This window comes from Natator depressus, chromosome 4 (genome assembly GCF_965152275.1).
Source record: "Natator depressus isolate rNatDep1 chromosome 4, rNatDep2.hap1, whole genome shotgun sequence".
Taxonomy (NCBI): Eukaryota; Metazoa; Chordata; order Testudines; family Cheloniidae; genus Natator; species Natator depressus.
This window is the reverse complement of record NC_134237.1, coordinates 113,030,662-113,102,750: the sequence shown is the minus strand read 5'-3', so window position 1 is coordinate 113,102,750 and position 72,089 is coordinate 113,030,662.

Below are 72,089 nucleotides of genomic sequence, written 5' to 3'. Positions count from 1 at the left end.
CTCTTTGGAGTCCAAAAGTAATGAATTTAAGCTCCCAGACTCATCTTTTGCAAGTGTTGTGCAGGTTTCCTTTGAGGATAAAGATTGAGAGTTCAGATATACAGTGATCATTTTGTGAAAAGTGTTCACCCACAGTGATTGGAAGTTTTTATCTTTTATCATTTTTCTGTGCGAGTTCTTTCAAGGATGTAGTGATTGTCTGGTTTCACCCACATAGTTGTTGTTGGGGCATTTAATGTACCGAATGAGGTATACCACATATTGTCATAGCCACAGGTGACGACTTCCCAAAGTCCCGGGTAGGTGGGGGAGTTCGACCCCCAGCTCTGCCCCAGGCCCTGTCCCCACTCTACCCCTTCCCCCAAGGCCCCACCCATGCCCCGCCTCTTCCTGCCTCCGCTCCACCCCACGGGGCCTGAGGCATGAGAGACACCGGTGCAGTGCCTCCTGCTGGTTGCCTCGGGAATTAGCTCAATTCCAGCCCCAGAGCACCTCCTGCTGGCCAGTGTCTCTCCTGCCTCAGGCCCCAGTGCCCTTTACCTTGGGGTTCTGCCCACAGCAGTACCCCCACACTCTGGGTCTCCACTCCACTTGGGGGTGGAACCCCCAAGCCCACCTTGCCTCAGTGGCTACTGCCAGTCCTCATCTAGCCCCCTTTCTCTGGGGCAAACTGCAGTCTGTGATTGCCACTCATCATTGGCAAGGGGGTTGGACCTGCTGCCTTTCCCTGCAGCCCCAGTACCTCCCCCGGCCTTTAAAAAGGCCTCACCCTGGGGAGTTGCCAGGCTCGAGCTCCCCAGCTCCTCTTGCCCTTCCCCAGCACTGCTCTGCCCAAGATACCCTGTACTCTCAGGCAGCTAGGTCCTTCTCATTCTAAGGCTAGAGTGAGACTCTCTCTGCCTTCCGGCCCTACAGCTCTTTTATAGGGCCCAGCCTGGCCCTGATTGGCTGCCTCCCAGCCTTTTCCTATTGGCTCTCAGCCCCAGCCCTCTCCCAGGGCTGGCTTTTAACCCTCTCAGGACCACCCTGCTACAGGCACCTAACTACCATAGGCTCCTTTAAAAATCTCAGCCAACATTCCTAAATATAAGATCTATTAAAAACATTGTAGCTGCTATATAGTAGGTTACAGGACATTGTTTATGAATTTATTTTGCACACTGCTGTAAGATCAATTTTTCCAACAGCTTATCTACATTCTGCAGTGCAGTTAATAAAGGCTATGGCCCCTGAAATGCACAGAATTGATGTGGGTACTATGCAAAGTCATATCATCTGATAGAAATAGTTGTCGATCTACAATGTTTAGATGTGGTTATCCTTCATATTCAAAGTTGAACTTTTGGAACAGCTTTGTCACTACTATAAGGTTTGTACATAGCAAACCTAATTTATAGGGCACATCAAGGGTTTCTCAGATTTTAAAAAAATCTACTCTCTCTCATATCCTCACTAAGCAAATGCCTAGTAGTGTAAGAGATTTTACTTAACACTCAGAGACAGACTGGAATGGCTGTCAGCAAGAGAGCTCTTACAGAGAAGCTGTGTGACATCGATAAAGAAGTTGCTCTGAATGAAGCAGTCAGTTCTTTTAATTGGGTTCATGTTCACTTCTTCCTGTATTACTTCTGGTTCAGAAAAGTGGGCTACCTACCTATTCCCCAAGACAACATAAGAACAGTGGTTAAAGTAGATTGAAATAGGCCGGCAGATGTCACTGCACCAGCCAGAGAGGAGGAGGAGGTGGTGTAAGGGAGAACAGCTTCCCTAAACCAAGGATAGGAGGGCGAGCTGTGCACCGTCTACTCCCCGTTATATTAACCCCTGCCTACAATGTCTCTCTGGAAGTTCAAATGCATCCATATTTTCCTAACCAAGAAGGCCCCTCTCTAATGTTAAACCTATATGGGGATTTTTATAGATTAAAGAGCCAGATCGTCAGCTGGCGCAAACCGGTGTAGCTCCACTGAGCTCAATGGCGCTATACCATACACCAGCTGAGAATATGGCCCTTATCATTTTAACCTAGAGATGCCACAAACCGCTGTCAGGTACGGCAATGCTATGCTGAACTGCACTGAATTTCTACTTCCAGGATTACCCTCCATCCCTTTGAACATGGTGCCTTGGAAGGTGTCACGGTAGCACAAACCAACCCACAATCCTCTTGTTTCAGAAATGACAGTTCTTTAATTCTCAGAGAGTTTATATTGGGCAAATTCATCCCAGATGTAAATCCTGTTTAGCAAGGATTAATTTGGTCCAGTGGCTGTAAGAGACATTCTGTACAAAACACTGTAGGTGCACTCTCTCCCTCTCTCATACAGAGTAATCACACATAGGTTTCAGAATCTCCTCTCAGGATCATAGGCAGGCTCCTTTACTGGAGAGACCCAGAGCTCCCCTCCCTGTTAGTCTCTTCCTCAGTAGAAATCCACAGCTTCTTGCTTCCCAAGTACTCTTTGCAGAGAAACTCATTACCATTTTGATCTCTCCCCTGTGCTGAGAAATGGGAGAGGCCTATTTACTCCCTCCCTTGCCAGCATTCCTTGCTGTGATGCCTACAACCCAAAAGCCCTCGTTAATACAACTCCCTAAAGGCAGTTGTTGGATCAAACTAGAAAAACGGTAGTGCTGGACCAAGGGCATGTTTTGAAGGGACAGCATACTCATTTACAGGCAGAAATCAGCATTATATACAGTTTTAATATCCAGTTATTCCAAACAAGTCAATCAATTCTCCAGATCGACAGATTAATTGCACATTTATGAATGATATCTGGCCTTGACTTACATGTTTCTATCTTACAAGCCAACTGTATTTATCTGACAAACTTTTGGACCATACACTCTTATAGAAGGAAATTGTGGGGAGGTTTTTTATTTAAACTTAATTAGAGATTTAGTGTATCCATCTGATTCGTGAAGAGATCTGCTTATCAGGCCTACTCCCTACTCATTCCTTCCAGTTCCAGGAATATGCTGCTTTGAAAATTATTTTACTAGATCTCTGCCCAGCTGAACCTACAAGTTCTCACTGTAACTGGTTTCATAGATTGATTAATTCCTGATTTCTGTCGAACCAATGTGAATTAATCTTGAGCTAAGAACATCAGCTACCTTGCTACAAACTAAGGGTCTGATTCTGCTCCCACTGAAGTCAATAGCAATTTTATATAGACATCAGTGGGAGCAAAATCAAGTCCTGGTAGTCAAAATCCAGAAATCAGGCACAAATCCACAAACCCAGATACCTGGTCCCAAGTCTGAGTAGAGACCTGGGCACTGGGGATGGTGGGGAATTAGACCCATGAGCCTGTCAATGCCCTACTAGGGCTTTCCCCCTTCCTGAGTCTTCACTTGCCTCCCATCTTGTGGAGTTTCATTCATGACTCCTTTCCCGTGACTGGTGTTAGATTCCATTTTCAAACACAAAGACTATGTTTGTGCTAGCAGATTTAAACAGCTTTCCATCCTCATCCTACAAAAGATTTTTGTCTGGATGAAAACAAGGCCTTGTTGCTTTTACCTTTTAGTGCCCCTGCATCATACAGCCTATGTTCTGTAAGGCAGCACTCATTATATAGGCTTGCCCACTATTGCCACTATTGTTAAGGATCACCCAGAGTTTCCATTACAGCCACCTAATTTCAGAGAGTTAAACTCATACATTAAAAAAAAAATTCTACAGTGTGAAACTTGGCATTCAGGGGCTAACCCAGAAGCAATTTCTTTTTAATTGCTATAGCTCCATAATTGCTTTGGTCATTTTTAAGTGGCAGGTGAGGAAAACACAATAGACACTTACTGGCTTTAAGTGCTTTTTTTGTGTTCTTGGAATTTATAAATGAGTGTGTTTTATATGGGATAAGTCTACAATGTGAACTAATTGCCTGAAAGAAGAAATGGCTGGTACTATGTACTAAAGCTATAAAAACAGTTACTAACCACATGCACCAGCTACTTTTTCATAGCCATTTTTAATACACATTTGTTATTAAAGATCAATAATCAGGGTTTCTAATGGAAATGCAGACAGACCCTTAACTATACATTCACTGGCCAGGCACTTTTCTATCTTGGCTTAAACTATAATGGATTTATTCTTGCACATTGAAAATTTGATGCTAATTTTTAAAGAGTGAGTTTGTTTTGGCCAGCTTCTTGGCTCCTAAGAGAACTGCAAAAATTGCACAGTGGAGATTGCTGCCATGCTGAAGATAAGGGGCCTTATTCACAAGTCACTTACACCAGTGCAAATCAGGAGTAAGTATAAGTGAATGAAGACTCTGAGAGGACCCGCCACTGATTTCAGAAGCAGTAGATTGCTAAGCTTATAAAATGTTGTCTTTAAATAAAATTAATAGGGGCCGTGCAATAGATAGTCATATTGAAATAAACAATATAGCATACTGTATACTTTACAGGATATGAGAACATTGAAAAGAAACCAATAGTAAGCTACTTCCATGTAGCCCTTAAAAATGAGCTTATAACAAAAGCACTTATCATGCAATTGTACATATATGAGCAAACACTTGTGCCTACACAGAGCTCCACGGGTTTAGTTTCAACTAGAACAAAAAAATTGTGCACACTGTCTCAATATATATTGTATTATTATATATACACCTTTTGGAGCGTAAGCTAGGTAGGTTTGGCACTGTCTTTTATTTTTGCATGCTATACAGAGCCAAGGGTATTGTCAGAGCTAAGTGGATAATTATTTAATGATGATTAGAAACTGGGGGTGGGAGTCGAGGTAGTAATGGGGCAATGGGATAAACTGTCCCCTTAACTCCTCATCAGGCAGTCAGCTCTAATGCGGATCCACAACTCATGACATTACATGTAAAAACCATATCCCAGGGAAACTGCTTCATACACCTGGAAGTAAACTCCTTTCTGCTTCTAAATGGAGCATCCTCTTCCCCTTTACACAGTCCCCTCTCGCTTCCCACTGGAAGGAATTAGGGGTTCTAAAGCAGTGTTTCAGGAGTCCTTCACACTCCCACCCCAATATTTTGTATTCTGCTCTAGCTAGTAGGTATCTGCTAAATGTTTCAAGCCCAGAATTATTATAGAGGGACCGGTAATGACCCTATGTTTAGGTTATTTAACACTTTCCATTGGGAAGGTTCTCCTGACCATTTTTGAGATGCTCTAACACCTCCATTGTTTGCAGCAGGCCTGTGATACTGGGGCGCGGGGTGTTATTTTTTGGGTCCCATTAAATTCTGTTTAGTTCCTGCTGATATATAAACTGTTAAAAATCACCAATTTCCTTCTTTCACTTGCATTCTTCAGGAAGATAGGAGGGGTAGAAATTAGGGTCAGATTCCTCTTGATCAGCCCCCCAGGCCCACTATATAGCCCCATCAGACCATTTCATACTTCTAGAATAAGCCCCCTCTCTTGCTGCTAGCCATTGTATTACATTGCTAGCCAATGTAGCTCAAGGGGCAGAAGTCTGTGAAGAATGTTCAGGGTTCAAAACCTGCTCATGCCACATAATATGGGGGAGGCATTATAGTTATAGATTTGTCCTTTTTTATTTTTAAAAAACCCTAGGATATTATGTTAAAAAACGATTATAAAAACATTTAGCTTGCAAAGTCACATCCTCAAAAGTCAGGAAATGTATGCTTTATAGGTGTCCGTGCAACCTTAATTCTGCCCCCTGGTTCATATGAATTATGGTACAGTCTTCAGTTATATGATCAAATGCCATTTTCCCCATGGACCCCTCCCTCATTCAGTGCAAAGGATGGACACACAAGAAGGCAGAACTAAGGTTGTAAGGGCAACTGTAAATCTGGCATTTCCTAACTTTTGAGTGCTTGGTTATGCCGCCTAGACATTTCTTTCATGTAGGTGAGTGGGATTTTTTAATATAATTGGAAATATGTGAAAACATTGTTTATGGTGACAAAGCCAGAGAGTTTTGCCACAGGGCAAAATTTGAGAGACAGAGCAATGAATGCAAATTAGATGCCAAAGGACAGTGCTGGTAAGGAACCGGGGCTGATCACTCCATGACAGAGAAATTGGTGTTAGAAATGAGCATCCAGGAAGTATGGTCAATAGAGATAAATAACAATAAAGCTGCATGTGTGTCACAGATGTTACAGGAGTCATGGATTCCTGATTCCCATGTTTGTTTGTTTTTTAAATATCCATGGCTTTTGTAGTTTGGGCTTTTTTGTGGGGGTCAGTGGAGTGGTGAATGTGTTAATAAAACAGCTGCACCAGTTTCACTGAGAACCTTCCACACTGCCAGGTTAAATCCTAAGAATGCATACCCCTAAAAATGACAGCTCAGCAACACTGAAACCACGACCCAGACCAGTGGACTACAAATGACAGGTTTAATTGTTCTAGGAGTAGTGAGATTACTTTTTTCCGGAATAAGAGTAGCTTATTCTTCAAGAATAAGAATGGGCAATCATATGTTCCAGCAGCTGCTGGAGGGAGTAAAAATCTTCACATTGGGAATTACATGGATTTTAAATTCCAGTTACCAAGAGTTTGGATATGTTACATAAGAGATTTTACACACTACAATTTGTTGATTCTTACACACATTCTTACATTTGTGGATAAGAAGTTAAAGGGTAATATTACCCAAAATGGGTTTGTGATCTAGAAAATTCTGCTCCTGGATATAATTCATTGTTAATCAAAATTCTAAACTAAAATAAAGCAATGCTGAACAGGGTCAATGCCATTAATATTATGTGAGAATCCAGAAATACTGGAATGGAGAGGTCATATTGACAGTGCTGCTGTGTGTAGCACAGTGGCAATGAGGCACACAATTCTAGAGGCACTATGACCAAAAGTTGAATTTCAAGACTGTAGACCATGATTTGGAATTTTCAAGATTACTAACTTTATTATCATTATTGATGATCTTGGCAGTAGTATTCTGATTTTACTCAATGGGGACAAGATTGCACTTGACAAGGCCAGAAAAGGAAGGATGCCATAATCAAGATATGAGATGACCTATTAATTCATCTAGTCCATCTTCCTGACAACATTGAATTGCTCCTTGGAGTGCCTTTTCTCATTCTTTGTTCAATCCAGTAAGTAATTTGTGACGAATCATTTATCAGACAAATTTAGCCACTTTTTCTGCTCATGGGATCCATCTTACTCATATATTTCCAACACGTCTCCAATAGGATGCTGCTGCTCTCACCTGTGTAATGTAATCTACCAGACAGGCTTCTGTAAAGTCAGGAAAAGGGGACATAATGACAATTAAAGACCATCATCTGTATGTAATTTAGGAAATCTAAGAACAAGTCTTGCTGCTTGAGGTGGAGTACTGCAATCATCTGAGGAGGTCATATTTTATTCCTAATTACATCCTGTCAGTTTACCAGGACCAGATGGTGTTCACCCAAGAGTTCTCAAGGAACTCCAATATGAAATTGCAGATCTACTAACTGTGGTACATGATCTATCATTTTAATCAGATTCTGTACCAGATGACTGGAATATAGCTAATGTAACGCCTATTTTTTAACAGGCTCCAGAGGTGATCCTGGCAAGTACAGGCCGGTAAGCCTAACTTCAGGAAAATTGGCTGAAAGTAAAGTGAAGAACAGAATTATCATTCACATAGATGATCACAAAAGAGTCAACACAACTTTTGTAAAAGGAAATTATGCCTCACCAATCTATTACAGCTAAAGAATAAACTATTCCCTTTACATCAGAGACAGTGCCACTAAGTCTAGATGTCTTCCACAGACAACCTAAGTAACCATTATCATAGAGACCCCTTGAAATTCAGCAAACTGTTTGAACACAAAAAGTCATCAAGTGTCATAGTGGTCATGGTCATTGGGCAGACTGGGTAATCAACCGACATATTTTAAAGACTTTTCATAGTCATAATAGTTCTTGTCCATATCCTGTATTAGTTAGAGGAAACAAGGATGTTTCCAGCAGTGGAAAAGTAAGAGTTCAGGGAGTGGAAAATTAAGTAAATTTGCCTGAGAACATATATTTTGCGCTTTTAGGCGTGTGTAGTAAAGAGCATGGCATCATTTCATCCCTGAAAGCTTGAGGTATACTTCTGTTGAAACACTTCTATATTTTGAAAGCTCTGAAAATCTGATCTTTCTTTCAATATGAAGTCTTTATGACATTACACTGAGGATACATTTTTGTATTATTATTCTTTATGTCCTTCAAGATACTGAGTGGTTAGAAGTGTTCTTGACATTCCCCCTCTCTTGCTATTCTGTTATTAAACTATTGCAGAACACATCACTTCTGAAAGTGAACTATAAAATGTTCTCAGTATACACATAATTGACCAGGCCATCAGTCATCCTAAAATAATAGGTTAGTACTTTTATATGATTTTCCAGTTTGAAAATGTTTGAAAATACTAGCTAATTAATTCTCATAATACCCCTGTGAGGTACGTAAATATATATTATTTTACTACAGCTTCATCAAGAGGTTAAGTGGCCTACTCAAGACCATATGGAGATCTGGGAATAGAACTCAAGCAGCAGATCTGCGAATAGAACTCAAGGTCTTGATTTTTATATCAAAGGTAGATCCACATTTTTGTCTATCAAACATTTATGGAGACATGAGCATTTAGTCCTGATTTGCATGGCAATGTTTGTGCAAGTAGACACACATTTGTATATAGATAATTAGGAAGGTATCTAACAGATCATTTCTACATGCAGCAACCCAGTTTGTGCATGCAATTGTAGTAAACACGAATTAGGATGTGCTACGTCCAGCCAGAAAAGGGACTATCACAGAGCTGAAGAGATAACTGATTTTGCAATTTGGGGGCCAAATCAAAACTGATTTTTTTTCTCACCAAAACAAAAAACCAATCACAAAATATTTGGGGTTGAACAAAATGTTTTATTTGACCTAAAACCACTTTTTGTTTGTTTGGTTCATTTCAGGTGTTTTTCACCCATTCAACCCCCCCACCCCCCAAAAACTTTAATGAAATTTTTAAACAAAATATCATTTCAAAATAAAAAAAGTGGAAATGGTTTAACAAAATGGTTAAAATGAAACATTTGGAAATGAAAAGTCTAAACATGCAATTTCAAAATGGCCGAAGCAAACCATTTCAGATTAAAAAAAAAAAAAAATCTTTTAGTCCAAAACGATTTGCCAAACTGGACCTGAATTTGCTAATAGTTTCAGCCCCAGAAAATGCATTTTTTGGTGAATTTACTGTTCACTGAAACAATTTTGCCCAGCTCTAGAACCCATTAACACTACATCTGCAATCATTTTGCGAGCCAGTCCACATATTTAAATACTCTGGGTTTTACGTTGATACCACTAGTTGTGCAGTGGTGTAGCTCCATTGACTACAAACAAGTTATTCCTGATTCGCACTGGCATTAAGTGAAATCAGAATTAGACCCTATGATCTTCTAGGAAGGAAGGATTGTCTTATGGTTAAGGACTCAGCAGGACTCAGGAGGCCCACGTTGAATTCCAGCTCTGCCATGGACTTCCGTGTGGCTTTGGGCAAGTCCCTTAACTTCTCTGTGACTCGGTTTCCCATCTTTTGCTTGTATGTTGTTGTATTCCCCCACCCCTTGCCTCTATTGTCCGATCATAATGCAAACTTTTCAGGGCAGTGACTGTCTTTAATTAAGTATTTGTACATTGCCTATGCATACTGAAATCGAAAAATTGGTTAGGCATTTCAGCCACTACTCACAAATCTACTACAGACTAGCCCCGGCTGAAGAGAAAGGTGATAGACATGTACCAGCACATACTAAAATGTTTGTTCCACTTTTGCATCTGATGTTATGATTGAGCCTTTCACGGCTTCAGTTTGGTTCCCCGCTCTTTCAACCATTCCAGATGATCAATCCTTATATGCAATTAAAATCCTACATGTGAGTGCACTCAAGATAGACTGATGCCTATCTGCTTTTCCACATAATGCTTCATTAATTCTTTCAGCATGAACAGCTTGTCTGGTGATCTCAGCTCATCTTGAGCATAGTTTGTTACAGAAGGATATCTCATCCCTGGGGATCCAATCCAGGAAAGCACATAAGCATGTGTTCAAGTCCCTTCCTATTCAGCAAAGCACTGAGCAAATGCTTAAATCCCATTGACTTTTATGGAACTTAAGCTCATGCTTAAAGTTGTGTGTGATTAAGTGCTTTGCTGCATATGGTTGCTTTTCTGGACAGGGCTTAGCTGATCTGAAAAAACCTAGAGGCTTTGCTTTTAAAACAACCTAGTTTTGTCTATTTTTGCTCTGCTTTTCAGCTTGATTCGGGGAAATAAACATTGTCCGACTCCAGAATTTTACAGGAATCTGCTGTGGGTTGCTTACAAGAACCCACTTGTAAACAAAATGAGTTTACAAAATTTTAAAAAATGAGCTCCCTGACAAAGATAATAAGAACAAAAATATTGGTACTGGTCATTTTCATTTAATTCAAAAGGTTCTTCCAACCAAAAACTTTTAACTCTCAGCCAGTAGAGCTGACAGAAATAGGGAAGCAGCTCTGCTTGCTAGTAATTTCTGTATATTTCCTTCTCTCTGGTTTATAATATAACATTTTGTGATTATATTTTGCCAGTTATCAAACATCATGTCACACAGACAACCCTTAACTGAGGAAAACTGGCATCCGCTTGTCCAGCTCCACAAGTAGGAGAAAGTATAAATAAAGCATAAATGATTAATTTAGCCTTCTCTCCCTGCCTACCGTTAACAGCTCCAGGACCCACAGCACACTGTGCTCCTCTGATGTACCAGTGCGGTAGAGCCTTCAAGACTGTGGCTAACCCCTTTCCAAGTACAAACACCTGTAAAAACAAAATTAGCACTGCCAATATGTCTAAGCAGAAATGCTTTCCAGTAGGTTATAGATATAATATTCACCCCATTCAGGGGAATCCAAACAAAACAGACATGTCTTATTGGGGCAAGAGGATATTAAGAATAATAGACAGATTATATGATAGTTTCTTGAAGGCAAAGAAAGAGACATTAGTCATAGTTTTGCTATAAAATGAGACTTAATCAAAGGGGAATGGGTTAGAGGTCATGTGTTCTATTTGTGCTATTATTATTTTTAAATCACTGAGGCTTCCATGAGTGGCAAAAGAAATTATCCTGAACAGTGCAAAACAATCCAGACCTCACTGGAGCACTTCAAGATGAGCCAAGAGAATCCATCACACGAGCCCTGCTGGCTTCATGCTAACCTTCATTTTATGCCTTTTTAACAAGAGATGAGTGGGATCTTGGCTACCTCGGTTAGAAAAGATTTTGTTTAATCAAATCACCAGGCAGGCATGGCTGGTTATGAACAGCACCCTTAACACACTGTAAGTTTTCACAGAAACAGCGTTGTTCTAATCTGCTGCTTTTCTCCTTTTCCTTCCCATTTCAACAGAAACAGACAACTCTAGTAGATGTGTCTGATTGCTCCCCTTTGGCTATACATATTATTACCAAGCCTGCTATATAATTAGTAAGTTGTAGGGAGGGAGGGGGCTCAACCCACCCTCCAATATTGCAGGTACACAATTAATTGTAATAAATGGTAGAATTAAATGCAAAGATGGCAACCGCAATTGCATCCATTTATATAATGACTGCAGCCATAAATTGCATGTACATAATTGTCTGAATGATGGTTGCACCAAATGAGGGTTAGATGTCTGAATGGTGCAGTCTGAGTGCAATCAGCAATGGCTCCAATTTTGTGCCTATGTTTCTTTGTGTGTCCACCCAGACTATTGGATGGGTTACTTGAATTACATTTTTCCAAATTTAACTTTCTTAAATTACATTTGTACTTATCCCAAGAAAAAAGACTGCCTATTTCACAAAGAGCTTTATGTATCTGACATACATTGCCTTGATTGTTAAATCTAATTTATTTTAAATAAAAAGATATATCTTATCAAAGAACCAGAGAAAGTAGAAATGGAAAAGACCTTTAAATTCATCTGCCTCATCTCCCTACCAGTGAAGGATTGCCCCATTGTACATTTTCTAGTTCTTCTTTAAAATTAATGTCCCCAAGTGATACAACTTCTACACTTCCTGCTGTGGAATAGATCAGAAAGCCAGGAAGCATTTACTGATATGCAGCCTAAATTTTCCCCATCCAATTACTCCAAATGACACCCCATTGTACCATTCTAAATACTCCTTCCTTGGCATATTCAACTTTCAAACTAGTCATGGAGAATAAATTCACTTGGTGGTAATTAACACTAACATTTTTCTTTACTTTTTTGAAAATCAGCAGCACATTCACTTCCCTCCATTCCACTGGTATTTCCCTGAGTTCTATACAATTGTACAAAAAAAAATTGCCAGTGATTCATTTAGCTATTTCCATTAGCACTCTTAGAGGCACATTATTGGAACACAAAGATTTACACAGTATTCATTCAAACTTTCCAAGTAGCCCATTACTTACTTTTGTATCTAAAGCTATTTTCACATGCTCTTTGTTACTTCCCAATTGTTCAAGCTTTTATTGTAATTTTTCCTCTTAAAAACAATTTTCAAATCATGAACATACTTCCCTGGCTCATCTCTTTACAAGTCTACTTTCTCTGTAGTACCTGTTTCTGGTTCTGATCTATTTGTTAATGCTGGCTTTAATCCATTGGATTAGCAATAACTCTTTCAGGAGGAGAGAGGTGGGTAGGGGTGGAGAGGGGGGGTGGGTGCAAAAAATGTTATTTATTATTTGTATTGTAGTAGTGCCTACAGGCCCCAGCTGAGATCAGAGCCCCATTGTGCTAGACACTGTACAAACACAGCAAAAGATAATCCCTGCCCTGAAGATTTTACATTCTAAATAGATAAGACAAAAGACTGGAAAGGGAAATAGAAGTGAAGTGACTTCCCTAAAGGTCACACCGCAGATCAGCTGCAGAGCCTGGTTTAGAATCCAGTCCCCCTAACTCCAAGACTAGCGCCTCATCCTATGGACTATAATGCCTGCTAATGGATGTTTGTAAATATTTCCCAAAGGGATGTTGTAGTTGGGATTTTTTCTGCCCTTTTATATTTCCAAGCAATCTACAACTGACAAGGGCCTTGTTTGGTTGTCTCCCACTTTCAGTTATATATATATAGTCTCCTGGAAGGCAAATTAATATACTATGCTCACCACTGAAAGAGTCACCATTTACTAACAGTTATCACATGACAGGATTTTCAAAAGGAAGTTAGGAGCACAAACCCCTTTGGTTTCAATTGTGTGTATACTACCAAAGTTCCATGGAGTTTTTCTCCCTATCAATAATTCTTCAGCCAAACAGCTCTCCCTTCCTTAATTTTGTTTGACTAATAAAATCAGACCAATTTGCACAAATACAAAGTCCTCATTTTAGGTCAGCCTTAATCCCTATATAACCCTAACTGGTTATTTTACATGATGATAGGGTAGAAGATATAGATGGGATGTAGACCTCACTCCATCTTGTGCCTTTTGACATCCCCCACTTTTCCCGCTACCCTCATCTTTAGGGTTGCCAACTATCTAATCGCACAAACCCCAAAACCCCTGTCCTGCCCCTGCCCTGCTCTTCTGTGAGGCCCCTCCCCTCTCCCTCCATCCCCCCTCCCTCCATTGCTCGCTCTCCCCCATCCTCACTCATTTTCATTGGGCTGGGGCAGGGGATTGGGGTGAGGGAGTGGGTGTGGGCTCTGGGCTGGGGCCAAGGGGTTCGGCGTATGGGACAGGGCTCCAGGCTGAGCCTGGGGCAGGGGGTTGGGATGCAGGAGAGGGTGCGGGGCGCAAGCTTTGGGAGGGAGTTTGGGTGCAGAAGGGGTCTCCAGACTGGGGCAAGGGGTTGGAGTGCAGGAGGGGGTGTGGGCTCTGGGAGGGAGTTAGGGTGTAGGAGGGGGCTCAAGGCCGGGGCAGGGGTGTGGGAGGGAGTGACGGGCATGGGCTGCCGGCCGGGCAGCACTTACCTTGGGTGGCTCCCGGTTGGTGGTGCATCTGGGCTAAGGCAGGCTTCCTCCCTGCTCTGGCCCCACTCCGCTCCTGTAAGTGGCTGGCACATCCCTGTGGCCCCTAGGGGGCCAGGGATCTCCACGCATTGCATGTGCCCCAAGTGCTGACTCTGCAACTCCCATTGGCCAGGAACTGCGGCCAACGGGATCTGCAGAGGCGGAGCCTGCCTTAGCCCAGATGCACCACCAACCGGGAGCCACCTGAGGTAAGCAGGGCCCTTGAGCTCTGTGCAGTGCCTGCCCCCTCTGCATGCCACTCCCAGAAGCAGCCAGCACATCCCAGAAGCCCCTGGGGGGGTGCAGGGAGCTCCGTGCGCTGCCCCTGCTTGCAGCCACCACAACCGCAGCTCCCATTGGCTGCAGTTCACGGCCAATGGGAGCTGCAGAATTGGGGCGGGGCAGCATGTGGAGACCCCTGGTCCCTGCCACCCTGCTCCAGGCCACTTCCAGGAGTAGCATGGGGCCAGGGCAGGCAGGAAGCCTGCCTTAGCTCTGCTGCACCGCTGGACTTTTAGTGCCTAAAATCTCCCGTTATGGCTTCAGTAGCCTCTGGAAGATAGAGCCAGATTCCGGGAGACTTCTGGCGAAACCAGAAGGGTTGGCAACCCTATATCTTTCCTGTCCACAGCATGACAACTTGCTTACCATGGCTGCCATTATAAAGTCAGCTTTTACTAACATTTACAAAACAGTGATATCTGAGCCACTGCAATTAGGGAAGTGACTGCAATAATACCCCCACTCCGCTTACACATTCTTGTAACATTTCATCTTCCTCATGGTACCAGCTTCATTTGCCCATTTTTGTCAGTTTCTCAAATAAATATGCCTTTACCTTCTTCCACACTGCCCCTAGGGCTGCCAGCCCTCCAGGATTGTCCTCGAGTCTCCAAAAATTAAACATTAATCTTTAATTAATTAAAGATTATGTCATGTGATGAAACCTCCAGGAATACATCCAACCTAAATTGGCAACCCTAACTGCCCCTTACATATAAGACGCCCTCCCTGAACTGATCCATCACGCCACTCCTCACTCCTCTACATCTCGGCTCAAGACCCCCCTCTGCTGCTGCACTTACATGAAATCAAAAGTTAATGATGGCTAAAGAGGTAGATGGCGATAGTTGACATTGAACCCATTTATAATTATAAACAGAAAGCAAATCTATATATCTATATATCTATATATAAATTTTAAATATTTGATAGTATCCTCTCCCCGCCTCCCTACCCACAATCTTTATATGTCACTTACAAGCTTTTTGGAGCAGGGACCTTCTTCTCTGTGTTTAGGGGTCTTAGCCTGGCTGGGGTCTCTGGGCACAATAAATAATAACACTACCTTACATATCACCCTGTGGTAACTGGCAGCAAAATGATTGTCATGGTAACCACTGTACACGGGCTTACGCTGACCTCCAGTGGGTAACCTACACTGCCTTTTATGTCACCTGTGAATTTGTCCCAGTCTGCATGCAAATTATCTTCATTTGTGCACATTGAAACAAGTCAAGATGCAATGTCAACATCTATAGCTCCATTAAACTTAGACTTCATCCAGTAGATTAATGAAACCACTCTGTCCACTCAGCAGTTAGTGTATAGAAATTTGCTGACATTAGTGCCTATCATGCTGACCAATACGGCTTTATTGGTCCCTTGTAACCTGCTGCTTAGCTGTATCAATCTGTTGTCTCTTGTCTTATACTCAGATTGTAAATTTCTCAGGGCAGAAACTGTCTTTTTGTTCTGTGTTTGTACAGGCCCTGGTATAAAGGGGTACTGATCCATGACTGGGCTCCTAGGAGCTATAGTAATGCCAATAATAAGTAAGACAAAGAAGAAGATAAAATGTATGACTGTTCTGAAAAATGCTGTAGAGTTGTTGCAGAAACAAAATAACTTCTGAACAGATTTTGTTGTGTTTCATTTACTTGTCAATGGTTTGCAAATTTCTGACTCACTCAAAGTGTGTATTCATTTGCATGAAACAAGGTGCGTGAGGTAATATCTTTTATTGGACCAACTTCTGTTGGTGATAGAAACAAGCTTCTGAGCTACAAAGAGCTTGTCTCACTCACCAACAGAAGTTGGTCCAATAAAAATTATTACCTCACCCACCTTGTCTCTCTGATATCCTAGGACTGACATGGCTACAACAATCCTGCATACGTTCATTACCATGACATTTTACAGCTATTTTAAAAATTGTGCAAGTTTTTACAAAAGGTTAGATTTTGTTGGTGGAAACTATGAAACTGAGAAAGGTTATTAGTAGGACCCTACCAAATTCATGGTCCATTTTGGTCATAGGATTTTAAATGTAATAAATTTCATGATTTCAGCTATTTAAATCTGAAATTTCACCGTGTTATAATTGTAGGGGTCCTGACCGAAAAAGGAGTTGTGGGCAGGGGGTGCAAGGTTATTGTAGAGGGGGGGTTGCGGTACTACTACCCTTACTGCTGCACTGCAGCTGGAGAGCAGTGGCTGTTGGCTGGGAGCCCCCCTCTGAAGGCAGCACCATCACCAGCACCAGCGCAGACGTAAAGATGGTGCAGAAGTAAAGATGCCATGGTATGGTATTGCCAATCTTACTCCTGCGCTGCTGCCTGCAGAGCGGGGCCCTAAGTCAGCAGCTGCCACTCTCGGGCTGGCCAGCTCTGGAGGCGGCAGAGTGGAAGTAAAGGGTGGCATGGTATAGTATTGCCAACAGCCGCCGCTCTCTGGCCACCCAGCTCTGAAGGCAGCACAGAAGTAAGGATGGTAATACCGCAACTCCCCTAAAATAATCTTGTGACCCCCCTGCAACTCCCTTTTGGGTCAGTTTGAGAAACACTGGTCTCTCCCATGAAATCTGGAAAGTATAGGGTAAAAGCGCACAAAAGACCAGATTTCACAGTCCATGACATGTTTTTCATGGATGTGAATTTGGTAGGGCCCTAGTTATTAGTGACTCACGTTGACTTGTTAGATGAAGACAGAGTACGTTTTGCATTTGCATTTCACTTACCCGTGCTAGTTCTGATCAAACTAGCGCACTAACAATAGAAATGTAACTGTGGTGACGTAAGCAAAGGCAGGGGCAAGCCACCCTCGGTCTGTGCCTAGGGTCTTTGATGAGATTCTACCCAGGGTGGTTAGCTCCCTTCCTGCAGCTTCTGCCGTATCTATACTTCTATTTTTTAGCTTGTCCTCAATTTGGCATCCAGTAGATGTCAGAGTAGGAACGCCATTATCAAACAAGTTTTATCACACTTTGATTTATGGTTGTTGTGTAATTTTTATAATGATGTATCCATGCTTTATATTTTACTCATCTTTTACCCCAACTAACAAACAGGGAAAGGAGAAGGAGGCTGGAGGATTCTTGCCATCTCTAGGCCACAACACACAGGCAACCACGAAGTGATGGTGACCATGTTTCCAGTGAAAAGAGCATTTTGAAATAGCTAGAGGTTTCCTTTGGTTTGTCACCAGCTACCGTGTGTGAAGATGTAACACACCTCTGAGTGCATTTATCTGTATACTGTTGGGATCAGATAAAGTGTTTCCTGTCAGAGTTTGGTATCAACAGCACTCTGAGGGGTCTCAGTGACCCTTATAACCTGTGTTAAAGTGGACAAGCAGCCAGATGGCTACATATTTCTACATTCTTTTGCTTTGTTTTTCCAGTGTTAGATATACACTGTATATATCTTTTCTCTTGCAAATCTAAAGAGTGGAACAGAGTCACAGAAAAATGCCTTATAATAGAATTTACTGTAGGTGACAAACAGTTGTACCACATAAAGAAGAGAGGCCTTTCAAAAAGTAAATTAGTTATAATTAGATTGTATAGGGGAAAAAATCAGAAAGGCTAAATTTCTCCTTGGTTGTGACCAGGGCTTAAATTCTTAAACAGTATCTCTCAGACCCTGCACACCCCTCATCTCCCCCCCGACTCCCAAAGCTATAAAAACTTCAGGGGGGTTGAACATATTTACCAGAGCTCCATTCCAGACAGCTCCGGCTGAACTGAAGCCCCGGTTGTGACTGTTACAAACATACATCACAGGAAGGATCGAAGACATTACATTTACAGCCATATAAAGAGACTACTCAGTTTGCTGAAATGCCCATTATGTGTAGATAGTGCCTTACTACAGACAGTAATTATTATAATTCTATTGTCTTTTAAATTAACGGTATTCCACATCAATGCTTTCTAGCAGTTCCCTTGCTATACTGAACGGAACAGGGCTTTTAATGTGAAGACAAACTATAAACTGCATTTAGTGATATAAAAAGGATGTAGAAAGAGGAATAAAAGGAAATAAGTGGTAGAAAACAAAACAAGAATTTCCAGCACTACAGGCAATGACTGAAGCATAAATCTGAGAATTAACAGACCATAGAAACTGCCTATGGGCCAAATCCTCATTTTACTGACTTCAGTGTTACCAAGATTAGGCCCTATAAAAACATGGTAAATTTTCCTAAATTTACATTGAACCAGCCAGAAGTGTCAGTGCTTTTCAAGATGATGACCAATTCACTTCCTAACTTCAGGTTCATCACTGTGTTTCTCAGAAGTACGGGAAAGCATGCACAGTGTTAAGTGGAGCAAGTTCATTGACTGCATTAAAGAAGACAGATTTATGGGGTTTTATATTTGAGAAAGAGGAATAGACACAAATTACAGTTTAGAGGTCTCAGTCTAGCCAATAGTCTATGAAGCAAGTGTATAGCAGCGTTTCACATAAGTGGCTTTTAATTATGATAGCTAAGAGAAAATATATAAAATGTCAACTAACATCAGTAAACCATAGAATCAAGTGGTTATCTACTCTATCCCCCTGACAGTGCACTATTGCTCTCTACAACATATAATGTAAATGTGGGCTTGGGCTAAAACCCTGCATCTGAGCATCTGGTGAAGTCTGGATCCAGTTTGGTGACCTTTGCAAATAGTCCCAACCACTAGACTCTTTTGGACTAAAACCTCAATGTGAAGACCCCTAACAGATTCAGAACCAAACTTGGAGGCTTGGACCCCTCTCTTTGGAACTAATTTTGAAAGATTTTGTCTTGTCTAATTTTCAATTTCTTATACAGTGCAGCTTCCATTTCTTCCCCTGGAAGACTCTTCTACAGCGTAATACAGTAGTGTCTGACAACATCAGCCCAATAGCAAAATACATTTATTTTAAATACCAAAGGGCTATCATCAGAAGAGGAGCAGTCTAAACATGCTTGATTTCTAGTTACACACATACAAAAGCCTGAAAAATATTTTCAACACTGTCTGATCAAAAACCTCCAGCTTTTTATACTCCAAGGTCTCATCTCACCCAAACCACTTTCACTCAACCACTCCACTCACCTGTTCCACACACACACATCCTATTCATCCAAGGAGCATCCACCAGTTACCCACTTCCTTCACCAAGGCACTCACACTTGTGTGTGCATGCGCGCACACGCACCACTGCTCATTCCATTCATCCAGTTCCTCCACACACAACTCAGACCTCCTTCTCTGGGTCACATCCAATACACAACACCACTTTCTCCTCCCTTTTGCTCAGTCACCAACACACTGCTTCAGACAGCTGGCAATCCATTTAACAGTTTTCACATGCAAACCAACTTCTCAAATGGGAGTGCAAGCTGGGTCTGAATGAGCTCTCTCCTGACCTTTAATGATGAACTGGGGGGAAAAGACCTCAGGAGCAGACTGTACTTGCATAGACACACCTACTCTGCCTAGGGGATCAGACAGACCTGTGTTGCCAAAGTGATCAGTTTTGGCTGTTTCGGGTTAAAATTCACTTTCATACTGAGTGCACGGGTAATGAAATGTTATCCTTATTGTCTGAGGCAGGGGCAGCAGGATTGTATTGCATGCCCTGACTGAGGGGGCGAACCTAACTTCAGACTCATTCGCTAAGTAGGAGGTAGTGATGTCAAGGTGTTACTACTTGGTGGTGAGGGTCTGTTTAAAGGGTCCTAGAAGCCATTTGACCCTTCAGTGTTTAAATACAGAGCTGACTAAACTAATTAGAGAGCCCTGGTTCTTTTTCAGTGCACAAGAGCCTGTGGGCCCTCTAGTGTAGTCTCTGCACAGCCAGTCACCCTGCTCCTGTGCAGTGAATCTACTATGTTCTGTCCTTCTGCAGCTACCACTGGGGGGATAGAATTGCACACTCAGGGACAGATTCAGTGAATAATATTTCAGGTGGGTGCACTGTCCAGGGTTTTGCAAATATCCTCAACGAAGTTAAAAATTGGTATAGATTCATAGATATTAAGGTCAGAAGGGACCATTGTGATCATCTAGGCTGACCTCCTGCACAATGCAGGCCACAAAATCTCACCCACCCACTCCTGCGATAAACCTCTCAACTATGTCTGAGCTATTGAAGTCCTCAAATCATGGTTTAAAGACTTCAAGGAGCAGAGAATCCTCCAGCTACAGAGGAAGGCGAAAAACCTCCAGGGCCTCTTCCAATCTGCCCTGGAGGAAAATTCCTTCCCGACCCCAAATATGATGATCGACCCCAAATATGGCAACCTGTGGGACCACGAATGCACTTCAGCCACAGAAGTCTAACAGAAGATTTTATTAAAATTGAATTTGACCCTAAGGCACCATTGTAAAGTATGACGGTATGATTTATTAACGTTGGTGGGCATTGCTTTTAGATGACCACTAGGGGGAAATATTGGTCTATTAACAATGCAATTTCTGAGAGGTTTTACTGCATTTTTTAATCAGATATTAGAAGAAAGGTCTGAATTCTGTGCTGTGCCCTTCTGTCATTTGTTCTATAAGGGAAAACATCAGCTGTAAAAAAATAAATAAATAAGTATTCATGCTCCTAAAATTCAGGGACACATTTAAGCCAATGTGTTATGAAAGTAAAACTAATATCATGATGTCTCTCAAATGCGTATGTCCATGTATGCTCTGTGATTAAAGATTAAAACCCTCTTGTTTGTTTCCTGAAGGGTCACAGAAGTCACTTTGGTCAAGCCACTTCTGCTTCTGCTGAGCAGAAGAATTGGACCTCATGAAAAGTTTTATTCTTTTTTAAGGTACAAATGCCATCGTCCCTAATCAAGCAAGGCTCCCATTGCTTTAATGGGAGTCTTGCTCCGTTAACGACTGCAGACTTTGGCCCCAAGTCATTAAGTAACTCATTGAATCACACCACAATAATAAATGATATCATGATGCCCCTGTATGTACATTCATTTAGCATTTTGGAGTGCATGTCTTCATGATATGATGTGTCTGCATTTTAAAATGAACATGCTGCTATTTTATTCTGTTGCACGTGTACTGCAGACACCTCCTGTTTATGAGCATCCAAAGTATTTTGACAGATTGGCTAAATTCTAACTAAAGTATGGAGGGCATGATACCGATGACAAAACAGGAAATGTGGAAATAACAAATGCACCATACCGTACTAAATATCAATAAATTAAGGTGACATTTCTTTAAAAAACAGACGACAGCATATTAAATTGCTGTATCTCTATGCAACTACTCTGTAAGAAGTACTATACTGGCGAAAAATCTGTTTCAACCGTCTGTGCCCCTTCAGAAGTTTCTTGAGCATGTCACTTGAGAGCAAGTGCTTTGGCTGCCAATATGAAAAATTCTCTAGTCACAGTATTTCATAATGGGGGGGGGAGCTTTTGATAGGACAATATAAAGATCCTAAAATAACATTTCCACTGGATAATATTGTAGAATTGCTGTAGTCAGGGCATAAAACAAAAGGAAATGCAAAAAAAATGTGGACATGTAGAAAAGTCTTTTTATAAATTTTAATTATACATGTATAGTTTTCCACAAATGATTTCAGTTATTCTTTTTAATATCATATGAGACATGGTTAATTACATGTAACTTGCACGTCTGGCTTTGGAAAAGATGCCCAAATCTGCTAATCTTACTTGGATGACTGCTGACATGTTCTATGCCATCCTGCCACAAGCTGTTACCGTATCCATCCTGAACCATTCCAGCGTCTGCCTAATTCTGCGGTAATGTTCTCTAGAATCATATATATGCCAGTCTACTTGCAAGGCACAGAGAAAGGCTTTGGCTGCAGCGTTCACAAATTATAAAAGCCAGAATTTTGTCTTTTGCAACATCGTGGGCCAAATTCATCCCAGGCATAATTCAAATTAATTCCAACCCTTATAGTTACCAGTTTCCAACCAGTACTGAGTAAGAGTTGGTGAAGGAGTATTTTTAAGCAATAGAAGTATTAATTATTGTCACCAAAAAAAGAAATGAAGAGGTCTCATTAAAATGCCCCCTCTCCCGCGCCCATAGTTTATGATTACTGCAGGCTGACAAGAAATGTGCATGAAATTTCCATCTATCCTCATCCTGAAAAATATTTCTGCTATTGTTTGTGATAAATATTTCATTTTTAAGGATATAGAGAACTAGCCAAGCTTCCAGGGGAGATTGAATGAAAAGTTAAATGTTAGCTCTAGTATTCACCCCATTAATCAGAGACACTTTCTGGGTAGTGCTTACTCTCAGACTCTGCGTAAGCACTACACTGCCTCTATCAGGCTGCCAGTTCCTGTGGACAGTCAGATCACACTAGTCCATTTAAAAGATGCAAAAAATCTCTTATGTAGCCTATTTGAAAAGTGTCAGTACCTTTGTTTTCATAGGCTTATTGTTCATCTTGCAGATAGCTTCTGGAGAAAATCTTAACTGAAATAGATGGCTCCATCACAGTGTGAGGTTTGGGTCTTAGATCCTGAAAGTTTGTATCTTAAATGCTCTTTGGCACTCCTATACCCTGGAGACATTCTTGTACTGCTGTGACGGACACTATATAAACGTTGAAACAGATAGTTAGCAGTAAAAAGACTATTTCTCCATCTGTTATGTCATTTACAGGACCATGAGCGTAGCAACTTTGCTTTGGTCCATGACAAAATTATTACTAACAAATAATATTTACTATCTATTGTTATTACTTATACTGCAGTAGTGCCAAGCAGCCCCAATCATGGACAACGACCCCATTGTGCTAGGTGCTGTACAAACACAGAAACAAGCGACAGTTCCTGCCCCAAAGAATTTACTATATATTTATTGTTCCAAGCATTCTAGAAACATTAATTAATTCACTAATTATTATTCACCATAGCCCTGTGAGGTAGGTAAGCACTGTCACAGTTTCTGAACTGTCAGGAAGATTTGGATTCCAGGAAGGATTTCTTTTTTGGAAGAGAAACCAGCTGATATAAGCACAGCATATAATATCCTTGTCTAATTCATTTATTATAGGCACACTCTTGAACAGCAACATTTGATCACAAAAACAAAGTTCACCTTACAATTGATCGTGGTAGCAGAACACAGCACGAACTACAAAAAGCAATGGTGTTCAAACACAGCCAGACTGTTTCTCCCTTCAACTGCTCCAGAATAATTAGTGTACCTCACTTACAACACACCAAAATATTTATGTGAAGGCTACCATTCAAAATTACCTCTTTATAGTAAGGTGATCCAGCTGTCAATCAAAATTACTTATGGGTTGCACTCAGTTATGTCTGTGCCTGCATAAGCACAAGTGTTCATTCCCTTGATATATTTTAATTATTATTTCAAGCTAAAATAAATAAATGGGGAAATATAGGATGGATTATATTATATTCTGGATTGTGCATCCACAAAACTGTAAAGCAAGTTCTAATTGCAGAACCTTTATTTTTAGTGATTCATGAGCCAAAGTGAGCCCACAATGACTTTCAGATTTCTGCATGAGTTTGCAAGTGGTTAAAATAAAAAGTATCTTTTAACTTGTACAAAAAGCAGATTTCATCTGGAGATTCCAAGAGAAAATAAATGTGGACACCACAATACCAATTTTGCAAAGCTAATTCTTAGAGCAGAGCTATAATTTAAGCAATAAATGAGGGATTTAGAGGGGGGATGGCTTCAAAAGTTCCTAAGTAATTTAAGAGTAAAAGTCTCACTGACTTTTAAGGAGACCCCCCATGTTCCTAAATCACTTAGGCACTTTTTAAACTCTCACCCTTAGGCTTTCAATTCTGCATTACAAAAACTTAGAATTATTTTCCAAATACTTCATGGCATTTCTAAAAATAAATTTTGAATTTATGCAGAAGGAGTTGTGCTCTCCTAGAGCTCCAGTAGCACATCTGAGCTCCTTGACGCTCTGAACTTTCATGGGAATCTACATTAGGGCTGGATCGTCGAGACATCTACCACTAATTTATTGTTTCTCCTGCAAATTGATATTTACTGTTAACCTAAATGATAGAACTGAAAATTACCGTGTTAATAATGTATATATTTAATGAAATCTGTAATGTTTCCGTTGTATCAGCATATTCTTCTCAGGGATTTATAGCCATTGGGAATATAAGCGCAGCCCTAACATTGTCCATCTGTCCCTGTAAAGCAACACAGGCAGAATGCCAAATAATGCTTTTGGAGCAGAGTTATTCTTCCAAACATGTTTCTGGAGACCTATTGTAACTACAAACACTCAAGACCAGAACTGGTCTTGAACCTCCAGGGGATGACATAACTGCTGACACATTTCACACGGTGTCTGAGCACCTTCATCACCATCCATGCCAGCAATTTTTTAAACTGTCTTACTGTGGATAGACACAAACCGTGCTAATAGGGAATTTGCCCTTAGGTTGAGTGGCCTCTCCAATTTGTGATGCCAGTAGAGAACAGGACTGTGGTTTCTGTTAGTTATGAGGATTGCCAGAATGCTTGTAGGGATTAGAAACAGGAAATCCAATGATCCACATAAATGATTTTAAAATGGTGATATGTTGAACATTCAGAGAACTTAAGGCCTAACATAATGCGTAATTTGACACCGAACACTGGTCCTTTCGGTGTAACTCATGTCATTACATTACTATGTACTACTTTGGACTGACCCAGTCTTAAGAGAAGTAAACTTGCGTGACACTGTAAAGTAGAATTGCCATGTCCCATTTTTTAAAGGGTGCATCCCATTTTGGCTAGCGCTGCCTAGCCAAGATATTAAAAGACGCCCCAAAATAACTTTCAGAACTCATGCAATGTCACCATCAATATGTTGTGCTGACTTGTTGCAATGCCATAACATTTCTTCGTGCCATCATGATATTTTGCATTGTTCTGACGTTGCAACACAACAGGAGGACACTGCATTGCAAAGTGATGATAATGCATCATGTTTTAATGATGCTGTATTGCAAAGTGACAGCACTCCAATTTGATCTCACTATCTGCAAACTTCCCTGTGAGAACAGTTAATGATCACAATCCTAAAGAGTATAGACTGAGCCACTGTTGGCATATACGTTGGACGACAATAATATATGTATCTTTTGTGCCACTAAGTCACCATTGTACCTTGTAAATAGTCATATTACTGGATATAATAAAATCTGGTATATGCTTTTTCTTAATTATACAAAGTCTCAATTCTGTTCTCAGAGGATGATTTCATAGAATCATTGGACTTGAAGGGACCTCAAGAGGTCTTCTAGTCCAGTCCCCTGCACTCATGGCAGGACTAAGTATTATCTAAACCGTCCCTGACAGGTGTTTGTCTAACCTGCTCTTAAAAATCTCCAGTGACAGAGATTCCACAACCTCCCTAGGCAATTTATTCCAGTGCTTAACCACTGACAGTTAGGAAGTTTTTCCTAATGTCCAACTTAAACCTCCCTTCCTGCAATTTAAGCCCATTGCTTTTTGTTCTATCTTCAGAGGTTAACGAGAACAATTCTTCTCCCTCCTCCTTGTAACACCTTTTATTTGAATACATATGCCAAAGGTAATTCACATAGCTCTTTCTGAGATTAGAATTGGGTGTATAGTGTTACTCCTGTGTTTTCAATTCCTTTTCATGTCATTATTATAATTATAGATTTTAAGGCCAGAAGGGACTATTATGATCTGTCTGACCATACTTATATTGTGGTAGCAGCTAGGAGCCCAATCAGGCATCAGGACTGTATTGTGCTAAGCACCATAACACATAACAAAAAGGGGCTTCCTGGCCTAAAGAGCACACAATCTAAATATAAAATGAGAGACAGCAGATTGATACAAAGCAGACAGGGGGAACACAAGGTAACAATGAGAAGATACTGGACAACAAAGGATCTGTGGCTATTGCATTGGTTTTGCACTTTGGTTTTTTAATTACAATTTTGTAAAGATTAGAGAGGTGTTTCTGTGTGGTGCCTATATTGTGGGTTATAAATCCAGATTAACCGAAAAAAAAGCAACTCAATTAAAAACTTTAAGCAATTTACTGAGCTGTGCTGTTTAATTGCAAATCTTTTACTTTGTAAAATTCCAAAAATCTTTCATCCAAGGTGTACCTCTGAGCTTCTTCCTTCTAAGCAAACTTTGAACACTTCTTACTTGGATGGCATTTAGCCATCAGAATAAAATTCCCTGACTACAATAAGTGAAGATTTTAGGAGCTGATATAAAAAAGAATGAGATAGAGGACAGTGAAAAATTGCCCATGTGCAGAGCTAAGGAGAAGAGTGATCCAAATTCTTAATTGGAAGAAGGTGCTAAATATTGGGGATGAAATCTTGATCCCACTGAGGTCATTGGGAATTTCGCCATTGACTTCACTGGGGCAGGATTTCACCCCTGAACTCCAGCCATGCTACTACCTGGTCACAGGATAATTCATTTGTCTAACAGTTCTTTGTCTTCTATTCTCTTGTATGTCATTTTGCCATGCCTGGCATGAGACATACTGTATCATGGCTGATGATGCAATCAAGGCGGTTGCTAAGCAGAGCGCTAGAGCTGGCAAGTTCACAAAGACTGGCTCTAAGGTCTAGGAAATTAAATGGACATTCTGTATGTTGGCTACCACCTCAGTCTCAATCTGCAGTGGAATGCATCATAAAAGCCGCAGAAGGAAAGGAATATTTTGGACTATTTGTCTTGGAGCATTCTAAAATGAGACCTCTATTGTAACTGACGTTATCATGACGCTACCTAAAGAGAGGTCATATAAACAAAAACAATAGCTAAACAAGTTAAAATCATTAAAGGGACACTGCCCAGTAAGCATACCTCTCTCCAGACTACTTCAAATTGCTACAGAGCAATAACCTTTATCTCAGACATTCAAAAACAAAGGCAGCTCTAGAAGGGCATTCTAAAGTTGCAGGAGCAGGATCCATCCTGAATTTTAAATTTAACTATCGTGAAGAGTCTGAAGCAGCACCATCTCTACCGGCACAAAGAACTATGAACCATTGGTCACATCCACTCATGCTTGTAGTCTTTAGGTATATATTGCCCCAGTTCATCAAGTTACCGAAGCAGGTGTCTGTCTTTAGGCATGTGGGTAGTTCTATTGTAGTCAATGGGGCTACTCACATGCTTAAAGTTAGGCACGTGTTCAATATCTTGCTGAATCAGGACCTCAATAAGGCAAAGGGCATGAAGTAGTAATTGAGTGTGGTACAGTTGCAGTGCAGCAACATCAACAAAGGGGCACAACGTGGGTCTACTGGAACTTAATCAGAAGGATGCACAAGCCCAGGAATGACTGCCAAATGAATTGCATGGGTAATGATGCTTCAGATACTCTGATAAAGTCACAGGGGCCTTCAGCCTTCATTAATGCAGCCATTGTCCTATGACAGTTATTTTTTATACGTACCTTTGCTTTCTCATAAACAGGCTGCGGTTACCCATTTTGCTCAGGCAACTTCATATTTTGCCTATGGAACTGCTGTACACAATCACACCTAAACACGCACAATGTACATAGGCATTATTTCTGAAAAATGTGATTAGTGATGCAGCCTATAAACCAAAAAACTGCACAATAACAGAATTGTTCAGTAAATATCTGTTGAGGCTAATTCTGTTGCAAACCTATTTCGTCTTCAGGAACTTTTCCACATACAGGTCTTTGTAACTTTACATCTAGAAGGTCTGATATACCATACTGTACACATGTTTATTTATGTAGCCAAAGTGTGCAGAGGTGGGATAAAGTGTTGTCAGTTTCACCGAATGTTTCAAATTGTAACCCTCTTAAAAAGCACATTCCTACCTGCACCTTAGCCCCTCGGTGAGTAGTTTCCTGGAGGTCCTCTCTATTGTTGTAGGGTTAGTGTCATCACTCCATTAGTATCCTGGCTGGGTCTGGGTATCTAATTCAGAAAGTGCACCTGAACAAGCATAAAAAGAATGATAATTCCTACCTGTGCTTTGGGGTGAAGTGTTTTTTGTAAAACAAACAAACTATTCAGACCATCATGAAAAATAACTTCTTCTGTACCTGTCAAAGGAACAGCAGGTCTTTTCTGGTGAATAAACAGACAGCAGCGGAGCCTTTTCAGCCACTGAAAAAGAAAACAATCCATAAATGCAAGTATACAAGACATTCCGTTAGCTGACGGCCAGATTCTGCCTCCCTTAGTAGGGTTGAATAGTACCTGACTCATTGAGTGGCCCTATTACTTTCAATGGGACTACTCATTGAGGGCTCAATTATGAGCCTAGCTTTGCACCCACACCAAGCAGTAAGGAAAGATAAGGAACCCCTTCCTGCCCACATTGCCAGACCCTGAGCAAAGGGAGTTGAGGTATGAGCAGCCTTGTCTCCATCCCTCCAACACGTTGAGCAGCACAGCTGACCTGGCATGGAGGGAGAAGTAAGTTATGCTAGCAAAGGGCTGGTGCAGTTTACCTACCCTTGGGGAAGCAGGCCCAGATTGTGTCTCTCAGAGTTGTGATCTGGTTCTCGTCCTGCTCCTAGGACAGCTACACACTGCCCCTTACTCATGCTGGACTGGAAGGTGCCAATGCTCAGAATGTCTAAGAGTAGAAAAACCTGGCCCTCTATCAATAATACATTTATGGTCTGTGTTATACAGGAAGTCAGACTAGATGGTCACAAAGGTCCCTTCTGGCCTTTGGAATCTAGGAATATTGCAGAGTTAAAGTTAACAAAAAGTAAAGGAGTACTTGTGGCACCTTAGAGACTAACCAATTTATCTGAGCATAAGCTTTCGTGAGCTACAGCTCACTTCATCGGATGCATGTCATCGGATGACAGTATGCATCCGATGAAGTGAGCTGTAGCTCACGAAAGCTTATGCTCAAATAAATTGGTTAGTCTCTAAGGTGCCACAAGTACTCCTTTTCTTTTTGCGAATACACACTAACACGGCTGTTACTCTGAAACCTGTTAAAGTTAACAGTGTACTAAACTGGAAGAGTTTCCCCGTTAGCTATCACTCGATCATGTCTCTGTTAAGTTATTATTTCTTTTTATTGTGACATGTTTCTTAAGAAAAAAATAAATCTGCCAGTTAGTTTGTGTAGGGTCTGCAGCATCATTTCCTTAGTCATTCTAATAGCTCATTTAAACACTGGGTTTTACATGAGGACTTAGATAGCATGCTGATTTCCACACAGTAGAAAACCAAAACAAAATGCCTGAATTAGAACAGAAGACTGAAGAGATTACAGCAGCTTTTCAAATGGTGCAAATATTTGCCTCAATTATTCTATTTACAATTCCAAAAATATTTCTTCTTTTGAATTCTGAGTATAAGACACCACTCCAAACCATTTTTAAGGGAGTTTTGACATAAATGAAACTTTATGCTGGCATGGCAAGTGAAGTACTTGATTAATAAAGAGTTTCACTGTTTTCAAACACATATTCCATGCAGGCTCATTTGAAGAAAACCACAAGTGGAGAATGCTTTACTGCTTCCAGTCACAAGGGGGTTGTGTATTTCAATCCTGCTTACACAGTTAGCTTACTTTGGAGCTCTGGTAGGAAAGAAACATGACCAGCAGAAATAATGCTACATTCAGTGACCCTACCCTTAGAATCAATTGGCCTGATGGGAGAACTTTTTCTCTCTCTTTTGCTACTGTTTTCTTAGTTTTTAACCTTTTAATACTTAATAATTCTTGAAACACCATCTTTAGAGAGAAGTCTAATGCCTGAGGACTTCACATACTGATTGATATGGCATTCAAAGGCTGTGAATGGGAAACTGAAGGCTTATATTGACAGATGGCATTCAAAGTAAGTTTACATGTTAATAGTCATCTTTACATATATTTGGAAATTTGCTAATATTTTTGTGGGGTATTTCTGGATGTTCGGTGTACCTCAAATCATCTTTGGCTACAAGGGAACGGAACATGCACAAGGGTCGTAGGTGGCGGAAGTGGACAACTAGGAGTAATGAGGTCAAAGAAGAACTTAAGAGGAATATCCTGAATATCAGAAAAAATCCCTAATGGTAAAAACTATTAGGGTTGTGGAATAGCCACCCACAGGGCTTGATTCTTTGGTCACAGCCCTATCTCTGGGGTGCTTTAAAATTGGATTGAACAAAGCACTAGAAAGCTTTTTGTGGTTGGAGTAAAAAGCAAAATCAAGATCACTACTTTATTCTTCCTCCATCCCAAAAGCCCTTACTGGCAGGCCAGGAAGAAACAAAGCTGCTCCTTGCCCAGTTATGAGTGATGCCTACTGGTTGGCTGGCACCTACGAGGGTTGGATTGGCCAACAGTCATGAACCCTTTGCAAGGTTGGCACCATCTATATTACACATTTAAAATGGTACTTTGGGGTCTAATTTTTTTAAAACAAACAGCTTCTAACTTTTCATACACAGTGAAGCATGCAGAACTATTTGTACAAAAAGGTACACACAAATACAGTTTGTTATTGCAAGTTAGGCATTTAGCTGTCTCTCCAATCTGAATGTACAAATCCTGTTTGCATATATAGATGCTATTGCAGAATTCCAGACACATTTAGAGTCTGTTTCTGAAAAGTTGGCCCTATTTGACCTTACTCTAATCATGTGTATATATAGCACAGATGGGTAGTGGTACAATCATGGCTAATCCCTTCATGGACTGTGCTTCATTCCATCATTCATTCATTGTGTGGTCAACCTCTAACCCAGATTTCCAGAGCATGGAGACTGCCTGTTGTACCGTCACTGCATTAAATAAAGTCAGTAGGATTACAGAAACAAAATCCACACAAATGCAATGGCTTCCCCTCTTCTAAATAGTGATGTTGCCAAGAGAAAAGAAGAAGATAGCAATTTTTTTAATGCCAAAATATAACAGCCATAGTCCTACTCTGAAGACTGGGAAGCTAGGGGTTCAAACTAGACGTTGACTTTCCTATTCAACAGAGGACTGGGATATTTTGCATGAGAAGCGGTTTGCATAACTTTGTAGGCCTTTAATATGGTAAGGATTCATATCTGCCCAACTCCATCTAGTTGTGAACATATACACAAGGCTCATGTTAGGTGGATTCATGACCACTGAACAGATTTTGCATTCTTTCACTGGAACCAGTAATGAGACTTGGTGTCAGCTTTGATACAATAAGACAGTTCTGTTCTCAAGGAAACAAAATTTCCCTCTGTAAAACCAGGCTATAATTACAGTGTGCTCTAAAACATAAGATAACTAGACAGTTCACATTAATTTGGGGGAGATGTGGAAGTGTGTAGGCCTCTGCTAGACATACACAAGGCCTTGTGTCTGATTCAACAACACAACTCTAGACTCAGGGAAACAGATCACCTCTTGTAAAAACTGAAATGTTGCAAGAGCCAAAATGGAAATTAATGAGGCATTTCCCAGCAACTGGGAGAATTACAAGATGTAAAAATGTACTAGGGCACTGCTTGCCACAGAGTTAGTGATACCAAGATTAGGAGAAATTTCCTCTAGGTTCAAAGGGCTCAATTCAGTCCAGCATCAATCTGAGAAATCAACTGAAACTCATTTCTGTGAGGCTAGGATCAAGCCTCCTGTTCAGATGGAATAGAGTCAACCTGTCCAGCGTTGTGATGGAGCAATCCACCACTGAAGAGGAGAGTGCTCAAGTGAAGAGATTTAACCTCACTGAAACCATATACTATAAACTATAAAACCACAACAGAAAAGATAAAGGAGAACCAACTACACTGGAGAAACTACAGAGTGGGTTTCTTTCCCTTTATTATAAAAAACCCTAAATGTGCATGCTAGTGAGTATCATTTTGGGACAAGTGGGGGTGTGTTGCGTTTCATATCATGACACAGTACCACCACCTGGTGCTGGGAATGCAGCATTGCAATTTCTCCCTTGAAATGAACAGAGAAACTGCAAAATTAGTTTGTTGTTTTGGTTTAATTTTTGTTTGGTATCTGATTTCCGGGAGGGTTGGTGTTGGTGACCCCTTCCTTCTGTGGCGGGGGAGGGAAGTATTGAAGGTTGAAGAGAGCTAAATGGCTACATATGAAAGGGAGGTGAAGCCAAAAGGTCTATAAAGTTGGATCCATTACTTATGAGTATCAATACAATTTAGTCATGGTAAAATTAGGCAAAATTCATGGAACAGTCATGCTAAAAATGTACAAAATTCGGGTCTGGAAATAGCAACAAAATGTGTAACAATTCAACAATAAAATATTACAGTGTAACACGGAGGCATTGACACTGACCCACAGGCTGGGTGGCCCACTGAGGTGAGTCAGGGAGTGGAGGTAGCACTCCTTCCCCGAGCCCCGCCGCTCAGGGCTGAAGCCCAGTTCATGCCCTGCTGCCTGGGGCAGAGGCCCAAAATCACAGACATCTCTTAAAATCATGGAATTTCTGTCCTTTGTGACAGAATCATAGCCTTACTTATGAGTCAATGTAGGAGTCAGTTCTGAGCTCAGCTCAGGATTTACTAAAACAAGAATTCCCTTACAGTGTAAAGCTGTCTCTGTAGAAGTGGGGGCTATATGTATAACTTATCTGACATTTATTAGACTATTTTTATCATCTCTAAAAATGAAATACTATATTTATACATGAAATGGACTTCTGACTTCTTTATACCCTTCTTCCCAAAGGTGGGGGGAAGTATGCATAAAACACATATGGAAGTGGGTGAACACAAACAAAACTTACAGAACCACTGCTGACTCTGAGATTAAGAATGAACTCAGACAAGACTGAGTGTGAGAACTGAGGGGGGATTGATTCTGGGTCAATCAGGACAATTTCTGAAGATCTATTTCAAAGCCATGTAATCATTGCTGCAGTGATCTATTTATCTCTGTCTTTTGCTCTGTCAGGAGCCGATCACTGCCTTAGACTGTTGCACTACCACATGCAGATCCTCTTGAGTTATGGGAGAGAGCCGAAGCTTCTGGCACTGTTGTCCTGCTACATGATCCAATAAGTCCAAAAGATTCCAGCAGAACTTACTTGTATCCTGCCATATGATAATCGTGCCACTGAATCCTTTCAGCCATCACCTTGCCCTCTTCTTGAAGCCAGAATGTATTAAAAAGGAGGGCAAATGTGATTGTATGAAAGCACTTGTCTTCTCGACTTAGGTAAGTCGATCTAAGTTACGCTACTCCAGTTATGAGAATAATGTAGCTGGAGTCGACGTAGCTTCGGTTCACTTACCCCGATGTCTTCACTGTGCTGCATCGACAGGAGACACTCTCTAGTGGACTTACTCCAGCTCCCCAAGAAGAGTAAATTAACAGGGTCGGCCGGAGAGTCCTCTGCCATCAATTTAGCGGGTCTTCACTAGACTCGCTAAATTGACACCTGCTGCATCGATAACAGCAGCATCGATCTCCCTGGTAGTGAAGAGAAGCCCAAAGAAAACTCAGTTCTGACTCTGTGGAAGCATATAACTACCAGTCAAGCAGCAGCATGGCAATTGTTAGTGGGATCAAGAAAAAAGTTAAAGGGTCTATCATGGGATCTGTCTGCTCTTAAAAGATGGGAATTCCCTTCAGCCAATTAAGTGTCCCTGAATGTTTTTGCATTTCCCCATTTTTTTCTCTCTGATTCACCACTTTTAATTGGTTGCTGTAAAAGGAAGATGAGCTTGTATTCAGATTTTTTGAATAATTGCAGCTATACAGATGGAGAAATAACTTATCAATGACACAGAATATTCTGCTCAGACAAGCTGAAAATCATCACTAATCCCTTAAACAGTACCATGCCACACAAAACAAAAGTCTCAAACCCAATGCACCTCAGGTATCCAGTAAATATAAGATAGAAAAACAATACAAAAAGTCCAACATGCCTGAGCTGTGTTACAATTATTAGCAGAGAAATGCGTAGGAAAATTTGAACTTATTTATAAAAACATCAAGTTCAGAAGTACATACCAGAGTTATAGCCTAAAATGCATCTTAAGTCCTTTAATTGGTATGTTCTATGCGTGTTTCAATGAACATATCTGAGCTATGGATTGTTCATGAACCATCCATAGTTATTTTTCAGCTGATTATTTTAAGTTAGGGAATTGTTCCTTGAGTTTTGTAATCTACGCCTCATGGTACTCTTTCTGTTCTCATTGGATGACTTAACCTTTGTAAACTACTCCTATTTTGTCTGAAACATATTTCAATTCAGTAAGGGTGAAAAATAACCCCTCTGCAGAGAGCTAATATAAACCTATGCACCACTTGCACTCTATTTTAAATGGTTCTTAGGCCTTCTGCTGGCTCTCAGCACATACAGGAATTTCATTCTAAATCAATTTCTGTTCCTGATTAAGTGAATCTCTGCTATGATCTGTGTATTGGACCAAACTTCAGCCACACAAATATTTGTGAATGCTAAACAATACAGGATACAAACAAGCTGAATCAAAATCTAGTTTCTAAATTCAGCAAGCTGATTGTGAACAGACTTTTTCATGATCCAACCAGCTCAAGTTTCATTCCAACATTAAGACATTAAAAGGGGCAGGGCTCCTATAGGAATAAGTAACAAAATATAGAAAGCAGAAATGTTTGCAGCTACAAAAAACCCGGTGAAAACTTCAGTAGCATCATATGTCCTGGAAGTAATTTCCAGCAACATTAAACAGCAAAACATTTTCCATTTGTTAGCACATGAAGATTAGTCCCAGAACTGGCTATCAGATTATCCAGTGAGTGAGTCAAGCACTGAAGCCAAATGTAATTTGAACTAATCATGCACAGTACTGTATCTTGCAATGGAATAATTATAATTTAATGAGTGTCTGAATGGGTGCCTCATGATTTTCAAAAAGTTTTTAAAACCAAACTGAATTTTAATGTTTTACATCCTGTTTTATTAACGTAGCAAGAGAAAAATAAAGATGTATTCATTGCATATTTAAGAAAGCTCAAACTTCTATAATATCTGGCTTGTAAGGTGCCAGACAAAGAGTGGGTGCTAGGCATAGCAACATTTCGTAGCTTAACAAAAAAAAAAATGTCACGAGCACCCCTCAAGGGGTAGGGTACTGCTACATGCAATTAACTTAGAACATAAAAATGGTCATAGTGGGTCAGACCTATGGTCCATCTAGCCCAGTATCCTGTCTTCTGACAGTGGTGACTTGAATGGGGCATGAGTGAAAGGTCATAAAATGAGCTGTGTCTCAAAATTAAATTAACTTCAACTTTATCAATTCATTTGGGGTGAAATCCAGCCCAGCCCAGACGATTCACACAAATCTAGGCAACACTTAAGCCCCACCTAACATGGGCCTAGCTAGCGCCTCTGTGAGCTTCCTGTACTGAATTTAATTTCAGCCTGTGTGGAGACCTTCTATTTCTTATATGAACTTATGGTGGCTCTAGAAAACCTTTGATTTAATAATAAATAGCTCTGATTTAATGTTTCCAGGCTTCTAAGTGTTCCAAGCCACAGGTGGGTACTATATTATTATCATCATTCCTATTTTACATATGGGGAAAAAAATAGCTAAGCAATGCAGTGAGTCAGTGTTGGATATGAAGCTAGCATTTACAAGGCCTAGTGCATTAATTTCCTACTTCCATTTCTTGCAGTTCTTCTCTCCATGATCACCTAGGACTAAAGCCTGGTCTACACTTAGCAGTTTTACCAGCATCACTATGTCAGTTACTGGTTTGATCTTTTGTTCACATGGCAGTGCTGGTAAAAGCCCTAGAGTACTGTAATGTACTGGTATAGTTTATTTCACTTTGCCAAACTGGAATGAACTATACTGATAAAAGCACTTTTATACTGGTATAACGGGAATTTTACCACTTAAACTACATGAGCACAGTGAAAGTGGCAAAACTTTTAAGTGTAGACAAGATCTAAATCTCTCCAAAATGCCATGGTGACACAAAGCATCAAGTTCTCTTCTTTTGCTTCCTACCTATCCTGTTTCTGAACCCCTCTCAATCTTCATAATTTTTCTTCACAGTCTCCATCTGTTGTGTGACTCCGGCCAGTGACTCTTAGATCACGTAACCAGAGGAGTTCAACAGTGTGATGACTCTCATTGTCTTCAACTCACACTCAAGTCTTTGTACTTCTGCTACAGAGGAACAGCCACTTTGTACTTCATGCAGATATAGCTCCCCTGTAGAAGCATGAACATTGCACATCTTCTTGAACCATCCCTTTTAGACCATTTGATATTTTGATTGACTTTGGTCAGTGATGGCTCTAGTCTGTCCTTCCAGATGTGGCACTCAGGTGACATACTAGAAGCTTCTTCTTATACCTAATCCATTCCCCACCTTTAACACCTCACTAGTTCATGCATTACTATGATCAGATACAAACCCTTTCTAACTCTAGATAGATAGTGGTCTTATCTCCTATGGCTGATTTCCCTTTGGTTAATACCTTAGATCACTCATTGCATCTCATCTAGCTAACTGACTTTTAAAGATATATTTCTATTCTAGGACATATACTGATGTTGCAAATACTACTGTAATAGACTGTCCCACTTTCTTTAAACCTGAGAGACAAGGTGGGTAATATATTTTATTGGACCAACTTTTGTTGGTGAGAGAGACAAGCTTTCAAGATACATAGAGCTCTTCTTCAGGTCTGGGAAAGGTAATCAGAGCGTCACAGCTAAATACAGGATTGAACAGATAGTTTAGCATAAGTACACATATTGTAAGGGACCATTCAAGTTGAAGTGGTCATAGGACAAAAGAAGGGGAGTTAGTGAACAGATTCTTATAATAAGTCATAAATCCAGTGTACTTATTAAGACCATAATTTTTAAACCTGACCTATTCAGAGACTCAGCAATAAAAGCAATTTCATATATGAGAGGATGAAAAAATTAGTCAATCAACATATACCTCATTTCTTCCCCAAAGACAAATTCCTCAGGCATATTTTGCTTAGCTGCTCACCCATCACTTTTCTCCATTTTTTTTTTTACCACTCCTCTGACTTTCTTGTGTCTTTCCCATGCTCTTAGCATTTGCATACAAGCTCTTAGGGCAGGGGTGGGCAAACATTTTGGCCTGAGGGCCACATCTGGGAATAGAAATTGTATGGTGGGCCATGAATGCTCACAAAATTGGGGTTGGGGTGCGGGAGGGGGTGAGGGCGAGGGCTCTGGTTGGGGTGCAAGGTGGGGCCAGAACTGAGGAATTCAGGATGCGGGAGGGGGCTCCGGGCTAGGGGAGTGGGATGCGGGGTGGGGGGGCGGAGAGGGAAGGGTGAGGATTCTGGCTGGGAATGAGGAGTTTGGGGTATAGGAGGGTGCTCTGGGCTGGGACCGAGGGGTTCAGAGGGCAGGAGGGGTATCAGGGATGGGGCAGGGGGCTGGGGTGTGGGAAGGAGTGCAGGCTCTGGCTGGGGATGTGGGCTCTGGGATGGGACTGGGGATGAGGGGTTTAGGGTGCAGGAATGTGCTCTGGGCTGGGATCAAGGGGTTTGGAGGACAGGAGAGGGATCAGGGCTGGGGCATGGGGAGAGGCTCAGGGGTGCAGGCTCCAGGCAGCACTTACCTCAAGCGGCTCCCGGAAGCAGTGACATGTGGGGTCATTGGAGCATGGAGGAGCCAGAGGGGGGCCATGCCATGGCTTCTGGGAGCCATATGGAGTGATCCCTGACCCTGCTCCTCAGCTAGAGCGCCAGAGTGGGCCATGTGGCTGCTTCCACAAGCCGAGCCGTGTGGAGCTGCCCCTGACCCTGCTTCCCAGCTGGAGTGGGGCAAGCTCCAGACCCTGCTCTCCAGCGGGAGTTCAAAGGCCAGCTTAAAACGGCTGGTGGGCTGGATCCAGCCCGCAGGATGCAGTATGCCCATCCCTCTTAGGGACTTCCTTATACTTTCTGCTACATTATCTCTTTTTCACTTTATATTATCACTCTTTGAATCCAGTTTAGAACATAATGTATAAACCCAATTTCTAAAAGATAAATAATTAACATACAGTTTTGGATCAAGTGGTGAGCTCCTTTATTGAACAAATTCCCACAGACTTCAATGGCAATTTCTCAATTAAGAGCTGTATAAGAGTTGGTAAAAAAAAATGTTTGAACAAGCTTACATTTCGGGCTTAAGGTACCTGACAACACCCCTACATAAACAATTAAATCTCTCTTTTACAAAGCTTACTGAGGTCTACAGACATATACATTATACACTTTATAATCCAAATAAAATACTAAAGGCCCTCACAAAAATCTAATTTAAGGCACTATTATGTGTGGAGTATTTAAAATGTATGTGGAGGTAGACTCTCTCATTGGTTATTGTACCTGAATATTCACCCAAGTATTTCCCATATTAAAAACATTATAACTTATCCCTGGCTAATTTTGCAACTTCCTTTTTGGCTGTTGAATCTGAACCTTATCGCAGCACATGCTCTCTTTTCATCCAATTCAGCCTTCTTTCTTGGTTGTAAGCCCTTGTCTGGGTCGAAGAAAGGTGGTCACTTGTGTATGAAAGAGGGTGGGTTTTGCTGAACACTAAATGCATACTTTGCTCAGGAATATGAGAGTTCACATTTCCTAAGTAATGGGCACCAGAATCCCACAAAACCGTGATAAAATTATATATAACTTTTATGGCAGAGGCCTATGGAGCCATTTACAAAAATAATCTGTTTTTTATATGATTGGTAACAAAAATACATAAAAATTTGTTTGCCCATATATTGAGAAATATCCTGTCTTGGCTCTCTGCTGCTAGTGAGTCACAATTTTACAGGTTTTACTAAAATAAAAATGAAATTAAAAAGCCCACATTTTCAAAGAAGTACAGAAACATAATATTTATAGAAGATCATAAACAAGTACTCTGTTAATAGCCATTGAACTTTGTTTAAAGAATAACAGACTAACATTTCCAAAGTACTCTTTCCTGAGATTGAACAGGATTTTACTCAAACTGTTGTGGTAACTAATGAAAAACAAATGAGACTCCCAAACAGTTCTGACTGTTAGACAATATCATTGCTTCTTGCACTTGCAATTGCTGCTTACGTTGCAACTACCCATTTAAATCAGTGTCATTTTATACTTGAATTCTCAATCTGTAGCATAGAAAACACCAGACATATTTAGTCCAAATTGGAAACATTCGAACATCTGGGCACCTTGGCCCAAATAAGCCAGCAGCTCCTGAATTTCAGGGCTTACTTCAGCTTTTAAGAGGGACAGACATGCAACACACCAGTGCCAATCAAGCCATTTCTTATAATGCTATGAGAAGGGAAGCTAAGAACCTCTTGGGAGGCTGACATTCATAGTAGTTGTAGTACAGGTGCCTCATACGCAGATTCTCCTCGATGGGGCAGGTTTCTGCAGCTGGAGTACATCTCCCATGATACCCTATGGCAGGAACTCCCTTGATGCACCACAGTGGTTCATCCAGAGAGACCATTGTGTATCACGGGAGGGGTACTACAGCTGGGGAGCCCGACCCATAGAGGAAGAATAAGAGCATGAGGCTCCTGAACAATAACTTTCATGAGGCACAGTGGAGGTATTTCTGAACTAAAATTGAAACTACATTAACGTTTTTCATTTTTTGGCCACACATGATTGTTTCTCAACTTTTTTTGAAAGTCAACATTTTTCATAGAAACTACTTCCCATTTTTCTGACAAGCTCTAATATTTATTCATGACATGAAAAAGAGGGTGAGCAGTGAGTTTGTAACCCCGGAACTTGACATTACTTCCTGTAACCTCAGAACTTGACATTACTGCCATTAGCCATTTTGTTTGTCCAGCCACTGCTAGAGGAAAACCAAATACCACATAGCTAGAAATATCTTAGGGCTCTGAGATGCAAGGCCAAACAGCTGCCTGCTTGCAGTTCTGCTAATCAGAATGGGAGGATGGGACAAAAACTTAATGTACTATGAGAATCGAAGGAATGTTTGGACAGCTAACCTTGGTTTTAAGTGCCCCTGACATATAAGTTTTATTGTTATGACTAGAAATGCTTTGATAGGAGATAATCAGTTATTTGATGAACTTAGGAGGATTGGTGACCTACTAGGGGTTACTATAGCGACCCACTAGGAGTCACTATGAGTTATGTGCTTTGTTTAAGTTAGCTATAAAAAAGATTAGGTAAAAGTAAATACCTCAGAGCAGTCTGAAGAAGCTTTTCTTTGGGCAAAGATCTGACACCTAAGCTCCCCAGCAGCTGGATGGAAGGAGAGCCCCCAGAAGCCTGGCTGCTGATCTCTCAAAACCATCTCAGACTTTGGGTAATTATCAATGTTTTGTGTCCTCTGAACCTACTGCTATAGCATATGTGTGTGTGCATGTTGGAGACCTAATAAAAAAGGTAGTTTTAGATAAAAGAACTCTTGTTTGTACCAATCATTTATCAGACGGAGGAGTTGTATCCCCATTGATTTATTACTGGTACCGCCTGGAGAGAAACAGTTAAGTTACCATTGCTTTGGGTTCTGAAAACTCTGGGTAACAAGATGGCAACATTTTCACAAGACACAAAACTATATAAAACCCTGAGGAACTTCAGAGGGACCTAAGAAAGCCAGGTAAATGGGCACTATGAAAGCAGATGAAATTCAATGATGACTAATGCAAGCTAATGCACATTGGAAGAGAGCTGTAGCAACTCAGACATTGCTGGGTTCTGATTTGGTACTGCAATTCCTATGTTCGTGTACTCCTCACTAAATTTATTTTGCATTCAGATATCTAGTTAAAACCTGAGATATGAATAGTGGAACTAACTGTTTAGGTCAATGGGAATTTTACCACCGGCTTCAGTGGGCCCATGTCTCAGCTTGGGAACCCAAAAACTGAGGGGACCTAAATCAGTTTGAAAATTTTGACTCAGGCACATAGCAAGTCCTCAAAAAATGTTCACAACGGCACACAGCAGTTCTTTGCTTTTACTCCTAGTCTCTGTTCACTTGACTTCATTGCCTAATTTGATTTGTTGCTGTGTAAAATAAATACCAGGACATTGGAGGCCCACATTTCTGAAGCCCACCAATGATAATAATACCAGCAAACTCTGTGGGAATTTTTGCACATGCTATTCTGGAAATGTGGGCCTAGATTTCAGTGACAATGAAGAAAAGTTTGATTTCATATTATTTCAGAGCAAATGTCACTTGACCTTTCTAGGCACCTCAGGTCAAATCCTGCCTGATTTACATCCCTGCAAGCCTTTTGAAGTCAATGGGGAAGATCCTCAGCTGGTGTAAATTGCTACAGTGACAATCAAATCAATGGAGCTATGATGATTGTTTATACCACTTGAGGAGTTGCACAGAGAGTAGTTAGCGTAGTACCTGCCTCGTCATTACTAGAAAAACATAAAACAAGTTGTCTATATTCAAGACTAAGGAGGGAATGAATTGTGATTTAAGATGAAAAGTGCTAAATATGTACCATATACTTAACTAAGCAGTGACTAACGGAGGGACATTCTCAATCTATACATGTTTGAAGAGTGTGCAACACATATGTAGGAGAGACATTATGTAGGAGCAATGCGATAAAATATGGAAAGAAAAATATAGGATTAGAGGTGGTCATCAAAAGGCAGAGAGAAGTCAGTGTTTTTAAATATGTTTCCCCTTTTTAACATCAACATTTCTCTGACATTTTAAAACTAGTTTTATAGTTGGTTGAAAAATTAGAGGGAAAGGGAGAAATAATGAAAATGTAAACATTTATTCTGTTTTGTTTGAAATTTTGTTGAAATATAAACACACTTTGATTAGTTATAATTAGGATAAAATTCAGGAAATCTTCCTAAGAATGAGATCTACCAGTCTGTGGAATAATCACTTAAGTGACATGGTATAAGCCTTCTCATACACTGATATATTTAAAACTAGACCAGACAAAACGCTAACAAGTGTTCAACAAGGAACCCATCCAGCATTAGAAGAAAGAAGAAAATATAAAACGTCTCTTCCATCTATAGATTCTATTGGTCTAATTCTAATCGCACTTAACCTGGAATTACACTGATGTACATCCATTAGGCCTGATTTTACTGTCAGTTATCCCTGCATAAATCATGAGTAACTCCACTGAAATCAGCAGCTTTACTCTTGTGTAAATGCAATCAGAGCAGGGCCGGCTCCAGGCACCAGTGTTCCAAGCCGGTGCTTGGGGCGGCAGTCAGAAAGGGGCGGCAGAGTGTCCGCGGTGGTGGCAATTCGGCGGCAGCTTCTCTGTTCCGCCGGTCGCAGCGGCAAATCGGCGGCATCTTCTCCCTTTTGCCGTCCGCGGTGGCAGTTTTTTTCACTGCTTGGGGCAGCAAAAACTGTAGAGCCGGCCCTGAATCAGAATCAAGCACTATGACCTTAAGATAGATGTGATTTGTGGTATTAGTGTCACGGAGATTTTACTCTTTGTATAATGTAGCTGTAACCAGTGGGAAAATACCAAGAAGAGTAATGGGCAGAGTTATATCCTAAAATCATTTAGAACACCTGTTATGGCCTGTAACAAAGTAATCTTTGAGAACAACACATATCAGAGAGGGAAATGGCTAAGAAAAAATAGTAACTTGACTCGTTTGTGGATGCTAACAGTGTAGAGAGTGTTTAGCAGAACATGAACTGCATTCATACCTTGAGTTTCCAAGTATGTTTTTCCTCCTTAAGTGTTGCATCCGATTTTCCTTTCCACCATTCAGAATAAAGGGATGATAATAACTTAAAAATATTTTATGATGCTTTAAGCATGTCCTGTTTCATACTACTGCATATTTTGGAGACATGGTGTTAGTACCAACTGAATAGCATATTTGTACGTTGGGGAGCTACATTCACATTATAATTCAAAATGTAGCTGAGCTCCCTACTTGAGTTATGCTACTGGGCATGTTGCATACAGAAAGTACTCTGTGAAACAACCAAGGAAAAAGAAATCCTGCTTTATAGTGCATATAATCGGGAGAGTAAGGAAAGAAAATTTAAACAGTTATTTAAACAAATCTCATTCCAATTACTACTTCCCTCTCTGTCAGGGTCAATTATTCTCACTTTTGACATGACCAGGGGTGATCTCTTTTTTAAACAATATATAGAGTGCCACACAGTCACTTTTAAATGACTGTAAAATAAATTAATGTACACAGGAAAAGGAGACTTACTAAACTTAAAGATATCCTCTTATTTTGTCATACTGAGGCAAGTTAAAATGCAGGAGCACTTTAAAAGCGGTAAAGTGTTTCAGAAACACATTTATTTTTGCCCCTTAAAGTAACAGTGAGAATTTGTTGCAAAACAGAACATTTCTGCTTTGGCGTCTGTGCCAGACAAGAAAGAAAGTCCAGGAATGTTTTCTTTCTGTTAGGAAAAATTCTAGCAAAAGAGTACTGCTCATTAAATGAATTTGACATGCTAATTACAGTGTCAGACTTATGATGCTCTAGTTAACATGGATGGAGAGTACTGACAAACCCTTATCAGGACACATAATGCCACACAATATTAGGTCTCAAGAACTGATATGTGTCCTCGATTAAGAGTACATTTTTGATCAAGTGTGAATGAAAGGTTTCAGAGTAACAGCCATGTTAGTCTGTATTTGCAAAAAGAAAAGGAGTACTTGTGGCACCTTAGAGACTAACCAATTTATTTGAGCATAAGCTTTCGTGAGCTACAGCTCTTTAGATAAGCTATTACCAATGGGGGGGGGTTGTTTTTTTGGTTTTTTTGGGGGGGTGTGGGGGAGAAAACCTGGATTTGTGCTGGAAATGGCCCACCTTGATTATCATACACATTGTAAGGAGAGTGATCACTTTACATAAGCTATTACCAGCAGGAGAGTGGGGTGGGGGAAGAGAAAACCTTTTGTAGTGATAAACACCCATTTTTTCATGATTTGTGTGTATAAAAACAAACATCCTCTGTATTTTTCACAGTATGCATCTGATGAAGTGAGCTGTAGCTCACAAAAGCTTATGCTCAAATAAATTGGTTAGTCTCTAAGATGCCACAAGTACTCCTTTTCTTTTTGTGAATGAAAGTGGCTCAGTCATTTTTTTAACATGACAAGAGTAAAATCAAAGTGTTTTGTTTTTACTGACTCTGGTCTTTCTTTCTTATTTAATAATCACTGAAGAACTAGTCTTTCCCCAGCAAAGATGAGATCATTAACTGCTCTCAGAATGTGCTTCTGTTACTTGTAGCAGACATTTTTTAATTCTTTTGGTGAACCAGTAAGGCTAGTTTATACTGACTCAGATAACTGGAGAGCTTGCTTTGCCACAACTCTTAGTTCTGTTAATTTCTGACACAACCAAACTGCACATGACTAAGCAAACTTCTGCCTCAAGTGACTCCGCCATATTGTCATGCCCTGCTGGGAACAAATACAAACCAGAGAAGGAGATTAATTATGATAATGCATTTTTTTTTCTTGTGCAACATTTTCCTTTGTAACTGTGGTGTTTGCTGCTATAGTGGATTTTCATGATTGCCTTCAAAGTCTTATGGCCAGACTCCACACTAACTTTTCTCCGATATGTATTGATGGAAGTACTCAAAACCAAACAAGACAGCGTATATCTTTTTGTATCTGTACATAGCTTATTTGTGTGGATCTGACAGATTTGGAACCACCTTCTTCCCTCCTTGTATTACACCTGCTCCAGGTCCATGCTTAGACACACCCACCTCCTCCTCCATTACCTCTTTCGTTATACAGTGTTAAAGGATGTCAAAGTGCCTGCGCTGGCAATGCATTAGTGAAGGTAGACTCTTGCACGGCATCCCGATGACACTGAGTATTTCTATAGATATTTGTTAGAAGTACCAAAACTTCTCCATATGTAGTATACGCTTGCCAAGGTAAGTCTCCAGCCCTAATATCTTGTCTAGATCATCAAGACTCTCTAGTTGCCTCATTTCAGTGGTAGCTACCATTTTTGCAGGGTCAGGTTTGCTACCTTAAGCTAAGAGAATGGTGTGAAAATACTCTATTTAATTGTTCTGATGATCCACTTGTCCAGATTTATCTTGATCCTCGTTTTCCCCTAAATCTCTAGATTATGGCACCTCAGTTCGTAGCATGTTCCTACACCATAGCTCTAAATATCCTCATATCCACCAGGGCTGCAACCCCACAAAGCTTAGCAGAGGTTTCTTTTGAAATCCTTCTTGGTCTTAATGAATCTGTACTTCCCTTGTGAGATATTAAACATGATCAACATTGAACTTTCTTAGTCCAGTTTGATCAACAACTACCAAGAGCTGGTAAATTTAGCTCTTCTGTGTATAGTTTCTCCATCACCACCATGGAGTTTACCCACTGTTTTAGGTACATTTACATTGACAACAACCCCTAAATTCTCCAAACAACATTGCAGCATAATTGGGATTTTCTTTTCAAATAATTTTAACTCTTTCACAAACTGTTCTATGGTGTGATGGGGACACTCACCTCTCATGAGTACCTCCTGTCTGCTGGTATGATGCTGCAAGCTCTCCTGCCACAGGCACCTCCTGCAGGTTGTTGACCTTATTAGGTGGGTCTTCAGTGATTCAGCCCTCGGGCTAAGTCACACAATCAGAATTGAATGAACCCCTTCTGGAAGGTAGCAAATATTTCAATGAAACTGTCTGCCCCCACTGTCTTCAGTCCTGTCTCTGGATCTTTTAAATCTAGCCCCTTTTCTTAGACTTTATAAAACTAGTTGTGTCCCCTTCCTGGAGCTTAGGCCAATCCAGTACTGTGAGATTGGGAAACTCAGGACTACCAACTACTCCAGGTCACAACCCAGGGACTCTATACACAGCTGCTGTATACTGCTCCCTCCTGTTTTCTGATGCCATTCCCTGGGAATTTCCCCACATAGCTCCCTTCTCTTCACCCTTATCTCAGAGCTGAAGTTCTCAGAGCCTCTTCCTCCTTTCTGAGTGTAAAATATCACCAGAACCCATCTTCTGGTTCTCTCTCAAACTCTTGTGACCAGCAAGGAACACGCCTCCTTGCTTCTCTTGTTCCCCCAGCCAGGAACTGAGCTGCTCAGGCTCTGTGGCTCCTTTTATCTGAGCCTGCTGGGCTCTGATTGGCTGTTTCTATGCAGCCTCTCCAGGCAGGCCTGGAGGACCCACTTTCGCTGCTTCTTTCCCTGGCAGGGTGTGGTAGGACCGTGGGGCCTCCAGCCTGAGCCTAGAAGGGCTAGGTATACCCCGTCACACGTGGGTTTTAGTTTAATCTTGCACTTTTTATAAAATGGACAGTTTGCAAGCATAGGCTTAGCTTTTGGAGTGATATATTCATCACCTTCAATTCTGTATTGTTGTTGGGTTTTTTTGTTTCCCCAGCTGACATATCTATCTAGGTATTAAATAGGTATTTCTCTTTCTCTCCAGTTCAGATCTGAATGGGAACATCATAGTTCCTCCTCATTTTTCAATTCTAGGGGGCCACTGAAGAATTGCAAGCAGCATGTAGACATGACTGAAATTCTTCCATTTCTAAGAAAGGTTCATGTTCTCCCAGTTCATTCAGGGTATCAGGACTCTAACTGACTCCATAAATTGGGCTCATTGTCCTTTTTTAGGCTGCTTAAGTCCTTAGAGGACTTCTGACACCATACTATTTTTTTTTATTTGCATGGGTATGACCTAGAGGAAGGTCACCTAAAAAATTAATTAGTTGGAAGGAGACTGAGACAAAGACAACAGATTTTACTAATTTGCAAGCAGACCCAAAAAGATTTCTGTGTATCTTGAAAGCTTGTCTCTTTCACCAACACAAGTTGGTCTAATGAAAGATATTATCTCAACCTCCCTGCTAAGCAGAATAAAGTCCAGACCAGTCATATATATACTTGGTGCTTAAATTGGGCCAATTTCACAAAGCTGAAAACAATTATCAGCCAAATCAGCCAGGAGGAAGAATTTAATTCAAAAAATCTGAATGATAATTGGGAATCATTTAAAGGATGCACAAAAAGTCACAATCAAGGAAGAAGGCTGTACTGGTTGAACCATTCTGATTTAGAGGGGAAGTGAAGGCAGCTATAGTATAGCTAATGGAAGAAAGGGGAAGTTGGTAGTAATGAATATATATCAGAAGTTAGGAACTATAGAAAATTGATAAGGGAAGCAGCAGAATTAAGGACAATAATAAAGAGTTTCTGAAAATACATTAGAAATAAAAAGAGTCCTAACCATGGTATTAGTCCATTACTAGATGGAAATGGTAGAATTAACAATAATAATGCAGAAAAGGCAGAATTGTTCAATAAATATTTCTTTTCTATATTTGGGAAAGAAACAGATGATATAGTCTTATCATATGGTGATAACACTCTTTATTCCAGTATATATGGAAATTTACCACTAGTATCATGTTAACCAGAAGCTACTAAAGTTAAAAATTTAAAAATCAGCTGGTCTAGATAACTTTCATCCAAGAGTATTAAAAGAGCTGGATGACGAGTTCACCTGACCATTAATCTTGGAGCACTGAAGAAGTTCCAGAAGACTGGAAGAAATGTTGTGCCAATTTTTAAAAAGGGATAACCCAGGTAATTATAGTCCTGTCAGCATGACATCAATCCTATGCAAGATAACGGAGTGGCTGATATGGAATTTGATTAATAAAGAACAATGGTGGGTAATGTAATTAATGCAAATCAACATGAGTTTATGGAATATGTATCTTGTCAAACTAACTTGATATCTTTTTTATGTGATTATAAGTTTGGTTGATAAAAGGAACAGTGTTGACATAATATACTTAGACTTCTGCCAGGAGTTTGTCTTGGTACCACTAAAGTTTTGATTAAAAAATTAGAATGATATAAAATTAACATGCACACATTAAATGGATTAAAAACTGGCTAACTGATAGGTCTCAAAAAAGTAACTGTAAATGGGGAATTGTCATCAAGTGGGTCTGTTTCCAGAGGAGTCCTGCAGAGATCAGTTCTTGGCCCTACATTATTTAGCATTTTTACCAATCACCTGAAAATAAAAACAAAAAATCATCACTGTTAAACTTTACAAATCACCCAAAAATTGGGGGAGTTGTAAATAGTGAAGATGGGTCGCTGATTCAGAGAGATCTGGATTGTTTGGTAAACTAGGCACATGCAGACAATATGGATTTTAATATGGCTGAATGTAAATGTCTACACCTGGGAACAAAAATGTAGCCATACTTACAGGATAGGGGACTCTATCCTGGGAAGCAGGGACTCTGGAAAAGATTTGGAGGTTGTGGTAGATAATCAGATGAACATGAGCTCCTGGAGTGATGCTGTGGCCAAAAAAGTTAATGTGATCCTGGGATGCATAAACAGGGCAATCTTGAGTAGGATTAGAGAGGTTATTTTACCTCTTTATTTGGCACTAGTGAAACTGCTGCTGGAATACTGTGTCCAGTTCTGGTGCCCACAATTTTAAAAAGATGTTGATAAACTGGACAGTGGTTCAGAAAAGAGCCGTGAGAATGATTAAAGGATTAAAGAACATGCCAGACAGACTCAAGGAGCTCAATCTATTTATGTTAACAAAGAGATGGTTAAGGGGTGACCATTACATTCTGAAAGTATCTACCTGGGGAACAAACATTTAATACAATAGTCTTCAATCTAGCAAAGAAAGGTTTAATATGATGCAATGGCTGGAAATTGAAACGAGATAAATTCAGACTGGAAATAAAGCATACATTTTTAACTATGAGAGTAATTAACTATTGGAACAATTTAGCAAGGGTCATGGTGGATTCTCCATCACTGACAATTTTTAAATCAAGTTTGGATGTTTTTTTAAATAGATCTGTTCTAGAAATTATTTTGGGGAAGCCCTATGGCCTGTGCTACATGGGAGGTCAGACTATACGATCGTAATGCTCCCTTTTGGTCTCAGAATCTATGAATCTAATGTTATGCCTGTTTAATAAAAAGAATTGTTTCATAACTAACAAAAAGCTTTTCTCCAAGATTTAATTGCCTGTGTAGTCAGTTAAACAGAATTTAGAAGAGTATCTGAAACAGTGCCACCTGGTGATGCTCAGTAACATGATTTCAACATGCATGCAGATGATGATCCTTCCAGTCTTAGTCTGGACCTCCTTGTCTCTATGGATATATCTACACTGCAGCTGGGAGTAAGCCTCTAAGCCCAGATAGGCTGACTCATGCTAGTAAGGCTCAAGCTAGTGCACTAAAAATAGCAGCGAGACTATTGCAACTCATGCTGCAGCTTGGACTCTCAAGCTTAGTGGGTTGAGTGGGCTTGAGATTCCGAGCTACAGTCCGAGCCACAATATCCACACTGCTATTCTTCATGTGCTATCTTGAGCCCCACTAGCACGAGTTTGTCTAGCTGGACATTCTCCCAGCTGCAGTGTGGACATACCCTATGACATCAATTGGAGCAGCTCACCTGATTTCTGGATGTATATTTTTTGACTCGTGAAGTCTAGCAAGGAAATACAAGAGTGCTTCAGTCACACTCAAGACACAAGCAACACAGTGATGAGAGTGGAATAAAAATTAGACCAGCAGACAGACATTCAGCCCCTGGTGAAAATTATCATTGGTTCCCATCAGGAAGGCTAGGTACTACTATTTTTCAAACGAACTACTGTTTCGGCCCATGATCAGACAAATATCTCTTGAGGTTGAGAATCTCATCAAACTTTCCAAACTTTTTGGGGGAAAGTTTCCTGAAAAGTTGATGGTGAGAAGAAAGACCTCTAGCTACTTGGGCTACTTCTAAGGGAATGGACTATGTGAGGAAGTACATTTTTTAGAATTATGGTTGACGTAACAAAATTAGATTATTAGTTAAATACGTAGTTTTAAAGATTGATGGCATACTTAGAGTTTTATAAACAAAGAATAAATTAATTTAAATTTAAGATGAAATAAGGACTTTTTCGTTATTTGACTATGTAACTGTTATACTTCTGTTTTCAGTCTACTGCATATTTAAATCTCTGTCTGCAAAGACATGCAGACATTTAGTTTTCAGTTAATTGAACTCTGTATCAAAGGGACAGATTGCATTGTACTCATTCGTGAATCTTTTCCCTTTTTTCTGGTTTTCCTGAATTGTGAATAAAAGTACCTTTAGAATGAAAGTACATGCTCTGTTCTTTGTATATGGAAATTTTACCAGGTATACTAAGAGTATAAGGATGTTGAACATTAAAAACACACCTCAACAACATAGGAAAATAGATACAGGGCAAAATTTTGGTCACATCACTGAAATGAATCACCCTTAGTGGGATGACAAGGCAAGTAGGGTTTGGCCTGCACACATAACCACATACCGCTTTGGTAAACACAGTTCTTGGTAGGAAAAAAAAGGAACCAGGATAAATTCCAGAAAGAAAAATTTCTTTGGAAGCACAAGACATTCTGCCAACAGTTTGCTTAAACAATAAGAACTTCATTGACACTTTAACAAGGAGAAGCATTTCTCTGAATTACTGCCTTATTTAAACATTACACAACAGACATAGTTTAAAGTGGGAAGGGAATTTCTGTGGCTCTTCATAGGACTATCAAGGTCAAAAGTCAACAAGAGTACTTCTTCTAATTGAAGAGAAGAAATTATTTCCTTACTGCCATACGTAGTGTGTTCAGTTTTTATAACAAATATTTAGAAATTAAATCATTCTGTTATGAAAAGACATGATTCACTCTACCCTAGACAGACATTAGTGTAATTGCAAATGTGAAATTCATAGTTTCTAACATTTGTAAATATTTGCACAGAACCATTTCCTGTTACACGAATACAAAAGCCTAACTTTGCTACAGAACCATTAAGTGTGGAAGCCAATGCCTGCTTGCCATATTTATGGAAACAGACCCACTGAAATCAGTGGAACAATATTCATTAATAAGAGGAGTTGCATTTGGCCGATGATCAGGAATACAAAGCTGTCATACAATATACTTTCAAAATCCTATACTAAAAGAACATTACAGGTTAACAAACCAACATACCTCCAGAAATTTAGGGGGAAGACTACATGCTCCATCCTAAATTTTGCTGGTTTACACATGATGCAATCCCATGGACTTCTCCGCCTTAGTCCATTACCTTTACTGGGATTGTACATCAGTGCAGAATTTGGCCCTGTATCTTTAACCTACCAAGTTATACTAATGCAGCACCATCCAAATTCTGCCTTTAGTTGCCTCTCTCCCATGAAATCAAAACCAAATCAGTTTTTATATTTGTGGAATTATATTATCCAAATTCAGTTTAAGAGATACAGAAAAATTCGGAATGGGTACTTTTCTATCTGAAGGGCTTGCTTATCCCTATTTCTTGATAACGATAAAATTTATTTTCCCATTGATCAATGAGTGATTTTCAAGTGTAATTTCCATTGCTTTGTGCTGAGAGAATGGATCCCCACACAAGGGGCTTGGATTGCACTTTCACTTACAACTCTTCACTCTCAGGCTTCATTTTTAGTTGCATGTTACTTGCAGCTTCTCAGGTTTTAGAATTTGAAGGCAGAGGGGATTTTGATCCAGGGATTCTACTACTTTTGGTTTTCTTTTCTTTTAAGTGGCTGCTGAGCTAGTGTAATTGTTCAAAGCTGGATTCTCTGCTACGTGTAAACTGGAAGAGTTCCATTGACTTCAGTGCAGCCCTGTGAATTTACCCCAGGAGAGAATTTGGCCGTATATCTGAAGAGAAGGCAGAGTCTCAACAGCATTGCTAAATGGAAAAAATTAAGAAAGAGACAGACTGGCAGAGGAAGAAAGAGAGAGAGAAATCTGGAGAGAGAACACAATGCCTGTTTCAGTAGCTCCTTAACAAGCCAGTTGCAGGCAGTGGAGGACAAGTCAGTGAAGCTCAAGCCGGCAAAGTGTTATTCTGGCTATTACTTTGTGTGTGTGTGAGCGGGGGGAAGGGGTCTGATTTAGTTTCACTACCAGGGCTTGTGTGAGGATTAAACAAGATATCCGTCATTGTCTCACATACTGCAAGTGGGATGCAAGAGCATTCCTGCCAGGCATACCTGTTACCATATGCCAGTGTGGAAGTTCATTTTATTCATGTTAGGGAAATAGTGAAGTACAAGGCTCATCGTACTATGACCATACATAAATTCAAACAGAGACACCATGCACCAGTTGTAATAATACTTAGATTAGATTAGGCAGACCATCACAGGGCTGGGGATCGCTAGAGTCTGGTTTATACCTGCCATGTGTCTACACAGTTTATATTAAATATTTACAGAGCAAAGGCAGTGTGGCTTTTTCTGTTCTGTAATATTCTGGTAACCAAAGCATGTAAAAATGAGGCAAGCCAGAAAAAAACATAGGAAAACCCTCCATAGTAGATGGCCGAAGTGTCGCAGATGTTTGTAAACATGATAACACTCGAAAATCATAATCAACAATACAGACTTCAGAATCGTCAATTCTGATTCTTCCTAGTCTCAGCTATCACTGTCAGCTTCTAGCTATTCTCATTCTGCAGTCAAGCAAGCCAAGCTATAAATGCAACACCTGCCAGCTTCCGGCAAGCATACGGGAGGAGGAGGAGGACATGAAAAATGAGGAAGAAACATTTTGCCCACCAGTAAAGTCTAAGCCACTAAAGTCTGAAAAAAACAGACGGAAGAAATTGTAACTTGTGAACATCTAAACCTCAAACAATCAATACTACTCCTGACCTCCACTGGCCTGTAGAATGGAGCAGGAGCATTGGGGGAAGAAAGTTCAGTTACACAGGGCTGTGGTAGTGACTGACCAACCACACACCAGAATGTATCCTGGAGTGGTGCAGCTTTGCAATACAACTTCCTATGTACATTCTGGCCCTCAGTTCTGACCAGCTCTTACTCAGGCAAGAATAATATTTCAGTCAGTAGATCATTGTAACTCCCGGATTAGATTTGCCCAATGGTCTTCAGTATTCATCCCAGTGGGAATTTTCCCTGAGGGATGGGTGATTAAAATTAGTAAAAACTTTAGGATTTAACCCATTGACTGTACAAAAACCGTCACCAGCAACAGTTCACTTTATTGCATAGTCATGCAGAAAGCAAAGCTGCTCGTCCCAGTCATTCTAAGGTCTTTCATTTCCTTTTGGTCTGATCATGGTCTGTACCCTTGACTCCCATAAGGCTCAGTATTATCGCCAGTGTTGTTCAACTTATATTCGAATGACCTACCTTATACTGGGTCTTGCAAGTTTGTTTATGCAGACAACATATGCCTCAGCACCCAGACACACTCCTTTGACACACTTGTGAGTGTTCTGAACACAGATATGGTGGCTATGGCCAATTGTTGTCACCGGTGGCACCTGATACCAAGTGGAAGTAAGATTGTATTGATTGTCTTCCACTTACATCATGCACAAGGGGGCAGAGACCTGAACATAGTTCTCAATGGTTAGCGAATAAAGCATGATTCACATACAGTTTATCTACACATCAGTTTGGATAGAACTGTCACGTATCGTGACCATCTTACAAACACAGCAATTAAGGTCAAAACATGCAACAACCTGCTCAGAAAACGACCCAGAATGACATGGGGTGCCAATGCCCAAACGTAATACAGTTCAGTGTTGGCACTCTGTTACTCAGCAGCAGAGTATTGCACTCCAGTATGGGCTCCCTCATCTCACACCGAGATGATCCACACACAACTTAATTCCACCATGTGTATTATTTCAGGCACACTTGAATCTACTCCTCTACCATGGTTACTGGTTCTCTGCAGTATTGCTCCACCCCGTGTTCACAGTGAGGAAAGTATAGCAAAGCTCGTGATGAAATTGCGTGATATGCCACATCTACCGTTAATTAAAGACTTGTTCAATCCACCACATAGTCTGCACTCACATCACCCACTGTGGATACATTTACTGGGTGAGGGATTTATGGTAGAGGACACATGGCGAGTTTCATGGTCTGCAGAGAAAGTGACAAATAATTATCTTGTCTCGGATCCCACTCAACATCAACCTGGGTTTGATGTACTGCAAAGGCAATGGAGCCTTCTGAACCGGTTTCGGAATTTGTGCTGTAGCGGAATTTCGGTGGCATTTTAGAGACAGTCCACCACGTCAAACTATGACTAGGATTGCCAACCCCCCAGGACTGGCCTGGAGTCTCTGGAATCGGCATAGATCTCCCAGTGACTACTGAAAGCAATCCAGGAGATTTTAATAAGATATTTTAAGAAAAATGACATATGTTGGGAAAAAAATTCTCCCGGAATAACTTCAGTCAGAACTGGCAACCCCAACTATGACACATAATGTTGAGGACTGCTAACTGACTCAAATTCCTGGAGGTTTTCATGCCTTGAACATAATTGATAAGAACGCTGTGGCTTGACCAGATTGCATACGGTAAATAAATAATAATGGTCTGTACCATGAATGTCACTTAGGTGCCAAAGTGTGATAGATGCCTTAGAATACAATACTAGGGTATGTAGATAGATGTACCTAGCACATTTTGGGTTCTATTGAAAACAAGCCATAACAAATAATACTGGATACATATATAGATGTATTTTCTCATTTCTGTGTGGTACAAATAATTCAAATGGTATTTCAATGTCCTTTCAAAGTATACTTGCTAATGTACCTGTAGCTGCCCTACAAGAGTACAGTCATCTTTTTCTGGGATGAGATTGTGACCCGTTTGCACTGTACGTTAATGCATTGATATGTCTGAACATATGTATCTTTCTTTTTAACCCTCATGGACAAAATGCTCTTGCACTCAATATCCCCTCACTCATGGCTTAGGTTATAGTCTCATAATGAAAAATCACCATTCAAATGGTCTGAAGCGTTTGCCAGCCTCCCCTGGCAAAGGGAAGGAAGAGAGGAGTTGACAATTCTCATATTGCACAATGTACAAAACAAATGTACAAAACAAAATAAAACCTCTGAAGTAGTAACAAAGACATGTTCTGTGTTTGGACAACACCTAGCACAATGGGATCCTGGGCCATGAGTGGGGCTCCTAGGAAGTATGGCAACTCAAATATGTACATATAATAATAATAATGGTCCAAACCAAGAACTGAAATTATTTTTTACTTTCCAGTTCACCATTAAAGGCTGCAATTATACAATGTAATACAGTGGTCACATTCAAAATGTCTTCTCTACTTTGAAAGGCTCTACTGATGTAGGCTGGGAGTTTCAACAGAGGCCAAGGCAGGGAAGTGCCTAATTCCAATTGAATCTCAGTGGGATTTAGGCACTTAAATTCCTTTGGCTCCTTTGAAAATCCCAACTTTAAGAAATATTTCCTACACAACTGGGTGAAACTGTATGGCCTTTGTTGTGCAGGAGTTCAGATTAGATTGTCATAATGGCCTCTTCTGGCTTTAAAATATATACATCTATGAATCTATACTAAAAATGAAGAGTTGCAATGGAACCAGTATTCTCTATTGAAACAAGAAACTTTTAAAATTCAACCACTGAAAGTCTGAAATAAAGCAAAAGGTTCATTCTGACCTCGAATCACTGGAAGCATATTTTAGGGCAGACTGGATCTGGGGAAATCAGGGCATCACCATGCTCAGCAGAAGCACTCCTTACTGCTCCACTAAATCATGTACCTTCTTACTGATGGATGGTTCTGACAATGAGCCCAAAGCTGTTGGTGCAAGGCCCCTAGTTCATGGGGACTGTACCAGCCAGGGACCATTTCAAATGCTGCTCATGCCCCAGTGAATCACAGGTGGGAGATATGAGCAGCTTTGTCCTGACAGAGTTCTGGGGAATTAGCATCTCCATTCCTCTTCATCATGGGCCACAATGCTAGGTCTTTTCTCTTCCCTTTTAACAGGAAACCCCCACCCACTATTTCCCTAACTCCCTCCAGCAGTTCTGCATACTTTTTCTATTCTCACCTCAGCCCATTGGGGTAACTCTGAGCTGGCATGGCAATGCAGGTTAGTGGAAGTGTGTGAAGACAGAATTTCACCATGAGTTTTGAGCCTTTGAGGAGAAGGTGCCCAAATAAGTTGCTTTCCAGGGGGCTGAAGATTCATTCGAATCAGAATTTATTATTGACACCACCATGTTTTTTGAGGGGAGAGGCCATCCCATAGTTGCTGTTATCTTGGTGCAATTGAATGCCACTGGCTATATTACATGAGCACTTAATAGAGCACTTGGTGAATTTTCTATTGGAGCCTGAATTGTTGCACTGGGGGAAAGCAGGATACTTCCAGCAAGGTCAAGTTTTCCTTTAATTTAGAGTAAATCCATTTTATCCTCAAAAAAGTGGTGGTTTTTTGTTGTTATTTTAATTTCTGGTGGTTAAAACAGATTAAAAAATAAATCTTAAACTTGCATCTCACTCAACACACTGGTATTCAGGGTCTCTCATTTCCATAGGAAAAGGTCTTTCATTTAGCTATTAAAATTAGCTTTCCTAAATGGACGACTCTCACACTAGCAAAATCCAGACCTTTCAGGAACATCTATCAACTGAAAAACAAATGGCATCAGTCTGTCTTCATTTCTTCTGGAAAAAACCCAAATGTATTTATATGAGCATTTCAAGTATAAAATAAATCATTTAAAACTGAACAGTAGCTTTCTCTTATGAGCAACATTTGAAATCAATAAAAGGGTAGAATTTGTGTATTAATGGGTCCCAGTGAAGTGTAAAACAAAACAATTTTTTTTAAATGATCACCAGCACTGGAATATCAAACATAGTTAAAATGCAAGCTTTATGGGGTCTTTAAAATCACCTAAATAAAAAAACAAATTCCATACCAAAGATATTCAAGGATTAACTAGAGCTTTCCTGCAAGAAATAGTTTTTGTGGGTTTATCTGAAATTATGATGGTTAAAATGCAGGACCTTTATGACCTGCTCAATGGCAGGTTTACATTGAAACTGTTATAAATTATTACAGAGATGAAGCCAATCTAAACAGTCCAACATAAATATATCTGCAGACATACTGGCTACTACATATTCTAAACACTGTCTGTATATGAATAAACAGAGCTTTTTAAATCATTTAAGAAAATGTATATATTCATAAAATCAATAATATTTATATTTATGTTTGACAAAAAAAGACCTATTATATCTAACTTATTGGAACTTGAAAACTTTTAGTATGGATTCTTATGTGGTTTTCCGACATCTGATAATGGCTGAGAATTTTATTTTGAATTACATGAGTGTTTCTAATAGTTTTTGTATTCGAGTGATCCTTACCTGTTTAAATTGTTATTTTATTACATTTCACAAGTTAAATATTTGAATAAACATACTGTACAGTGCCACTTTCATTCAGCAGTATGTCCACTAAAACTTTCATTGGAATATAAAACAGGCATAGGTAATATTGAAAAACAAATCTATATTTGTGTGTTTTTACTTTCTTTACTTTACTTTGTGTTTACTTTCCTTTACATTTGAATCAGCAGTAAAAATCATATTTCAGCTCATACTATTATTAAGAAGCACTTGTGGCAGGAAAGGAAACGGGAGATCTTAATATGGCCAGAGCTTGTGTATTCCATATATATATGCATGAAACCATACAGAAAAAATTGTAGACTCAAACAAAAGTATAAAATATAATGACACTGTGTTGCTTCCTAATTTCACACAATAATAAAAATATGAACTTACATTAAAATACCTTCTTTTAGCTTGGAGGTTCCCAAAGTGCTTTTGCACAAGCGGCAGGTAGTGGAATGAATTTTAAGTTGCACCTAAATTGCATGTGCAAAATACGGTGTGGGGTATACAACTGCAAAATTAACAATAGCAAATTGCAGATTAGGAATATAGGATCATAAAAACTGGATCAGACTAATGGTCCCTCTCCATTCTGTGAGTGAATGGTGCAAGAACCCTGCAATAGGCAGGTGGTGGCCATGCAGAAATGTTTCTTACTAATCTCCATTAGCTGGAAGTTGATTTATGACCAGAAACTCTTGGGTTTTTTTAAAAAATCCCTATGATTAAAACTCTGGCTAGTCATTTTTATCCATATGTAGCTGAGAACAACTGGCCCTCCTGGCTCCTGCCTCTGCTAGGCTATGGTTCTGAAACCACTGGTGCTTTTATGTGTTCCCACCACCTTCTCACCATACAGTGTATACAGCTCTGGGTTCCTTGTGTCTGAACCCAAAAGGAAAGGGCTTTCTCCCTGCCTGCACTCCCTCACTCTCCTCCGTCCCACCCCCACTTCCCGGCTTCCTTCTTCCCAGCCTCTTATATAGCCCTGGGCTAATTGGGCTGGCACCTGGCTCTCATTCCCCAATTAGGGAAGGTTTTTTCCAGCCATCTCCACTTTATTCACCTAAATGGGGCTGGCATAGCAGAGGACTGAGTCAGCAGTCCCTGCCCAGCACCATGTCCTACACCTACAAGAGAGCAGTTTCTTTCAGCAGGCGTCCACCCTCCTTGGCTCTTGGACCCTCACAAGTGCCTGGTCCTGGGTGGGGACTTTAACACCACTCTCGAAGAGCGTGACCACTTGGGGACTGAGCAGTGCCCAGCCATCACTGGTGTCCAACAGGAGATTGCGGATCATCACTCCCTGGTGGATGTCTGGCGCGACCACCACCCAGATGATGAGTCCACTTTCAAGTAAGTGCCGGTGGAGGCAGATGGGTCATGCCCCTCCTGGCTGGATTGCATTTATTTATCTCATCATTATCTCTCATGGGCCCACTCCTCCAACATTCAGACAGCCCTGTTCTCAGACCACCACCTGGTGGCCTCTCTCACTTCAGAGGGGCTAGGGCCGGCCTACTGGCATTTTAACAATAGCCTGCTGGAGCATGTGGGCTTTGTGGCAGCCTTCCGGGAGTTTTGGCTGGCCTGGAGAGGGCAGAAGGGCACCTTTCCCTCAGCACAGTGGTGGTGGGATATGGGCCTGGCTCTTCTGCCACGACTACACCTGGGGCACCAGCCAGTGGAGGGACGCGGTGATAGAGGTCTTGGAGCTGGAAATGCATCTGGCCACCAGCCCCGGAGATCCTCCCGGCACACTCACAGAGGGATGAAGTGGGAGGAGCTCTGGGCCCTCGAGGATCATAGGGCCCAGGGAGCATTTGTTCGATTCCACATCTGTCTCCTTTGGGAGATGGATCGCGGCTCCTGCTTCTTCTATGCCCTGGAGAAAAAGAGGGGGGCCGAGAAGCACATCACCTGCCTCTTGGCAGAGGACAGCACCTCCCTCACAGATTTGGAGAAGATGAGTGGAAGGGCCAGGATCTTCTACACCAACCTCTTCTCCCTGGATCCGATCGACACCGATGCTTGCAGGGTGCTCTGGAAAGAACTCCCAACAGTCAGTGCAGGTGACCAGGACCGGCTGGAGCTACCTCTCACACTGGCCGAGTTCTCAGAAGCCCTCTGTCTCATGCCCACTAATAAATCTCCTAGCATGGACGGGATGACCGTGGAGTTCTACCACGACTTCTGGGATGTCCTCAGCCTGGACCTTGTCACCTGTCTGGGCTGAGTCCTTGGGGAGTGGGTCCTTCCTCTGTTGTGCAGGCAAGTTGTGCTCACCTTGCTATCCAAAAAAGGGGACCTCTGTGACCTTCGGAATTGGCATCCCATCTCGCTCCTCAACACAGACTACAAAGTCATAGTGAAGACCATCTCGCTGGGGCTGGGGTCCGTGCTGGCGGACATGGTCCACCTCGACCAGACCTACACCATCCTGGGCTGCCCCATCTTTAACAATCTGTACTTGGTCTGGGATCTCCTGGAGCTCGGGTGTGGGGAGGGTCTGTCATTCACGCTCCTGTCCCTGGACCAGGAGAAGGAATTCAACAGGGTGGACCATGGGCATTTGGTTTCGGGCCCCGGTTTGTGTGTTTTCTCCAGGTGCTGTACGCTTCTGCGGAGGGTTTTGTCAGGCTCAACTGGACCCTGACCAAACCAGTCAGTTTTGGGTGAGGGGTGCATCAGGGATGTCCGCTGTCGGGCCAGCTGTATGCTCTGGCGATTGAGCCCTTCCTCTGTCTCCTCCGTCAGAGGTTGACGGGGTTGGTGCTTCGTGAGCCGGAGTTGTGGCTGGTCCTGTTGGCATACGTCAATTATGTGCTCCTCATGCTCCAGGACCCGGGCGACCTGGTGTGGGTGGAGGCCTGCCAGGCTACCTACTCAGCGGCCTCCTATGCCCTGGTCAACTAGGTCAAGAGCTCTGGCCTGATGGTTGGGGACAGTTGGCAGGTGAGCTCCCTCTAGGCTGACCAGATAGCAAGTGTGAAAAAACGGGACGGTGGTGGGGGGTAATAGGAGCCTAATAAGAAAAAGCCCCAAATATCGGAACTGTCCTTATAAAAATCAGAACATCTGGTCACCCTAGCTTCCTCCCACCCAGGCTTCAAGTCAGTCGGTGGAGCCTGGTTCCACTGCTCTATCTCAGCGTTTACCTTTCAGCCATGCATCCTTCTCCGCCGGAAAACTGGCGGGATTTGGAGGTCAGGGTGGGTGAGTAGCTGCAGAGATGGACGAGATGGCTCCGGTGCCTTTCCCTGTGGGGGAGGGCACTGGTGCTTAACCAACTACTCCTATCCGTGCTCCAGCATGGGCTCAACACCCTGAGCCCAGCCCCAGGGATCCTGGCCCAGCTCCAGAGGTTGGTTCTGGAGTCCTTCTGGCCGGGACTGCACTTGGTCTCTTCAGGAGTTCTGAGTCTTCCTGGGAAGGAGGGGGGACCAGGCCTGGTCTGCCTCCACAGCCAGGTCCATGTCTTCCACCTCCAGGCCCTGCAGAGACTCCTTTATGGTGCGTGGAGCACGTTGGCGCACTCCTTCCTCCGCCACCTCTGAGGGCTCCAATATGACTGTCAGCTCCTTTTTCTCCATCTAAGAGGTTTTCTGCAAGACCAATCCATGCTGCTGGTCTTCTACCAGGACCTCCTCCGGACGTGGAAGCTGGTTTTGGCAACCAGGTCCGTGGCAGCCACTGAGGGGGAAGATCTCTTCACGGAGCCCCTGCTACGCAATCCCCAACTCTGTGTACAGGTGGTGGAGTCCCCCTCAGTGGGCCAGAGGTTGGTCCTGCAGAAGTCACCAGAATCGGAGACCTCCTGGACTACAACTGGGGAGACTGGGTGGATTCCCTGATGCTTGCTCAGCGCATGGGGCTCGCCACCCTTCATACTCTCCAGCACATACTTCAGGAGGTGGGGGCAGCCTTATTGCCCACTTCTCAGGTTTATCTCGAGTGGGTCCTGCGGAAGGGTGCTCACCACCCACCCATACACCCCGAGCCAGCTGCACGACCTGCAGCCTGTTTGCTTTCAAACCACACCAAGGCACATCTGTACATACTCGTGCTCATACTCTCCATTTCCTTACCCTCGTGTCCCACCCCAATGCTAAGTGGTGGGACCTATTGTCACCTACTGAGGGTGAGGAACCCTGGTACGCCAGCCTCTATTCCACCTTGGTTCCACATCCCACCGGGGATATTGGTTGGCATCTCCTTCATGGAGCCATGAGCACAGGTGTGTACTTCATGCAGTTCACCCCTGTCCAGCAATCCCTGCCCCTTTTGTGGCATAAGGGAGACCCTGGTGCATGTCTACCTATAGTGCGGCAGGTAGCAGCCCCTGTTCTGGCTCCTCCTGTATCTCCTTTTACATTTTTGGCTGCACTTTCACCCCCACCTTCTCCTATACACACACCATATTCGTGGCCCCACAAAGCCGTGCGACCTCCTCGTCAACATCCTCCTAGCAATGGCCAAAGTGGCCATCTATAACACCAGGGAGAGGATGTTGGCTGAGGGGGTTCTCTGCGACTGTGGGGCCTATTTCTGATCTTCTCTCCATTCACGCATCCAAGCAGAGTTCCTCTGGGTGGCGTCCGCTCGCCCCCTCAACACCCTTGAGGAGCAGAGGGCGCTGTCTGGGGTTCTCTTCTCTGTGTCCCCTTCCGGTTCCCTTGTTTTGACCCTTTGACCCTCAGATCTGCCATTGTTTTTTTTCTAGTTGTCCCCCGTAATCATTTGAGTTCTCGGACTCAGTGGATCCTCCCCATAGACTGGGGGAGGATTATTTAGCAGTGGGTGGGCTTGCGCCCTCCCACTTCCCGGAACCCAGCAGGACCCTGTCACACCATATAAACAGCTAATCCTTTTTTAAAATCCTGCCAAACTTTTAAATTATGCATAAAATTTCTTCTTTTCAATATATAGTGTAGGTACCTCAGACTAGATGGTCACAGTGGTCCCTTCTGACCTTAGAATCGATAAACCTCTCTTTGAAAATCTGGTCATTCTCAAAAATGTATGTATCATTTGAAATAAGTAAATAAAAAGATGCATTAAAACCCCAGTATGAGAAAACAGACTGATACTAATTAATTTCAGCACTATAGATTTTGATCCATCAATTAGATCTCCACATGCCTAGCACTTACAGACTCAAGCCCTTAATTCTGAGTATGTATTTGTCACATACACTTTTTAATGGCTGTGTGATTTCAGACAGTTAGCACTGCATGTGATTGGTAGTTCTGTTCTCATTGTCTTCATATGCTTGTTCCCTGCTCATTCCCACTGGCAATCTCTTTGCTGATGCAGTTTAACACTTGTGGGGAGAAGAATCTGCTTTGGTCTCAGGAACATTAGCTTACTGTAGTTTTTGAAAGTTGCTTGCATAGTAAAGAAAGGGCTGAAGAAGGGAACAGGGTTTCCGCTTCAGTATTAAAATCACAACGGAAATGCAGGACCAAGAACGAACCGTATATTGTTCCAAGTTTCCGCTAGGTACATGTAAGAGCTACAAAGAAACAGAAGCCACCATTAGGTCTCATGGGGCCTGGGACAAGGAAGGAGCAGATATAACTATCAGAAATAGCAATAGAGTTCTTTTCCCCATTCTAGCTCTCCCACTCCACCTCCAAATGGCTGGTGGTTTGCTCCTGCTCCCTCTGCTCCAGCAGGCTTGCTCCACCATCTGACCCCCTTACTGCTTTTCTTCCTCTTTCCTTCCTCTTCTTCACCCTTCCATTATTAATCAGGGTCCACTTCCTACCTCCTTTTCCCTGCATGTCCCTCATTCTCTGGGCCCCCTCTTCTCCCCTCTGGCCTCTTTGTCTCACAGACAAGTGAGGCTCAGACTACTCTCTGACACCTTCCTCCCCGCTTGTCTCCTGTGCACCCCACCCCCCAATCCCTCCCTTACCAGATCCACCTGTTTCAGGATGGTGGGCAGTAATGGGCTCCTCATGCTGGGAGTATAAGTGGGAGGTGCTGTGTGATGATGTAGTCACACAGCACATTTACTAGTACTTGCCCCCTAATGGCACCCCAAAGCAGCAGCTGCAACAGCAGCCCTCTCTGGCTAGATCTGATGTTGCTACTTAGTGAGACTGACTGTGCAGAGCTTGGATATACCCAAAGCCTGAGATCAGGACAGCTAAGCCGGCTGCACCCCCACTGGCAGCAATCGTGAACAAAGAGATTTTAGCCCAAGCCCAAAGGTTGGAATCGAGATTCAGAAGAAAGCTGAAACTTTGGGTGGTTTGAATTTGCGGTTCTAGTTCATTCCACTACAAAGTTTGGATCCAGATCTGAACTTCCACCACTCAGAGGGCGTTTTTACCTGGAGTCTCAATTCAGGGCTTTCGGGTGGTAGTGGTAAATCCTGAAGAATATTGAGACATTTGCACAGAAAGGGAGCTGGCGCTATCATTTTCATCATTCCTCCTCTTCCTAGGACTGCAACATGCAGTGTTGCTGGATTAGAGAAAATGACTAAAACAAAAGTAATTATAATAGATTTTTGCCCACCCACAATCTCTGAAAATATCAGCCAGGCACAACATATATAACGCCATTAACAGCCAGACAGCTCATGCTGACTCCAGACAAAAATCACTGCAGAGTGAATGAGTAGTTGCTATCTATGGTCCACGGGCCACTGGCAGGGAAATGAATGGCTCACCTTTCAGCAGTTATGATAAGTAGGGCGCTGAGTGGTGAGTCATCATTGGTTTTTCTTGCTACTGTAAACAGGGTTGCTGCAGGAAGCCTCCTTATAAGATAGCATTGGAAACAGAATAACAAACCAATTGCACTACTTCACTTTCTACCGAGGGCAAAAAAATACAAGCAGCACTGACAGGAATGGAAAGATGTTTCAATTTAATTACCATAAATTAACAATAGCAACAAATAAAGTGGTGGGAATGACATATGGAATTGGAAACATAAAATAAGGAACCAAAGAAAGAGATGGAATGAAATCTAATGGGGGAAAAAAGAATAGGCAGAAGACATGAAGAAAAATAAAGACAGAAAATGCAGTACAAATTAATTTTGTATAGTATATTTCATACAAACTATATCCTATGATGCTCTACAGTGTTAAATAACGGTGTATAAAACAAATAGTAAGTAACAGCAATATGAGCAGTAATATAAGTAGGCAAAAAAGGGAAAATGCTTGTAAAGGAGATAAATAATAAGAAAGGTAGCAAAAGGCAGCAAATACAAGAAAAGAAATAAGATGGGAAAATCACCTAGTAAAAAAATGACAGATTAAAAAAAGGGAAAGAATATGAGAGAAAAATACAGCTGGAATTATATAAACGAGTGCTATAAAATCTACTTGACTGAGCAAACCAAGAACTGCAGCACTTTCTACATTTTCCCTAATGCTGATACTATCAATCAAATCCTTATGAGGGAGTGTCAGGTGCTGCTTTACAATATCTTCCATACTTTGGCAAAAGCTGGGATCTAGAAAGGTGAAAGGCCTAGTTCGATCCTTCATCCCATACCAGCAGAAAATTAGTCAAAATGCAAGAAACAAAGAATATTATTCACCTAAATTCTATGAGTTCCTTTTAACTGTCTATCGAACCTTGTTAATTTCATCCCTACTGAAGTCTACGGACCGTTATTGATGAAAATGCAATAGTCAAAAAATTATGAAAATGTTTCACACTTTTGCACAGTCCTGCTGCCAATGCTGCTGCAAGTGCTGTAGTTGCTATCTGTTTTCTTTCTACTGTCTTTTAGCCTATGTTGAGATTTCTACTGACAGCTGCATGAGCATGAGACAGCATGACCACTTTCAAAAGTGACTTGATCCAATGTGTCTAATCTTACATTGACTTCAGTGGAACCTAAGTGAACTGCACTTTCCAGGCAGTTTTACTGACTTCATTCACACCAGCTGAGGAACTACCCACCCAGATACAACAACACTCACACAGGTAATGGGACTGAAGATAGTAGCTCTTATGGGTGTGAGGGAAAAACCTGGATGTGAACTGCAGGCACAATCACTTTCCTAGGCAGACTGGCAAGTAACTGAGGCTATGTCTAAACTACAAAATTAGGTCGAATTTATAGAAGTGGGTTTTGTAGAAAGCGTTTTTATACAGTCGATTGTGTGTATCCCCACACAAATGCTCTAAGTGCATTTAGTCGGCAGAGTGCATCCACAGTACCGAGGCAACCGTCGACTTCCGGAGCGTTGCACTGTGGGTGGCTATCCCACAGTTCCCGCAGTCTCAGCTGCTCATTTGAATTCTGAGTAGAAATCCCAATGCCTGATGGGGCAAAAACATCGTTACAGGTGGTTCTGGGTACATATTGTCAGGCACCCCCTTCCCTCCCTCCCTCCGTGAAAGCAACGGCAGACAATCGTTTCGCGCCTTTTTTCCTGGGTTACCCGTGCAGACGCCATACCACGGCAAGCATGGAGCCCGCTCAGCTCACTGTCACCGTATGTCTCCTGGGTGCGGGCAGATGTGGTACTGCATTGCTACACAGCAGCAGCTCATTGCCTTTTGGCAGCAGACAGTGCAGTATGACTGGTAGCCATCGTCGACGTAATCCAAGGTGCTCTTTTAGCCGACCTCGGTGAGGTCAGTCAGGGGCGCCTGGGCAAACATGGGAGTGACTCAGCCAGGTCATTTCCCTTTTAAGTTTCATCTCATGGCGATTCAGTGCTGCTGGCAGTCCTACTGCACCGTCTTTTAATAAGCAGCCAGGAGACAATGATGGCCAGCAGTCATACTACACTGTCTGTTGCCAGCAAGATGTATAAAGATAGATGAAGTGTATCAAAACAAGAAATAGACCAGATTTGTTTTGGATTCATTTTCTTCCCTTCCTCATTGAAATCAACGGCCTGCTAAACCCAGGGTTTTGAGTTCTATCCTTGAGGTGGCCATTCTGTTTCTCCTTGATGCAAAGCCACCTGCTTTGTTGATTGTAATCTCCTGTAAGCCAACCCTGTAAGCCATGTTGTCAGTCGCCCCTCCCTCCGTCAGAGCAACGGCAGACAGTCGTTTCGCGCCTTTTTTCAGTGCAGATGCCATAGCACTGGGAACATGGAGCCTGCTCAGATCACCGCGGCAATTATGAGCACTATAAACACCGCACGCGTTATCCAGCAGGATATGCAGAACCATAACCTGCAAGAAAAGCAAAAGCAGGCGAGGAGGAGGAGGTGACTGCAGCGCGGTGATGAGAGTGATGAGGACATGGACATAGACTTCTCACAAAATACGGGCCCCTGCAATGTGCACATCATGGTGTCAATTGGGCAGGTTCATGGCGTGGAATGCCGATTCTGGGCCCGGGAAACAAGCACAGAGTGGTGGGACCGCATAGTGTTGCAGGTCTGGGACGATTCCCAGTGGCTGCGAAACTTTTGCATGCATAAGGGCACTTTCATGGAACTTTGTGACTTGCTTTCCCCTGCCCTGAAGCACAAGAATACCAAGATGAGAGCAGACCTCACAGTTGAGAAGTGAGTGGCAATAGCCCTGTGGAAGCTTGCAACGCCAGACAGCTATCGGTCAGTCGGGAATCAATTTGGAGTGGGCAAATCTACTGTGGGGGCTGCTGTGATGCAAGTAGCCAACGCTATTACTGAGCTGCTGATATCAAGGATAGTGACCCTGGGAAATGTGCAGGTCATAGTGGATGGCTTTGCTGCAATGGGATTCCCTAACTGTGGTGGGGCTATAGATGGAATGCATATCCCTATCTTGGCACCGGAGCACCAAGGCCACGAGTACATAAACCGAAAGGGGTACTTTTCAATGGTGCTGCAAGCACTGGTGGATCACAAGGGACATTTCACCAACATCAATGTGGGATGGCTGGGAAAGGTACATGACACTCGTATCTTCAGGAACTCTGGTCTGTTTCAACAGCTGCAGCAAGGGACTTACTTTGCAGACCAGAAAATAACCGTTGGGGATGTTGAAATGCCTATAGTTATCCTTGGGGACCCAGCCTACCCCTTATTGCCCTGGCTCATGAAGCCATACACAGGCACCCTGGACAGTAGTCAGGAGCTGTTCAACTACAGGCTGAGCAAGTGCAGAATGGTGGTAGAATGTGCATTTGGATGTTTAAAAGCACGCTGGCGCAGTTTACTGACTCGGTTAGACCTCAGCGAAACCAATATTCCCATTGTTATTACTGCTTGCTGTGCGCTCCACAATATCTGTGAGAGTAAGGGGGAGACATTTATGGCGGGGTGGGAGGTTTAGGCAAATCGCCTGGCCACTGATTACGCACAGCCAGACACCAGGGCAGTTAGAAGAGTACAGGAAGGTGCGGTGCACATCAGAAAAGCTTTGATAACCAGTTTCAGGAATGGCCAGGCTATGGTATGAAAGTTCTGTTTGTTTCTCCTTGATGGAAACTGCCCCCACCCCCCCGGTTTCACTCTACTTTCCTGTAAGCTAAGCACCCTTTCCTCCCCCCTTCGATCACCGCTTGCGGAGGCAATAAAGTCATTGTTGCTTCACATTCATGCATTCTTTATTTATTCATCACACAAATAGGGGGAGAACTACCAAGGTAGCCCGGGAGCGGTGGTGGAGGAGGGAAACACTGGGTGGGGTGATAAAGGAGGGAAGGACAAGGCCACACAGCACTTTAAAAGTTTAAAACATATTGAATGCCAGCCTTCTGTTGCTTGGGCAATCCTCTGGGGTGGAGTGGGTGGAGGCCCCCACACCGCATTCTTGGTCGTCTGGGTGAGGAGGCTATGAAACTTGGGGAGGAGGGGGGTTGGTTACACAGGGGCTGTAGTGGCCATCTGTGCTCCTGCTGCCTTTCCTGCAGCTCAACCATATGCTGGAGCATGTGAGTTTGATCCTCCAGCAGCCTAAGCATTGACTCCTGCCTTCTTTCAGCAAGCTGATGTCACCTACCATCTTCAGCCGCCACCTCTCCTCGCGGTCATATTGTGTTTTCCTGCACTCTGAGATTGTCTGCCTCCATCTATTTTGCTGTGCTCTGTCAGTGTGGGAGGACAGCATGAAGTCCTGAAGCATGAAGAGAACATTTCATCACAAGTGCGTTTTTTTTACCTTCTAATCTTTGCTAGCCTCTAGGAAGGAGAAACATATGCAGCTGGTGGAGGGGGAAAAAGGGAGAATGGTAGTTAAAAAGACACATTTTATAGAACAATGGATACACTCTTTCATGGTAAACCTTGCTGTTAACATTACATAGCACATGTGCTTTCACTACAAAGTCGCATTTTGCCTCTTATTGAGGGTATGCCAGTTTGGTGTGAGAGATCACTCACGCAGGGCCGGGCAGCAGAATTCGGCTTGCAGGCAGCCATGGTAAGCCACAGTCTTTTGGCTTCTTTAACCTTCATAACATGTGGGAATGGTTTCAAACAGCAGCGCCCTCATTTCCCATACGAAGTAGCCGTTGGGTTGGCCATTAAAAATGGGTTGGCAATTTAAAAGGAGGGGCTGAGGTTTCTGGGTTCACATGCAGCAGAAACCCAACTAACCTCCCACCCCCGCCACACACACACACACACACCCAATTCTCTGGGATGATGGCTTCACCCCTCCCGCCACCGCATGTCTAACAGCGGGGAAGATTTCTGTTCAGCCACAGGCAAACAGCCCAGCAGGAACAGGCACCTCTGAATGGCCGCTTACTAAAACCACCCTATTTCAACCAGGTGACCATGAATGATATCACTCTCCTGAGGGTAACACAGAGAGATAAAGAACGGATGTTGTTTGAATGCCAGAAAACACCAGGACCATATGCTGCAATGCTTTGTTCTGCAATGATTCCCGACTACATTCTACTGGCCCGGTGTGGTAAAGTGTCCTACCATGGAGGACGGAATTAGGCTGCCAGCCCCAGAAACCTTTTGCAAAGGCTTTGGGAGTACATCCAGGAGAGCATTATGGAGATGTCCCAGGAGGATTTCCACTCCATCCCCAGACACATTAACAGACTTTTCCAGTAGCTGTACTGGCCGCGAATGCCAGGGCAACTTAATCATTAAACATGCTTGTTTTTAAGCCATGCATAATATTTACAAAGGTACACTCACCAGAGATCCCTTCTCTGTCTTCAGGGCCCAGGAGCCCACCTTGGGTGGGTTTCGGTAGTATTGGGTCCAGGTCCGGGGTGATAAACAGATCCTGGCTGTTGGGAAAACCGGTTTCTCCGCTTCCTTGCTGTGAGCTATCTACAACTCACAGCAAGTGGTCCTCCTCCTCCTCATCTTCCTCGCCCCCAAAACCCGCTTCCGTGTTGCCTTCCACTCCTTGGACGGAGTCAAAGCACAGGGGGTTGGGGTAGTGGTGGCTGCACCCCCTAGAATGGCATGCAGCTCATCATAGAAGCGGCATGTCTGGGACTCTGAACCGGAGTGGCCGTTTGCCTCTCTGGTTTTTTGGTAGGCTTGTCTGAGCTCCTTAATTTTCATGTGGCACTGCTGTGGGTCCCGGTTATAGCCTTTGTCCTTCATGCCATTGGAGATTTTTTCAAATATTTTGGCATTTCATCTTTTTGAACAGAGTTCTGCCAGCACGGATTCGTCTCCCCATACAGCGATCAGATCCCATACCTCCCATTCAGTCCATGCTGGAGCTCTTTAGCAATTCTGGGACTGCATGGTCTCCTGTGATGATAAACTTTCTATGGTTACCTGTGCAGGTGAGCTCACCACGCTGGCCAAACAGGAAATGAGATTCAAAAGTTTGCGGGCCTTTTCCTGTATACCTGGCCAGTGCACCTGAGTTGAGAGCACTGTCCAGAGCGGTCACAACTGAGCACTCTGGGAAGCTCCCGGAGGCCAATACCGTCGAATTGTGTCCACAGTACCCCAAATTCAACCCGGCAAGGCCGATTTCAGTGCTAATCCTTTCGTCAGGGGTGGAGTAAAGAAATCGATTTTAAGAGCCCTTTAAGTAAAAAAAAAAAAGGGCTTCGTCGTGTGGACGGGTGCAGGGTTAAATCGAGATAACCCTGCTAAATTCAACCTCAACTCGTAGTGTAGACCAGGCCTGAGTGAGAATGATCACTCGTCCTCTCAATGCAACGGTCTGATTATGGCAATTTAAATACCAGTATGGTAATCATATCACAAGTGATTCAAGCAGAATAAATTTTTCATTTGAAACTTTATCACTTTGTTCAAAACGGAAACTTCTGCAAAAACTACTAGTTTTAATGTTCTGGGATTTTACGTGTAAACTGAACATTTCAAAATTTTGGGTCTTTTTATCAATTCTTTTCACCTTTCTCTTCTTTGAATTTCTCTCCCCCCAACCCCATTTTTCCTTGTCCTGCTCTGTAACTTTTCAAAAGTTGAGGATGTTTTGAAAAAGTGAAAGTGGCAAAAGGAAAACTTGAACAAGAAACCCAACACTGAGCATCATTCACTCGATTGCATTCAATGGCAAAAAAGTGGGGGAAATAGAAAAAAGGAAAAAAGAAATTGATTTTAAAAAAAAAGTTTTTAAATGGAATGAAATTACTTCACATTTTTGTCCTTTTTTCAACCAGCTCTACAACAGATCGTTTTAGCAGAAATATCTCGCACAAACACAAAATGAGAGAAATGTGCAAAGACACAGTAAACCATGAAGAGAACACAGGGAGCTAGGAGGAATATAAATACTAGTCAAACCAGGTAAATTAGAACAGAGATGTGCAGAACCTCAAATACCAAGAGTGAGATTATAGTGAATCCTTAAGGGTATTATCAACTATGACAGATCCTGGTCACTGTGATGCTGATTAATTGCTCTAGAGTAGACCTGATTAAGAAGAGCTGTACATAACTGATGCACTGGGATTGGCTGAGCAGAGCAAAGAGGCTACTTAGGCAGAAAGTAGAAAACACAGAAAGGAAGTGCAAAGAGGGAGAAAGAGAGAGAGGCTTTCAGAGTCAGACCCTAGAGCAGTGGTTCTAAACTATGGGGTGGGCCTCTCAGGGGAGATATAAGCAATGTGTTTGTTTCGTTTTTAAGTGCTCTGGTTGTCAGCCCTGGGTGGCTGGGGCTCTTGCAGAAGGGTCGTGCATGCCCACGAGGCAGGGACAAAGGAGACAGCCAGAACCCTGCCACTTGGACTCTCCTTCCCTAATCCCCACCTGCAGGCGGTGGGGTTCCAGTTGTCAACCTTGGTGCCAGCAGCAGTGCAGAAGTACAGGTGCCAATGGGGCGCAAAGTCTACTGTGAAAAGTGATATTAAAGAATATTACTTTTCATATGGCCACCCTTATTTCTGTGCTGCTGCTGGCGCAGCTCTGCCTTCAAAGCTGGGCACCCAGCCGGCAGCCACTGCTCTCCTTCACAGCTGGATGGTGGTATATGTAGTTTGGAGGGCGAGGGGAAGCATGTATATGATACAGACACAAGGAAGAGGGACTTGACCAAATATGTTTGAGAACCACTGCCCTAGAAGTAACTCCCAAGAGGAAGATCCTTGGCCAAGGGAGCTAAGGATTGTATGTTACTGTAAATACAGGGCTGCATGAGTTTGTCAAAG